Source organism: Miscanthus floridulus, chromosome 4 (assembly GCF_019320115.1).
Source record: "Miscanthus floridulus cultivar M001 chromosome 4, ASM1932011v1, whole genome shotgun sequence".
Lineage (NCBI taxonomy): Eukaryota > Viridiplantae > Streptophyta > Magnoliopsida > Poales > Poaceae > Miscanthus > Miscanthus floridulus.
The window spans coordinates 12,441,063-12,512,454 of record NC_089583.1 but is presented as its reverse complement, the minus strand read 5'-3'; the positions used below and the strand labels follow the sequence as shown (position 1 = coordinate 12,512,454).

General features: G+C 44.2%; 4 protein-coding genes across 4 annotated transcripts; 2 read left to right on the top strand and 2 right to left on the bottom strand.

Annotated features, from left to right (window-relative positions):
- Positions 1-21,850: 21,850 nt before the first annotated feature.
- LOC136549437 (casein kinase 1-like protein HD16) lies at positions 21,851-28,736 on the bottom strand. Its single transcript, XM_066540712.1, has 17 exons — positions 28,576-28,736; positions 27,358-27,848; positions 26,119-26,244; positions 25,968-26,041; positions 25,823-25,892; positions 25,700-25,755; positions 25,543-25,614; positions 25,363-25,457; positions 25,151-25,214; positions 24,944-25,073; positions 24,650-24,865; positions 24,443-24,573; positions 24,110-24,284; positions 23,935-24,025; positions 22,528-22,685; positions 22,214-22,402; positions 21,851-22,126 (listed from the first exon to the last, which is right to left on the bottom strand). Exons 2-17 carry the CDS (start codon positions 27,793-27,795, stop codon positions 22,067-22,069), a joined length of 2,145 nt encoding a protein of 714 aa, XP_066396809.1. The 5' UTR covers positions 27,796-27,848; positions 28,576-28,736; the 3' UTR covers positions 21,851-22,066.
- Positions 28,737-48,575: 19,839 nt separating this feature from the next.
- On the top strand, positions 48,576-50,568 carry LOC136550948 (large ribosomal subunit protein eL15z-like). The gene is made up of 4 exons (XM_066542531.1): positions 48,576-48,683; positions 48,785-48,951; positions 49,851-50,048; positions 50,142-50,568. The coding sequence occupies exons 1-4, from the start codon at positions 48,680-48,682 to the stop codon at positions 50,385-50,387; spliced, it is 615 nt and encodes a 204-aa protein (XP_066398628.1). The 5' UTR covers positions 48,576-48,679; the 3' UTR covers positions 50,388-50,568.
- Positions 50,569-51,649: 1,081 nt separating this feature from the next.
- LOC136549435 (ADP-glucose phosphorylase) lies at positions 51,650-55,601 on the top strand. Its single transcript, XM_066540710.1, has 3 exons — positions 51,650-52,332; positions 54,086-54,376; positions 55,007-55,601. Exons 1-3 carry the CDS (start codon positions 51,808-51,810, stop codon positions 55,265-55,267), a joined length of 1,077 nt encoding a protein of 358 aa, XP_066396807.1. The 5' UTR covers positions 51,650-51,807; the 3' UTR covers positions 55,268-55,601.
- A 319-nt stretch (positions 55,602-55,920) lies between these two features.
- On the bottom strand, positions 55,921-58,048 carry LOC136549436 (protein MET1, chloroplastic-like). Its single transcript, XM_066540711.1, has 6 exons — positions 57,273-58,048; positions 57,035-57,129; positions 56,849-56,925; positions 56,623-56,743; positions 56,472-56,531; positions 55,921-56,408 (listed from the first exon to the last, which is right to left on the bottom strand). Exons 1-6 carry the CDS (start codon positions 57,805-57,807, stop codon positions 56,268-56,270), a joined length of 1,029 nt encoding a protein of 342 aa, XP_066396808.1. The 5' UTR covers positions 57,808-58,048; the 3' UTR covers positions 55,921-56,267.
- Between the last annotated feature and the right edge of the window lie 13,344 nt (positions 58,049-71,392).

The window sequence follows — 71,392 nt, the reverse complement described above, 5'->3', positions numbered from 1 at the left end:
TGTCAACCCTGCCCATCATGAACCCTTTAGAGAGGAGGAAGTCCCTCAATCTCTTATACCATGCTCTAGGTGCTTGCTTCAAGCCATTGAAAGGTCCTAATATGGCTAGAGGGGGGTGAATAGCCTATTTAAAAATCTACAAATCAACTAGAGCAATTTGATTAGTATGACAAAAAGCGAAATGCAAACTTGCTCTAGCTCTACAAGGGTTGCAAGCTACCTATCCAACAATTGTAGTTGCAATGATTACTAGGCACGCAACTTGCAATGTGACTACTCACTAAGATCTCTCAATCTTGCTACTCTAAAGAGCTCCACTAGATGAACTTGAAATAACAAAGCAAGCTCTCAATTCTAATTACACTAAAGAGCTTGCCACAACTAGTTTACAAGAATATAAATAAGTGAGTAGGGTGATTATACCGCCGTATAGAGGAGTGAACAAATCACAATATAAATACTAAATCAATCACCAGGAGAAATCCAAAGGGCAAGAGAACCAATTTTTCTCCCGAGGTTCACGTGCTTGCCGACACGCTAGTCCCTGTTGTGTCAACCAACACTTGGTGATTCGGCGGCTAAGAGGTGTTGCATGAACCTCGTCCACACAATAGGACACCATAAGAACCTCCCCACAAGTGAGGTAACTTAATGGCATGAGCAATTCACTAGAGTTACCTTTTGGCGCTCCGTCGGGGAAGGCACAAGACCCCTCACAATCACCATGATCGGAGCCAGAGACAATCACCAACCTCCGCTCAACGATCCTTGCTGCTCCAAGCTGTCTAGGTGGCGGCAACCACCAAGAGAAACAAGTGAAACCCATAGTGAAACACGAATACCAAGTGCCTCTAGATGCAATCACTCAAGCAATGCACTTGGATTCTCTCCCAATCTCACAATGATGATGAATCAATGATGGAGAGGAGTGGGAGGGCTTTGGCTAAGCTCACAAGGTTGCTATGTCAATGCAAATGGCCAAGAGAGTGAGCTTGAGCCGGCCATGGGGCTTAAATAGAAGCCCCTATGAAATAGAGCTGTTGGACTCCTCACTGCACTGAACACGGGCCGACCGGACGCTCTATTCAGATTGACCGGACGCTGGACCTCAACGTCCGGTCGTGCGATGTGCGCCACGTGTCATCAGCTTTAAATGTCGATCACCCGATTTCAACGGTCAAGTGATGACAGGATGCGTCAGTTAGAAAGTGACCGGATGCTGGACCTCAACGTCCGGTCGTTTCTAGTCAGGTTCCAAATGTGAATTTTCATGACCGGACGCGTCCGGTCATACTCGACTGGACTCACCCAGCGTCCGGTCCCTCAATGTCTCTTCTGTGCGCCCCACGTCAGCGTACGTCAGCACTGACCAGATGCACCCTGCCAGCGTTCGGTCACTTTTAGCGCCAGCATCCGGTCGAAGACCGAAACACGCGCTCACTGCTGCTACTGATCAGACACGCCGGTCCAATAGAGACCAGCGTCCGGTCACTTATAGTGACCTCTGTCTTTTCTGTCTAGGGCACCGGTGGCACCATCGGACTGTCCGCACTCTATGGACAGACACTCCACCGGTGAAGTTTCCTACCCTTGCTCAAATGTGCTAACCACCAAGTATATCACCTTGTGCACATGTGTTAGCTTATTTTCACAAACATTTTCAAGGGTGTTAGCACTCAACTAGATCATAAATGCATATGCAATGAGTTAGAGCATCTAGTGGCACTTTGATAACCGTATTTCGATACGAGTTCCACCCCTCTTAATAGTACAGCTATCAATCCTAAATATGATCACACTTGCTAAGTGTCTCGATCACTAAAACAAAATGGCTCCTATAATTTTACCTTTGCCTTGAGCCTTTTGTTTTTCTCTTTCTTCTTTTCCAAGTTTAAGCATTTGATCATCACCATGCCATCACCATCGTCATGATCTTCACCATTGCTTCATCACTTGGAGTAGTGCTACCTATCTTATAATCACTTTGATAAACTAGGTTAGCACTTAGGGTTTTATTAATTAACTAAAACCAAACTAGAGCTTTCAATCTCCCCTTTTTAGTAATTGATGATAACCCTTTCACAAAGATATGAATTGAGATTTAATTGAATTCATGTTGCTTGCTCAAGCATATCTACCATGTGTAAAAGAATATGGACAAGTTTCATGAACTCCAAATGGTAGTAATTGCTCTCCCTACATATGTGCTAAGAGTTTGGATTGTAGCTTGCACATATGCTTAGATAGGAAATATAGGAGTCAATTTCTACCAAATGATACTAAGGTATAAGAGATGGACCTTTGAAGCGTGATACCAATCGGAGTGCACCAATATACCATCCTTAGCACCATTAGTAACTAGACATACACAAAAACTAGAATACCCCATGAGATCAACATTACAAGCAAGGGTCTAGTTTCCATAGAATGAACATAAGTCTAGTTACTTTAGCCTATGTATGCTAGTTTTTTATTTTATCATTCAAGCCTATAACTAGCATACACCACACAAGCATGGATATAAAAATTTAGAACTTGTGCTATGCAAGCAAATATATGAAATGCACATCAAAATGCAACATACAAGTTTATGAGCTTGCTCCCCCTACTTGTGTGCATTTTTGATTGATCCCCTTACAATGTTATTTCATTTGTTTGCTCCTCCTATCTTATTATCTTTGTGAATTTCTCTCTCCCTTGGTCAACAATTAGCACAAAAGGTGAGCTCAAATTATAGATAGGTTGGGGTAAAACCATGTGAAATGAGGATCATTTTCCCCAATTTGGTTCAATCTAGATTACTTTGCAAAAGATATTTAACTCGGTTTGATCCAAGGACAAGCTTCTTCACACCTCCAAATAAGGGTTATCTTGTACCATGTTGAGTTAAACACTTATAGCTCATTTTATAGATCAAACACTAGGTTTACAAGCCCACAAACATGTCATATGCTACCACTAGATCATTTCAAACATACAAGCAATAGTGGTACCATACAAGCATCAAATTCATTTGATTTTCATGAATGAGCCTATTCAAATGTGAAATATGTCTAGATGCACTAATCATGTCCTTAGCAAGGATGTATGCCATGCCAATCAACTTTTACCTTGGATTGCTCGAAGGAGAGGCATGTCATATAAATTGGGGGTGCATCAACACATATTGGAAAAGTCAAGTATGTTCAATTCATTCCTTAGCTTGCAAAATCTCTTCTCATCAAGTGGCTTGGTGAAGATATCGGCAAGTTGATCTTCGGTGCCCACACTCTCAATGCAAATGTCCCCTTTTTGTTGGTGATCTCTTATGAAATAATGGTAGACATCAATATGCTTTGTTCTTGAATGTTGCACTGGGTTGTTGGTGAGCTTTACGGCACTCTCATTGTCACATAGCAATGACACTTGCTTGAATTTAATTCCAAAGTCATTCAAAGTAGCCTTCATCCAAAGTAATTGAGCACAACAACTACCGGCCAAAATGTACTCCGCTTCGGCAGTTGAAAGTGCTACACTATTTTGCTTCTTTGATGACCAAGATACAAGTGATCTTCCCAATAGTTGAAATGTGCCTGATGTGCTCTTTCTCTCAACTTTGCATCCCACATAATCGGAGTCCAAATATCCAATCAACTCAAATCTTGCTCCTTTGGGATACCACAATCCAACATTTTGTGTACGCTTCAAGTACCTCAATATTCTCTTTGTTGCTTTCAAATAACTTTCTCTTGGTGAGGCTTGGAATGTAGCACACATGCATACACTAAACATCATATCCGGCCTTGATGCGGTCACATAGAGTAGGCTTCCAATCATAGACCGATACATTTTTTGATCCATCATGTTGCCACTAGCATCACTATCCAAGCTTCCATTTGTTCCCACTGGTGTACTAATAGCTTTACTATCATCCATTCTAAACTTCTTGAGCATGTCCTTGATATACTTGCCTTGACTCACAAATGTGCCATTCTTCATTTGCTTGATTTAAAGACTAAGGAAGTAACTAAGCTCTCCAATCATAGACATCTCAAACTCACTTGCCATCATCTTGCCAAACTCTTCACAAAAATCTTGATTTGTTGACCCAAATATGATATCATCAACATAGATTTGCATTACAAACAAGTCATTTCCAAGCTTCTTGGTAAAGAGAGTGGTGTCAACCTTTCCCATCTTGAATCCCTTAGAGAGTAGGAAATCTCTCAATCTCTCATACCATGCTCTAGGTGCTTGTTTTAATCCATACAAAGCCTTTTTCAACTTATAAACATGGTTGTGTTTCTTCTCATCTTCAAAACTAGGAGGTTGCTCGACATACACAAGCTTATTGATGTACCCATTGAGAAATGCACTCTTCACATCCATTTGGTATAACTTGATGTTGTGGGCACAAGCATAGGCTAACAAGATCCTAATTGCTTCCAATCTTGCAACCAGGACATATGTTTCTCCAAAGTCAAGACCTTCAACTTGAGTGTCACCTTGAGCCACTAATCTTGCTTTGTTCCTTATTACTATCCCATCTTGATCTTTCTTGTTCCAAAAGACCCACTTAGTTCCAATCACATTATGATTCTTAGGCCTCTCAACTAACTCCCATACTTGGTTTCTTGTAAAGTTGTTTAGCTCTTCATGCATAGCATTGACCCAATCAACATCCTTTAAAGCTTCATCTATCTTTTTAGGTTCAATGGATGACACAAATGAGAAATATTCATAAAATGAAGCTAATCTTAATCTAGTTTGCACACCTCTTGAAATATCACCAATGATAGTGTCCAATGGATGATCTCTTGCAATATTGGTTGGTTGAAGCACTTGCACTTGATTGCTTGCATTTGATTGATCACTTGGTTGAGATGATAAACTAGCCACTTGTTGATCTTGCACTTTGTCATCACTAGTTCTTGCTTGAACTTGATCATGAGAACCACTAGCTTGCATATTTGAGTTAGAGAGCACTTGATTCTTGTTATCTTCAACATCAATCACCTCTCTAGGCCTTATATCACCAATATCCATATTCTTCATTACATTGACCAATCGAGTGCCTCTTACATCATCTAAATTCTCATCTTCTTCTTGGGAACCATTTGTTTCATCAAACTCCACATCATCAAACTCCTCAAGAGTACCACTAGCCAAATTCCAAACTCTATAAGCCTTGCTAGTAGTGGAGTAACCAAGCAAGAAACCTTCATCACATTTCTTTTCAAACTTGCTCAATCTAGTGCCTTTCTTCAATATGTAGCATTTACAACCAAAAACCCAAAAGTATGCTATGTTGGGCTTTCTTCCATTCAATAGCTCATAAGGTGTCTTCTCCATCATAGGGTGACAATAGAGTCGGTTGCTATAATAGCAAGCCATGTTGATTGCTTCAGCCCAAAATGAATGACTCATATTGTACTCACTCAACATTGATCTTGCCATGTCAATGAGTATTCTATTCTTTCTCTCAACAAGACCATTTGATTGTGGAGTGTACTTGGCTGAGAATTGATGTCTAATTCCAAATTCATCACACAACTCATCAATTCTTGTGTTCTTGAACTCACTTCCATTGTCACTTCTCACTTTCTTGATAGTTGTTTCAAATTCATTATGAATGCCTTTGACAAATGATTTGAATATTACAAACACATCACTCTTGTCCACTAGAAAGAATACCCATGTGTATCTAGTGAAATCATCCACAATCACAAATCCATATTTGTTTCCACCAATGCTAGTGTATGTGGTTGGTCTAAACAAATCCATGTGCATCAACTCAAATGCCTTAGATGTGCTCATCATGCTCTTCTTAGGATGTGTGTTACCAACTTGCTTTCTAGCTTGACATGCACTACATAGCTTATCCTTCTCAAATGTGACATCTTTCAAGCCTCTAACTAAGTCATGTTTGATCGCCTTGTTCAATTGTTTTATTCCAACATGACCAAGCCTTCTATACCATAACCAACCCATGCTAGACTTAGTGATCAAACATGTTGACAATTGAGTTTCTCTAGCATTGAAATCAACCAAGTATAGATTCTCATATCTAAATCCTTTGAATATCAAGTTAGAGCCATCTACACTTATGATCTCTACATCATCCACACCAAATATGCACTTGAAACCAAGATCACACAATTGAGCTACCGACAATAGATTGAAGTTCAAGCTCTCTACTAGTAGCACATTAGAAATGCTCAAGTCATTGGATATTGCAATCTTACCAAGCCCTTTGACCGTGCCTTTGCCATTGTCACCAAATATGATACTATCAATCCTATTGCTCTTGTTTTCATTGATTGAATTGAACATTCTTGGATCACTGGTCATGTGTTGAGTGCACCCACTATCAAGCACCCAATGCCTTCCTCCAGCTTTATAATTGACCTACAAAAGAAGATCAATTCTTTTTAGATACCCAAACTTGCTTGGGTCCTTGTAGGTTAGTTACCAAGGTCTTTGGTACCCAAATGGCCTTCTTCTTTGGGCCCACAATTGGTGTACCAATGAACTTAGTCTTCACACCATTGGCACCCTTAAAAAGCATGTAACAAGAATCAAATTTAATTGAGGATACATTAGGTAGTGTGTTCTTGTTAATCTTGCAATATTGCTCTATATGCCCAACTTGCTTGCATCTATTGCAAAACCGACCATTGCCCTTCACAAAGCTAACTTTGGGAGTGACAAAGGTCGCCTTGCCTTTCTTGGGGGTATAGCCTAATCCCTCTTTGTTGAGAGAAAACCTTTGGCTACCCAAACACTTTAGCAAGCGGGCATCTCCACCATAGGCATTGCTTAAAGCACGAGTTAGCTCATTCACCTCCTTCTTGAGGGTCTCATTTTCCACCATTAGTGAGGCATCACAAGAGAGACCATCACTCAAAGGTGAAGTGGAAGTGGTAGTGCTACAAGAAGAGTTAGTGGGAGCAACTACAATGGGCTTATAAAAAGATTCATCAATAAGATCACAAGTTAGTCTCACATCACATGATACGATCACTTGCTCCTTCTTGGCTTCCTCCACTTTGACTTGCTCAATGAGAGAGGAGTGAGCCTTTTCAAGCTTAGAGTGAGCTTTGCCAAGCTTCTCATGGGCTTCCATTAGTCTCTCATGAGTGGCATTGAGCTCATCAAAGAATTACTCAAGAAATTTTACCTTCTTGCGTAATTCTTTGCACTCCTTTCTCTTCATCTCATTGCAAGCGTGCACTTGCTCACACATGTCCAAGAGTTCCTCCTTGGTGTACTCCTCATCCTCCTCATCATCATTATCATCATTCCAAGTATCACTTTCACATTCATCATCATCACTCATATCATATTTTACCTTGGTAGGCTTTGCCATGAGGCATGTCGATGGAGTGTCGAAGATGGAGAGCTTGTCGTTGATGGCAATGCTTGCTAGTGCTCTCTTGATAGATTTCTTGTCATCATCACTTGAGCTATCACTATCCAAAGAGCCATCACTATCCCATGTGACCACATAGCCTCCACCTTTCTTCTTCTTTTGGAAGGTCATTCTCTTCTCCTTCTTCTTCTTCTTTTCTTATCTTTTTTGAGCTTCTTCTTCTCATCCTCATCATTGTCACTATTGTCGGGACAATTTGCTACAACGTGATTGGGGCTCTTGCAATTATAGCATCTTCTCATATATTCTTTGCTTTTGGTGTGATCTCTTCTCTTTCTTGCACCATAGCCCTTCTTCTTCATGAATTTTCCCATCTTGCGGACAAAGAGGGCCATAGCTTCATCATCAATATCACTTAGATCATCATCATCACATGATTCTTTCTTGGACTTGCCCTTGTTCTTGGATGATGATGAGCTCACCTTGAATGCTATACTCTTCTTCTTCTTGTCTTCTTCTTCCTTCTTGTCATCCTTGTCACCCCCTCCCTTTCCACACGGTATGTCTCTTGGGTTATGACATCACCTAGTACTTGGTTGGGGGTAATCTCCTTCAATCCTCCTCTTATGATGAGCAATCTCAACATCTCAAATCTTGGAGGTAGGCACATCAAGAACCGATGAGAGACATCATCATCCTTGATCTTCTCTCCCAATGCCTTCAAATCATTGACAATCACTTGCAAATGATGGAACATCTCAGAAATGCTCTCATCTTCCTTCATCTTGAAGCTTATAAATTTATCCTTGAGGATATACAACTTGGCACTCTTCACCACCGGTGTGCCCTCATATATTTCCTCCAATCTCTTCCACACCTCATTTGCTCTTTCACAATCCTTGATTTGCTCAAACACCTTGGAATCAATGGCATTATGTATGGTGTTGAGAGCCACTATATTGCATTGCTTGTTGATCTTATCTTGGTTGGTGGGATCATCGAGATCACTGATAGCATAGTCATTCTTGGTCACTTCTCATACTTAATCATTGATTGAACCAAGATACATCCTCATCTTTCTCTTCCAATAATCATAGCATATGCCATCAAAGAATGGTGGTTTGCCCCCCACATGGTTGAACACAACTTGAGCCATAATTTGACACCAAGATTGTTAAGCCTTTAATCAAACAGTGACCACGACTCTAATACCACTTGAAAGGTCCTAATATGGCTAGAGGGGGGTGAATAGCCTATTTAAAAATCTACAAATCAACTAGAGCAATTTGATTAGTATGACAAATAGCGAAATGCAAACTTGCTCTAGCTCTATAAGGGTTGCAAGCCACCTATCCAATAATTCTAGTTGCAATGATTACTAGGCACGCAACTTGCAATGTGACTACTCACTAAGAGCTCTCAATCTTGCTACTCTAAAGAGCTCCACTAGATGAACTTAAAATAACAAAGCAAGCTCTCAATTCTAATTACACTAAAGAGCTTGCCACAACTAGTTTGCAAGAATATAAATGAGTGAGTAGGGTGATTATACCGCCGTGTAGAGGAGTGAACCAATCACAATATGAATACTAAATCAATCATCGGGAGAATTCCAAAGGGCAAGAGACAACCAATTTTTCTCCCGAGGTTCACGTGCTTGCCGACACGCTAGTCCCTGTTGTATCGACCAACACTTGGTGGTTCGGCGGCTAAGAGGTGTTGCATGAACCTCGTCCACACAATAGGACACCGCAAGAACCTACCCACAAGTGCGGTAACTCAATGACACGAGCAATCCACTAGAGTTACCTTTTGGCGCTCCATCAGGGAAGGCACAAGACCCCTCACAATCACCATGATCGGAGCTAGAGATAATCACCAACCTCCGCTCAACGATCCTCACTGCTCCAATCCATCTAGGTGGCGGCAACCACCAAGAGAAACAAGTGAAACCCACAGCGAAACACGAATACCAAGTGCCTCTAGATGCAATCACTCAAGCAATACACTTGGATTCTCTTCCAATCTCACAATGATGATGAATCAATGATGGAGAGGAGTGGGAGGGCTTTGGCTAAGCTCACAAGGTTACTATGTCAATGCAAATGGCCAAGAGAGTGAGTTTGAGCTGGCCATGGGGCTTAAATTGAAGCCCCCATGAAATAGAGCCGTTGGGCTCCTCACTGCACTAAACACGGGCTGACCGGACACTCTAGTCAGATTGACCGGACGCTGGACCTCAGCGTCTGGTCGTGCGATGTGCACCATGTCTCATCGGCTTCAAATGTCGATCACCCGATTTGAATGGTCAAGTGATGACCGGACACGTCAATTAGAAACTGACCGGACGCTGGACCTCAGTGTTCGATCGTTTCCAGTAAGGTTCCAAATGTGAATTTTCACGACCTAACACGTCCGATCATGCCCGACCGGACTCACCCAGCGTTCGGTCCCTCAATGTCTCTTCTGTGCGCCCCACATCAGCATACATCAGCACTGATCGGATGCACCCTGCTAGCGTCCGGTCACTTTTAGCGCCAGCATCCGGTCGAAGACCGAAACATGCGCTCACTGTTGCTACTGACCGGACGCGCCGGTCCAACAGAGACCAGCGTTCGGTCACTTATAGTGACCTCCGTCTTTTCTGTCTAGGGCGCCAGTGGCACCATCGGACTATCCACACTCTATGAGCGGACACTCCGCCGGTGAAGTTTCCTACCCTTGCTCAAATGTGCTAACCACCAAGTGTATCACCTTGTGCACATGTGTTAGCTTATTTTCATAAATATTTTCAAGGGTGTTAGCACTCCACTAGATCCTAAATGCATATGCAATAAGTTAGAGCATCTAGTGGTACTTTGATAACCGCATTTCGATACGAGTTCCACCCCTCTTAATAGTATGGCTATCGATCCTAAATGTGATCACACTCGCTAAGTGTGTCGATCACTAAAACAAAATGGCTCCTATAATTTTACCTTTGCCTTGAGCCTTTTGTTTTTCTCTTTCTTCTTTTCCAAGTTTAAGCATTTGATCATCACCATGCCATCACCATCGTCATGATCTTCGTCATTGCTTCATCACTTAGAGTAGTGCTACCTATCTCATAATCACTTTAATAAACTAGGTTAGCACTTAGGGTTTCATCAATTAACCAAAACCAAACTAGAGCTTTCAGCCATACAATGCCTTCTTCAACTTGTATACATGGTTGGACTTCTTATCATCTTCAAAACCAGGAGGTTGCTCAACATATACTTCTTCATTGATGTAACCATTGAGAAATACACTCTTAACATCCATTTGATAGAGCTTGATGTTGTGGGCACAACCGCACAAGCATAGGCTAGCAAGATTCTAATTGCTTCTAATCTAGCAACCGGGGCATATGTTTCTCCAAAGTTAAGACCTTTAACTTGTGTATAGCCTTGTGCTACCAATCTTGCTTTGTTCCTTACTACTATCCCATCTTGATCTTGCTTGTTTCTAAAGACCCATTTGGTTCCAATCACATTGTATCCCTTTGGTCTCTCTACTAATTCACATACTTGATTTCTTGTGAAGTTATTCAATTCTTCATGCATAGCATTCACCCAATCAACATCCTTCAATGCTTCATCTATCTTCTTTGGTTTAATGGATGACACAAATGAGAAATGCTCATAAAATGATGTCAATCTTGATCTTGGTTATACACCTCTAGAAATATCACCAATGATAGTGTCTAATGGATGATCCCTTGCAACATTTGTTGGTTGGAGGATTGGAACTTGATTGCTTGCACTTGCTTGATCATTAGGTTGAGATGATGTACTAGCCACTTATTCTTGTTCATTATCATGAGAGCCACTTGCACTAGCTTGATTTGTATCATCTTGCACATTTGAGTTAGAGAGCACTTGCACTTAATCATCTTCATCATCATTCACTTGCCTAGGCCTCAATTGACCAATATCCATGTTCTTCATGGCATTTGAAAGTTGAATGCCTCTAACATCTTCTAAGTTCTCATTCTCTACTTGTGAACCCTTGGTTTCATCAAATTCAACATCATGAACTTCCTCAAGAGTACCACTATCCAAATTCCAAACTCTATATGCTTTGCTTGTAGTGGAGTAACCAAGTAGGAATCCTTCATCATATTTCTTGTCAAACTTGCCCAATCTAGTGCCTTTCTTCAAGATATAGCATTTGCAACCAAAGACCTAAAAATATGCAATGTTGGGCTTTCTACCATTCAAGAACTCATATGGTGTCTTCTCTTTCAATGGGTGACAATAGAGGCGGTTGCTACAATAGTAAGCCATGTTGATAGCTTCGGCCCAAAAAGATTGACTCATATTATACTCACTAAGCATAGACCTTGCCATATCAACGAGTGTTCTATTCTTCCTCTCAACAAGTTCATTTGATTGTGGAGTGTACTTGACCAAGAATTGATGTCTAATTCCAAATTCAACACATAACTCATCAATTCTAGTGTTCTTGAACTCACTAGCATTGTCACTTCTAACTCTCTTGATGGTTGTTTCAAACTCATTGTGAATGCCCTTGACAAATGATTTAAATGTTGCAAACACATTACTTGTATCCACTAGAAAGAATACCCATGTGTATCTAGTATAATCATCCACTATCACAAAGCCATATTTATTACCACCAATGCTAGTGTATTGTGTTGGGCCAAACAAATCCATGTGTAATAACTCAAATGATTTACTAGTGCTCATAATACTTTTCTTAGGATGGGTGTTTCCAACTTATTTGTCGGCTTGATAAGAGCTATAAAGCTTATCCTTTTCAAACACAACATCTTTCAAGCCTCTAACCAAGTCATGCTTAACCAATCTATTCAATTGTTTCATTCCAACATGACCAAGTCTTCTATGCCATAACCAACCCATACTAGACTTAGTGAACAAGCATGTAGATAATCTAGCTTCACTAGCATTGAAATCAACCAAGTATAGATTCTTATATATAAAGCCTTTGAAGATCAAGTTAGAGCCATCTACACTTATGATCTCTACATCATCCACCCCAAATATGCATTTGAATCCAAGATCACACAATTGAGCCACAGATTGCAAATTAAAGTTCAAGCTCTCTACTAGCAACACATTGGATATTGCAATCTTACCAAACCCCTTAACCTTGCCTTTGCCATTGTCACCAAATGTGATACTATCATAACCATCATTGCCATTGATGTTGATTGAGTTGAACATTCTTGCATCACCGGTCATGTGTTGAGTGCACCCACTATCAAGAACCCAAAGCCTTTCTCCGGCTTTATAATCGACCTACAAAAGAAGATTAATTCTTTTTAGGTACCCAAACTTGCTTGGGTCCTTAAAGGTTAGCCACTAAGCTCTTTGGTACCCAAATGGCTTTCTTCTTTGAGCCCATCCATGGTTTATCAATGAACTTAGCCTTCATACCATTTGTACCCTTAGTAAGCATATAGCATGAATCAAGCTTAAGGAAGGATACATTAGTATTTTTGCTCTTGTTTTTGCACTCTTTCTCTTTATGACCAACTTGCTTGCAACTAGTGCAAAACCAATCATTGTTCTTTACAAAACTAGTCTTGTGAAGAGCAAAGGCCGTCTTGCTTTCTTGGGGGTATAGCACATTCCCTCTTTGTAGAGAGAAGCTCTTTGGCTACCCAAGCACATAAGCAAGTGGTCCTCACCACCATAGGCCTTAGCCAAAGTGTGAGTGAGCTTGTTAACCTCCTTCTTGAGATTCTCATTCTCAACCACTAGTGAGGCATCACAAGTGAGACCATCACCACTAGATGAGGTGGATGTGGAGGTACTACAAGAAGGGTTAGTAGAAGGAACAATGATAGGCATAGATAGTGATTCATTAATTATATCACAAGTTAAACCTACATTGCAAGTTTCAACATGCTTCCTTTTATTTTGCTCATCAAGCAAAGAGGAATGGGCCTTTTCAAGCTTTTTGTGAGCTTTGCCAAGCTTCTCATTGGCTTCCTCTAGCCTCTCATGAGATGCATTGAGCTCATCAAAGGCTTGCTTAAGGGCTTTTAGTTCCTTACGCAAGTTTTTGCATTCTCTTCTCTTGATGTCAAAGTGTTCTCTAGCATCTTCTAGCATGTCAATTAATTCATCCTTAGTAGGTTCATCATCATCACTATCACTATCACTATCATTTTCATTTTCATTATCAACATCATGTTCTTCATCACTTTCATCATCACAAGTTTGTACCTTAGTGGCCTTAGCCATGAAGCATGATGAAGAGTCAAAGAGAGAAGGCTTCTCATTGATAGCAATGCTTGCAAGAACCTTCTTCTTGGTGGTCTTGTTATCATCACTATCGTCATCATCATCACTTGAGGAAGCATCACTATCCCAAGTGACCACATATGAACCACCATTCTTCTTCTTGAAGGTCATCTTGTCCTTCTCTTTCTTTTCCTTCTTGTCCTTCTTGTCATCATCATTATCGCTATTGTATGGACATTGAGCAACAAGATGATCTTTGCTTCCACACTTGAAGCACCTTCTTGACTCTTCTTTGTTCTTGGATGAAGACTTCTTTCTTCTAGCTCGGTAGCCCTTCTTCACCATGAACTTGCCAAATCTCTTGACAAAGAGAGCCATCTTCTCATCATCATCATCATCCCATGAATCATCTTCTTCACTAGATATTTCTTACTTAGCTTTGCCCTTGGATGATGTGGCCTTGAATGCCACACTCTTCTTCTTCTCATCATTCTTTTCATCTTTCTTCTCCTTCTTTTCTTCCTTCTCATCTTCATCTCTATATGTATCATCAGTCATGATGTCTCCCAACACTTGATTTGGTATCATGGTGTCCAAACCACTCCTTACTAGAATAGTGACCAATGTGCCAAATCTTGAAGGTAAGCATCTCAAGAACTTGTGGGAGAAGTCCTTGTCCTTCACCTCTTCTCTAAGTGCTTTGAGATCATTGACAAGCACTTGAAGCCTATGAAACATCTCCGGCACACTCTCATCCTCCTTCATCTTGAAGCTTGCAAACTTCTCTTTGAGAATATATGCCTTTGCACCCTTCACGGCTTGAGTGCCCTCAAATGATTCTTCCAACTTCTTCCAAGCCTAATGAGCCATCTCAATGTTCTTGATTTGCTCAAATGTTCTTTCATCCAAAGCATCATGGATGGCACTAAGAGCAATGTCATTATTTTAGAGTAGTATTTCTTCGGCCACGGTGGGAGCCTCTTCATTTTCAATCTCAATCTTTGTCTCTACCACCTTCCAAACCTTTCTATTGATTGACTTGATATAAGTTGTCATCTTAGTCTTCCAATAGGGATAGTTGGAGCCATCAAATTGGGGTGGCTTCTTTATGTTATTGATTTGAGCCATTTTTACACCGAAGGTTGTTAAGCCTCAAATTACAGTGACCTCGGCTCCGATACCACTCTTGAAAGGTCCTAATGGCTAGATGAGAGGTGAATAGCCTAATAAAAATTTCTACAACAATACATAACAAAAAGGTTAGATACTTATGAGGCGAAGCAAGAGATGCGCTAGCCTACTCAAAATGCAAGCCACCTACCATAATTCTAGTTTAGATAGTACCTATCTACACAATAGCTAGGACACTACCCTATGTTAGTGTGCTCTCAAAGGCTAACTAAAGAGCCACACCAACCAACCAACCAAGCTCTCACAACTAGCTACACTAAAGAGCTTGACAACTAGTTTACGGTAATGTAAAGAGAGTGATCAAGAAAGTTATACCGCTGTATAGATGAAGGAACCAATCAATCATAAGGATGAATAACAATAAAGACTAATCACCTCGGAATCAATGATGAACACAATGATTTTTTACCGAGGTTCACTTGCTTGCCGGCAAGCTAGTCCTCATTGTGGCGATTCACTCACTTGGAGGTTCACGTGTTAATTGGCTTCACACGCCAAACCCTCAATAGGGTGCCGCACAACTAACACAAGATGAGGATCACACAAGCCACGAGCAATCCACTAGAGTACCTTTTGGCGCTCCGCCGGAGAAAGGTCAAGAACCCCTCACAATCACCACGATCGGAGCCGGTGACAATCACCAACCTCTGCTCGACGATCCTCGCTGCTCCAAGTCATCTAGGTGGCGGCAACCACCAAGAGTAACAAGCGAATCCCGTAGCAAAACACGAACACCAAGTGCCTCTAGATGCAAACACTCAAGCAATGCACTTGGATTCTCTCCCAATCTCACAAAGATGATGAATCAATGATGGAGATGAGTGGGAGGGCTTTTGCTAAGCTCATAAGGTTGCTATGTCAATGCAAATGGCTAAGAGAGTGAGCTTGAACCGGCCATGAGGCTTAAATAGAAGCCCCCATGAAATAGAGCTGTTGTGCCCCTTCACTGGGCACAGCGCGGGGTGACCAAACGCTCCGGTCTGATTGATCAGACGCTGGCCTTCAGCGTCCGGTCATGTGATTCATGCCACGTGTCCCCTACTTTAAATATTGTTTGCCTGATCCCAATGGTCAAGAGATGACTAGACGCGTCAGTTAGAAAGTGACCGGACGCTGGACCTCAGCGTCTAGTTGTTTCTAGTAAGGTTCCAAACACGAATTTTCATGACGAGACGCGTTCGGTCATGCCCGACCGGACTCACCCAGTGTCTGGTCACTCAATGTCTCCTCTGTGCACCTCACATCAGTGTACGTCAGCACTGACCGGACACACCCTGCCAGCATCCGGTCGTAGAGCGACCCAGCGTCTAGTCATTTGACCGACGCCAGCATCTTCGCTGTTACACCTGACCGGACACGCCGGTCCAACTGAGGCCAGTGTCCGGTCACTTCCAGTGACCTCCGTCTTTTCTGTCTAGGGCGCCAGTGGAGTTTCTTACCCTTGCTCTCAAACTTCACCACCCTTGATCAAATGTGCCAACCACCAAGTGTATCACCTTGTGCACATGTGTTAGCATATTTTCACAAATATTTTCAAGGGTGTTAGCACTCCACTAGATCCTAAATGCATATGCAATGAGTTAGAGCATCTAGTGGCACTTTGATAACCGCATTCCGATATGAGTTTCACCCCTCTTAATAGTACGGCTATCAAACCTAAATATGATCACACTCTCTAAGTGTCTTGATCACTAAAATAAAATGGCTCCTACAATTTATACCTTTGCCTTGAGCCTTTTGTTTTTCTCTTTCTTCTTCTTTTCAAGTCCAAGAACTTGATCATCACCATGGCATCACCGTTGTCATGTCATGATCTTCATTTGCTTCTCCACTTGGATTGTGCTACCTATCTCGTGATCACTTGATAAACTTTGTTAGCACTTAGGGTTTCATCAATTTACCAAAACTAAACTAGAGCTTTCAGTGCTACTTTTAGTGAGCTCACAGGATAGCCTATACTGCCTGAGTTTTGAGTCCTTGCTCCTACCATAGCTGCTCCGGTCATGTGGACTACTGAGACGATCCCATCTTATGTTGCTTCGTTCGAGCCGCCTCTAACGGTCACTCCCACCCTTGAGGTTTCAGTGATAGCGACAGTTATGGCTCCACTTCCTATAGTGACACCTTCTAAGCCATAGGGTTAGGCTACTACCATAGCTTTAGTGTTACCACAGGCTGACCCAGCTATCGAGTCCACCGAGCAGACCCAGACCGCTTCACCTCCACTTCCAGTGATATAGGGTCCGACTGCTCAGAGTTCAGGGTCCAAGGATGATGCAGCTCAGTTTCAGATCTCTCACCGCACCTCAGCGCCCGACTTGTCTGCTTCTACCCCGCCGTTCGACCTTTAGATTTTGGTGCTTGACGCCAAAGGGGGAGAGGGAGCAAGTATGCTAGATTCAGGGGGAGCTTGTGAGATGGACTCAATCTTTTGTGTGTGATACTTCATGCCTTCATGTTTACTCATGCATTGTGTTATATGCGATATATGTGTGATTGTGAAACTTGTGTGACTTGTGTGCTCTCTACTTTGATATATATGTCATGTCACTTTATTATGCTCATTTGCTTTGCTTCCGCGTTTTACTCCGATACAAATGAGCTTTACTTTGTGTACTCATATGTATTTCATATCTTGTGAGTACATTGCGTTGGCTTGGATCATATAAGCATGCCTAACCCCCTCTTGTTCTTATTGTCAATTGCTTATATGAACCAAGCATGTTGAAAACCTCACTCATCTCTTATACATACTCGAGGTTGTGTTGTCATCAATCACCAAAAAGGGGGTGATTGATAGCATCTAGGCCCTAGCTAGGTTTCGGTGATTAATGATGACACTAGATTACTATGACTAGCGTATGTTTTGCAAAGGCAACTTGAGTTAGGTCATGGTAATCATGATTGTTTGGGCAATTAGGTTTTTCATGGCCCTATCGATGGAAATGGTTTTGGCTTTCAAAGGATGGATGACAAGGTTAAGGACGGACTAGTTCTAAGTGTCATTTGGGGTTATAGAGACACTTAGAGTAGTTTAGGACTTTTTTCATTTGGCCATACTATTAAGGGGGGTATGAACTAGTAGCTTGACCTAGGTGAGTCTAATGGGTTAGGTGTGATGCACACTTGTCAAACGTAGCACTAGGCAGCTCAGGAGTAGCCCAAAGATCATTTGGTTTCAACCTCATTCATAAAGGATTTTGAATTGGAAGTGAATGGAGGGTCAAATATTGACCGGATGCTGTTTTAGTGATGATCGGACTCACAGGTGCTGCGTCCGGTCAGTGATCAGCGCGCACAGCAGAAGCCGAGGAGCAACCGGACGCTGCACAGTGATTGGAACCGGACGTGTCTCTAGTCATATATGTAGCAGCAGGGCCTTGCTGTTAGGGAGGACCAGACGTTGAACAGTAAACGACCGGACGTTGCGTTTGCAGCGTCAGGTCAACATCAGAGAGGGTCCAGAGACAAATTCCTGACCGGACGCGTCCGATGGATGTTGACCGGATGCTGGCCAGCGTCAGGTCACTCTAACAGCCTTCCCTGATAGGCTGACGCCACGTATTCGTTGGCTACTGACCGGACGTGTCCGGTCACTTAGATCGGTGCGTCCGGTCACCCCGAAAACGGCTGAGTTGGACAATAACGGTTATGTTTTAAAGTGGGGAGTATATATACTTCTACTCGTCCAACTTAGCTCTCTTGCACATTTGTTCAGCTAAGGAACACCTTTGGAGTGCAAGGGAGAGCAAGAGCCTAGTGGGGTGATTGGGATTTGATAATCCAAGATTAAGGACCTCATTAGTGTATAGGGAGTAGCTAGTGTGCATCCACCTTTCTCATTAGGCTTGTGTTGGTCAAGTGAGACTTTGTGCTTGTTACTCTTGGTGATCGCCATCACCTAGATGGCTCGGTGGTGATTGGAAGCTTGGTGATCATCCGACGGAGCTTGTGGATGACCCAAGTCATGGTGTGAGCGGTTATGGGCGATTCACCACGACGGAGTGTCAAAGAATCAGCCCGTAGAGAGCACTTGATCCTTGCGCGGATCAAGGGGGAGATACACCCTTACGCGGTTGCTCCAACAAGGGCTAGTGGGGAGTGGTGACTCTCCGATACCTCAGAAAAACATCGCCGCATTCCTCTCATTCTCTTTACTTTGAGCATTTACATTTGAGCAATTTAATTCATGTCTTTACATTCTTTGAATTGCTATGCTAGAGTAGGATTGGAACCTAGGGTGCAAAACTTTTGTGCGGTAGAATAATAGAAACACTTCTAGGCACAATGGATTGAAATGGGCTAAGTGTAGGGTTTAATTATTGAAAGAAATTTAGAATTAGCCCAATTTACCCTCTCTTTTGGGCATCTTGATCCTTTCAACATGGAAATCATGGCGGATATGATGAGAGATATGTCAGAAGGCTCAAGCCAAAAGTAATTTTGATCGACATGGATGTAACACAGGGGGACATGATTGGAGAGCGTGTTGGATGAGAACGGAAGATGAAATCAAATTGAGCAACATGGAAGCCATGGTGAAAATGGTGTCAATCATGTTGGAAAAAGGCAAAGGTAAAATAGGGTTTGACTTTTACCGGTCATGAGGTATTTAGTGGATGAGAAATGACCAAGTTGATAGGCTAGATAGCCATACTATAAAGAGGGGCAAACGTGCTTTACATTTCGGTTATCTAGTACCACTTGTGAGATCGTGCTAATGCATTGCGTTGAGTTGCGACAAACTTTTGAAAAATGTTTGTGAAAGCTAACTGCGGGCATAAAGGTGTGGTCATCCCGTGGGAAGACCAATGTGAGTTAGTAGCTTTGAAAAAGGGTTTGAGCATCAGAAGAAAAACCTTATGCGGTCAATGGTTCATCGTCTAGCATGAGATCAAACTTGAGTTGGCATAGTTTTAAGACAAGGTTGAAGAGGCACATTGTGAGGTGCTCTTGTTGCCACCGGAGCCATTTGGTGTTGCACCGGAGTAGTGTACCGGAAAGTGAGGAAATGTGCTTTGAAAAAGAAGTTTAGCGGGCTGTTTTTAGCATGACGGCGGTGAGACCGTGAGTCTATGCTCATCACGATCCGATCATCTACTATGGCTCGGGCGCATTCTAACTACAAAGGGTGATCCAACCGGCCCTGGGTGCGGTCAATCGCCAAGTGGTTTCGAGTTCCTACAAAAAGCTCTGGTGGTGAAGTGTAGTACACCGGAAGATTTAGGAGAAGATCAGAGGCATTTGGCTGCCGGCAGTCGGTCTGACCAGCCATGGCCGCGGATAGACCGTGAGCATCGGTTTGAGGCACAAGAAGCTTCTTAGCTTCTAGAGTTCGGCAGTGCTGTGTTGCCGGTCTGACCACAGTGTGAGCCATTCTGACAGTGTTGTCAGTGACCTTTGTGATGTTGGTCAGTCTGACTGGCCCAAGGGACGGTCTGACCCCCACAAAGTGCAGAGGGCTCGGATGAGAGCCATCGCAGCCATGAAAACAGGAAGGATGTGAGAAATTTCGGCCACCATGGAGATGGAGATGTTGGACCATGTGACCTCAGCAACCAGCACGATGGCCAGGGATGCTACCACAGCCTATGTCTGTAGACCAGGGCACCATGCCACCACCTTAGTGCGAAGCAACAAGAGAGCAGAGCTGCCAACATCTATGTTTGGTCCTTGTTCATGGCGAGTTGCAAGTGATTCAGGCCCTCTGCCAACACTGCCGCTCATTTTCATGCTCTTTTCTGAATATGTTAGCTCTTCCCTTATGTCTGAATTTTTTTCAGTTATATCCAGTTTGATGTTCTGATGTGAAAATTCTAAACTCTAATTGCAGCTCGACTATGAATGTTCTAACTCTGAGCTCCAATTCCATGTCGATAGGGGATCTTGATAGCCGCAGGGAATTCCGTCATTTACCGGAACTGACATCAATTTCGCATCATTGTTCCGGATGCTATTTTTGTCATCATCGCTTGTTTTTACTGTCTATTTGGGCCATCCTCGTTTGCTTTTACTGTGTGTTTAAGTCACTAGCTGCTGTAGTGCACAAGGATTTACAGGTGTAACAAATTTCAGCTGTAAAAAGATTATTACTCCCTCTGTCCTCAAATAAATCAATTCCTATAATCCGTGCCAAGTTTGACTGACTTTATAAAAAAGAGTAACAATATCTATGACATAAAATGAGCATATTATGAAAATATATTCTATGGTACATTTAATGATACTAGTTTCATATCATAAATCTTTATATTTTTTCTATAAATTCGGTTAAAGTTTAAAATGTTTTACTTAAGACTACGCCAGAAATATATTTATACAGGATAGAGGGAGTAAGTTTCTAAACAGGCCCTCTAGAATTTGTCACAAAAGGTCCTAGTGCAGTAGCTATGTTTGGATGGGCTAGAGTGGAAACTCGGCCCAAAGCTAATCAGGCCTGGCCTTGCTTAGCTCTTCATATCAGTTAAATTATTTACTTTTATATTTTTATACATGAAAGGGCATACCTTGCACAGTGATGTGGGTTCGAAGCACAGATTTTACGGGGAAGACTTACCTCGATTTTTTCCTACCACACCCCACTCATGCACCCCCATATTTTTATACATGAAAAGTTATATGATAAATGCCTACCGGTTTTCTGGTGGGCTGAACAACCCTACTGCTCGATCTTAAGTCTCAGCCCTCTACTCCATAGAACTTTGCGATCTTAAGTCTCAGTCCCCTACACTATAGAACTTTGCCTAAAAATTCATAAATGCTCCACAGGGAGTTCCACTGCTCCGGTACGGATAGAGGGGGCTCCCCCCCCCCCCGTTGGATCCGCCCCTGCCTACCGGAATTGATAGGCCACCCGACCTGAGGACGAGCTCATGCTTAGACGATCGTATCACACTATAATGTTGAACATGAGCACAAAAGGAGAGGAAGAATGGCCCACATTTCCTAATTCCTATGACAACGCTATCTCAAAAACCATCAAATATACACGCGCACATTTTTACTGGCAACCCGGGTGAAATTTTCAAACAGTAATATGGCGAAACACAACGAATTTCTGCCCAAATGAATTAGCTTCATGCCAGGAAAGGTCTCACGGCCAGCATTGGGTACAACATTTCTTTACAATTACGGTAGGATACCATACCGTATCTTCAGATCTACTGATCCTATCATTAGAACTGATTTTGATTTAACGTCCATTTCACATCTCTTGAAGCAAGCCACCATACTGAATCAGTGGCCGTCGCTTCGATTTCCATGTGTGCGATCAGCACACGGTTCGTCCGTAGCAGATCGAAGCTATATAGAGATTCTTCGCCCATTTCTCCTACAAAGGTTTTTTGCGAGGTTAGCTTAGAATGGGTAACAGACGACACAATGGCAACGAAATCTGAAGCATGGGCTGCAGGGATACCTTGACATGTGCGCTGGGGAAGGCAGAGGTCCGGAGGGTTTCTTGTGTCTCATCCATCGGCTTCCGCTTTGGCATGCTCAAGATGAAAGCAGCTTGGTCATTGGTGGCCGCTGTGGAAGTTATCCTGTAACCACTCTCCCATCGCCGATGGATGCCTTCGCTCGGGTACAGGAAATCCAACTCTACAACCTGACATTAGTTGGCGAGGAAATGGCTTGTGAAATATTCAGGCAACAGTTGATACGATTCAGAGGAATATGAGCTGGTAAGCACACAGCACAAATAATGCTGCATGGTCAAGCAATCATCCTAACCTGAGTAGAAAACCCTGAGTTTCTTGACATGACTACTCCCCAGCGATTTCCAGCAGTGGCCATAGACGTTACATGAAACCCTTCTTTCCACTTTTTATTGATCCACTTGTAAGGGAATGATTCACTAACCTTGTATGATTGCTGAGTGTAAGGAGTTCCTGCATTAGTGAAAATATATTACCCCCAAATTATACCATAGCATGTCCTCATAATTAATAAGCGATGTAACAGGGCTTAAAATGGAAATTACAAAGGAACATACAAGAGAAACAATAGGATTTTGTACTGCTAATGGAAATTACAAAGTACGTCGGGCTCATTAAGGACATGTACAACAATGTTGTGACTAGAGTTCGAACAAGTGATGGAGACACGGATGACTTCCCAATTAGGATAGGACTACATCAAGGGTCAGCTTTGAGCCCTTATTTGTTTTCTTTAGTGATGGATGAGGTCACAAGGGACATAGAAGGGGACATCCCTTGGTGTATGCTTTTCGCGGACGATGTAGTGCTAGTTGATGAAAGCCGGACAGGAGTGAATCGGAAACTGGAGTTATGGCGGGAGACTTTGGAGTCCAAAGGTTTTAGACTCAGCAGAACTAAAACTGAGTATATGAGATGTGACTTCGGCACTACTACTCGGGAGGAAGATGTTAGTATGGAAGGTCAAGTAGTGCCTAGGAAGGATACCTTTCGATATTTAGGATCAATGCTACAAAGGGACGGGGATATTGATGAAGATGTTAGCCATAGAATCAAAGCAGGGTGGATGAAGTGGCGGCAAGCGTCTGGCGTCCTAAGTGACAAAAGGGTACCACAGAAGCTAAAAGGCAAGTTTTATAGGACGGCGATTAGACCTGCTATGTTGTATGATGCAGAATGTTGGCCTACGAAAAGACGGCATGTTCAACAGCTAAGTGTCGCGGAAATGCGTATGTTGCGTTGGATTTGCGGTCATACAAGAAGGGATCAAGTTCGGAACGATGATATACGTGAGAGATTAGGAGTTGCGCCAATTGAAGAAAAGCTTGTCCAACACCGGTTGAGATGGTTTGGACATGTGCAACGGAGACCTCCAGATGCACCGGTGCGTAGTGGAATCCTAAGTCAGAATAGTAACGTGAAGAGAGGCAGAGGAAGACCGAAGTTGACTTGGGTAGAGGCAATAAAAGGAGACTTGAAAGGATGGAATATACCCAAAGACTTAGCCTTAGATAGGAGTGCTTGGAAAACAGCTATTCACGTGCCTGAACCTTGATTGCTTCTGATGGGTTTCAACTCTAGCCTACCCCAACTTGTTTGGGACTTAAGGCTTTGTTGTTGTTGTTGTAATGGGAAAATGGTGAGAAAAATGGAAGGTCAATATGCAAGCGCGAGCAATAACAAGAAAAGGTAAAATTCAGACCTTTGGACATGACAACCAATGAACTCCCATTGGTTGATCCAGCAATTGCTGTTATGTAGTAACTTTTCTCCCACTGCTCCATTATCCAGTCCTGTGTATAATTAGAAACAGAGTTAGAATTCCTCGCTAAATTAAGTATTAGGCATGGTCAAGCTTGACTCAGATAGTGCTGTACCTTGTGGAGAAAAACTGGTGAGAGCTCATAAACTTGAGAACAGAAACCAGTTCCTGCGTCCATGATGAGTGCCCAAAGGTTTGCCGAGGATGCCACACAACTAATGTAAAGCCCATCATCATTGCCCTTTTCTATATGTTGATTTAACCTTGAGTCAGCCACATTGTAATGGTACCTAAGAAACAAGCAACAGATGTTGACAACAAAGCTTAGCAACAATAGTTCATCACATCTTAATGATCATGTTTACAAAGCTAGGTATTACTAGAGAAATGCAGCAAGTATAACCAAACTATCATGCCTTGTAGCATCTAATTAAATGATTGTAATTACCTCTGCTTCATGGGCCGCCTAGCATTATAAACTGAAATCCATTGAGCCGCCGGGCTCCCTAATCTAACCTTCTTTTTAGGTTGTTCATCTTCTTCTAGATTTGCAGGCAATCTTCCGCGTTTCTGTCCAACCTATAGTACAGGGACAAGGATAAGGCGGGAGAAATCTAACTACATATGATGAAAGGAGGGAATAGTTAGTACAGACCTTGAGAGCCCCATCAATCCTGATTGGTCTCGAGGCGGGTGCTTCAATCAAACCATCAAAAAGAGAGATAAGCTTGGCATAATTTGGCTCTTCGTCAAATTTCATATTTGTGACAATCTCAAGAAACTGTTTGAATGGAGCTGGACAGAAACAACAAAGCATCTCTGGAGAAGTAGCCATTTTCTTCTTGCAAACAAGGAAACTCTTGGTATCCCCCTACAAACATTGTTACAGGCTGACGTGTGCTCCAGAATAATACCATAATGTTGAGTCAACATGTGTATTAAAACCTACCTGATAGCCTTGCCAAGGCAATCTTCCTCTTATCAGGAAAATAAGGGTGTATGCCAGTGACTCTAAATCATCCCTCCTACTACCGGTGCGCCCCAAATGAGCATGGGCACTCGCATATCTAATTGTTCCCCTGCAAAAAGAAACAAGAGGATAGGTTAATGAAGACCATTTATCAAAGGAAACTGCTGCAATGAGAATGTAACCAACCTAAAGATATCAGGCCGCTGATCATAATCAACATGATGACCATTATTCTCTCTCCACTTGGATGCTGTACAATTTGGGTACCACATATCAACAACAAAAAGGGGGGAGGCAAGTAGGAAAAATAACACTAAGAAAATATATGAAGTTTCAAAGAAACAATGGTGACATGGAATAACAAATACTAAGATAAAAACTATTTGACAAATGCATACCTAAACCAAGATCTATAAGGTAAAGCTTCTTATCATCAGGAGATCCAGGCTGACCAAGCAGAAAATTTTCTGGTTTCACATCACCATGCACAAACCTGGCAAACAGAGGATCTTAGTGTAAATCAACAGTCAAACATACATCTAAGGACGTTCAGTTGAAGATAGCTAGTTTTAGCTCACCCTTTAGAATGGAGCTTCTCAAGAATCGATATGCCCTCTACAGCAATGCAAGCAGCCATATTTGCTGACATCCTGCTTGAGATTGTTGAATCATTTAGTCTAGAAGCTGATACATGAGTGACAAAAGATAACATAAAAAAGAATGGAAGATACTTACGTCTGCCCCATTGAATTCCACACGTCCCAAAGGCTGGGACCCAGCATATCCATTACCTGAAAAAAAAAAGTGAATAAAAATTGTTGAGCTGCTAAGAAATAGAGTAATAATCAGTGAACTCACAAGTATATAGTAGTCGCCCTGACGACCCTTGTAGTGGACCGATGGTATGCCATAGCAACCATTGAGAGTGCTAGCAAACAATGCACAATAGTCAGAAAGAAATAGCCCCCATGAAAAAGGAAAGACGACGGGATGAGCAACATACTTATAAACCTGCCACTCGTATGGGGGGCCATAATTGCATCCTTTACTGTTCCGATGCTCGAATTTCAATGCGACCTACAAAATTTTTACCATTGATTGGATTTATGTAAGGAAAAAATGGATCAAATTCATAAAAGGTGTAAGTAACAAACCTCATATGCATCAGGACCAGTTCGAGCATTTCCACCAGAAACCCTTCGGCCAACATAGACCTGACCAAAACCACCTTTACCTAACTTCCTGTCAGTTATGTACTCTGGAGAATTACCTACTTGAACCTGCAGAAATGAAATAAGATTAGGTGACCCCAAAAACTCCTGTAAATAAGTAATTATGTCCAAGTTCAACATAAAACCATTGTACAGCGAATGGGCCTCTAGCTGAGTTGGTTAGGTGGCTTGAGTAGCACTCCTCAGGTCTTGGGTTCAACTCCCCGTGGGAGCAAATTTCCATGCTGGGGTTCAAAAAATCCCTTCGTCTGTCCCACGCCAAAGCACAGATCTAAGGTCTAGCTCTGGCCCCGGTCGTGGTTGTTCTCACATGGGCTACAGTGTTGTTGTGTATGCGTGGGGCAGGTGTGAGAAGGTCTTCTTCATGCAATGCCCGGGATATCTTACCCCCCCCCCCCCCCCCCCCCCCCCCAACCCACCCAGGTCAAGTTTTTTAATAAAACCATTGTATAGCAGCCTTCTGATTTTATGCAACAAAGCAAGTCAATAGGCTTTCAGTTGTCATTTGAATGTACTACTGCACCACAGGAATTTCACCAAATACCAACAGTTCTACTTATACCGACTTCTAGGCTATGAATAACAATACTACAACTATGCATAACTAGTTATTCCTTTTTGACAACATCACCTTGGGCTTATAGTGTAGATGCGGATGGGACTATGGCAAGCATGGTGCCATGGTTAGTAGGCATGTGATTGGCCCCTTTTGGTGTTAAATGAACTAATCTTTTGGAACATTAAGGGTGTCCTATGCCAGGCAATCTACTGTGGCTAGGACCCAACTAGAGTTGAAGGTAACTAATTGGTGAACCCTTACGCCGAGCCACAAGTATGTTTTTACAGGATTTGGAATGCTTCCTTTAACTAAATAATAGGTACCACAGCATAACAATAAATGCCATGCAATCCCAAGGACTACATTGACTTAAGGGCTCCCGTGCAGAGCATCATGGGAAAACGACATGATTTCTATCTTTTTTTGTGTTTAAAATAGAGTCGGCAATAAAAGCTAGTAAAAACCAGTGTGTTTATGCAAAGCTAATAAAAAACTGTGTGTATTTGTAATTAGGTGAGCTGCAAACAGATAAAATAAACTAGGAAGTAAAGAAGGCAAATGGCAGTCCATGTGGAGAAAAAATGCAAAAGAGCAAGTAATACCCTCTCTGGCACAGGTGTAGCTGTCGATTCATCTTCAGCCCCAACAATCTTCTCCGCACTTTCACCATTCATTTTCGGAACACCAACCTTGGCTACCTTCTTCAAAGGAAGGTTCTTGGGTGCAGCAGCAACAACTTCCAGTCCCTTGACAGCTTTAGGGGCAACTTCCAGTCCCTTGACAGCTTTAGGGGGGTCTTCACAAGCTGGATCAGCTTCTATGTCGGCAATCTCAACCCCCTTTCTTCTATGCTTCGGTGCGGGAGGCGCTCCTCTCCCAGCGGCACCCTTTCTGCCCCTAGCAGCACGTGTAGGAGCACGCTTTGCTGCCCTCTGCGGAGCAGGTGGCACCGGTTTCGCAGGCGGCTCTCCTGGCTGCAGATCGTCGAGCTTCTTAGACCTCAGGCGTGCTTGACGAGCACTGCTTCGCAGCTCTGGCATCCTCTCCCCATAAAACTCGGGTCAGCGTCCCAGCCCTCCGAGCTCCTTCCAATCTCCACATGCAGACACAGGTTACAATCGTTCATCAATATAAAGAACAAAACAACAGATACCGCAAAGAACACACATCAACACCACTCTAGCAACCTCTCCATCTAGGCATCTACCAACATCCCCAAAAGAACAATCAAACTAAGACTGGGCAGAGCCAAGGCCGGCGACCGACCAATAGATGTAAAAGGAGGGGGAGAATCAGCGGAGCCGGATCCTCATCGCCATCAAGAGGACGGCCAGCTTCCCTACCACCACACCCTTTGCCGAGGAATCGAATGCGCCAATCGGCACTAAAAAGGGAAAAGGGAGGGGAGCATCCCACCATCCCCATCACCGGATGCACCACGCCGATTCCCACCCGACGGGGGAAAAAAATCTCGGCTTTGCCCACCAGATTACCGCCGGTCAGGCAACAGATCGCCACACACCCGCAACAAACCCCAAATCCCGACCCGAAACCCAGCGAAACCCGCACCTCACAACCCAAATCCACAGCCTGCCCGCCCCCACGACCCGCGCCGCGGCGGTCGCATCGGGGCGCGCGCGCCTCATCGGATCGATGTTTCCCGCGAATGGCCGGCCGATCGCGCGGGAACCGTGCTCCTGAGCACCGCCCGGCGACCCCAAAAAAATTCAAAAAAAAAAAAGATGCGGCAGGACGACGACGACGACGCTGCAGACATCGCATCGGCTGCGCAGGGAGGGAGAGGGAGCGCGGATGCTTACATCGGCGACCGGCGGCGGGGACGGGCGCGGAGGAGGTGGCCGGATTCGTCGCCTCGAGCGCCGCGCGCGCGCGTGGTGTGGGGGGCGGGTCGGGGGCGGCGAGGTGGGGAGGACGAGGAGGAGGCAGGGCAGGCAGGCACGAATTGTTGTGGAGCTGCTCGTCCCCGACTCGTGCTCGCGTTGGTTTTGGATTTGGAAACGCGGTGCGCCACCCTCGTGGGTCGTGGTGCATGGAGTGGAGTGAGAGGGCGACGGGGCCGTGAGGCTGCCGGGTGGGTCCGTCTTGTCAGTGGCTTGCCTCTCCTGGCCGCTACCGGTTAAGACGTGGAGAAAACGACTAGACTTCGACTTGGGTCCTATAAGGGGTGTCCGGTGCTCCTAAATCTAGTCACTTTTTACTTAAAAAATTATAATTAAATAGAACTAAATGGACTTTAGTTCTCTCTATTAACTTCGGAGTGACTAAATAGGACTAAGCCATGTTCGTTTATCTTATAATCCGTATTTTTTAGCTTGTTTTTTCAGCCAGAACAATATTTTTCTCTCACAACAAATCAGTCGGAACAGTGTTTCGGCTTATTTTTTCAGCGAAGCGAACGGGGCCTAAACTATTTAGGAGGGACTAAAGTTTAGCAGCCCAATCCAAACAACCCCTAAATAAACTCCGAAACTACCCACAACCAAGTTTTTTCCATGCCAAACTTTGGACGTTCAAACATTTTTGTTCTTCTCGTCAAAATTCAAAATTTTGAGAAATTGGGTAGCAAGAAATGGTGCTAGAGTTATAGCCAAGTTTTTCATCGTCGAATAAGAAATGAAGTCAATAGTAAATTAGAACTCCCTCTATTTCAAATTACAAGATATTTTGATTTTTATAGATATGTAGTTTTTGTTATATACTTAGATACATACCATGTCTAGATACGTAATAAAAATAATGTATCGAAAAGCCAAAATATCTTATAATTTAGAATATAGAGGGAGTAATAGTTACAGACTAATGACAACAGGAACCAATGCAGGGAAAAAACTCAGCTCGAGCCCTAAGAACGTGCGTTATCAATATAACCAAGTCAAAATCAGAATTCAAGCTGAAGTTGGAGTCGAACGTTTCTCCTAGAGTCCTAGTCGAGATTTTTGGGATCGCTTTTAAGTTTTAATCAAACATGCATGAGGACATGACAAGTTTCCTTATCAATTAACCTTAGGATCAAGATAGGTTAAAATCCTAATCTCACGTGTGACATGTTTCTACGGCTCCAAATGTGTAGATTGTAGCATCACTTTGAATTTCAAAACTACAGTAGATCCCTAATCCTAGCTACCTTTCAAGGTTCAAATCCATGTTTCATGCATGGCTTATCTCTGATTTGGTCCTTTTCTGCATATCCAATTCTTACGGCTTGCTATCTGTTAAATGTCACATCTTAATATACAAATGCAAGCTAGAGCCATATAGAAATGGGTGCCATTAGGTTTTTAGCACATGGTTTATGTTTTCCAACCTCAAAATTGTACCTAACAAGTTGTAGTTTCACAATGAAACATTCATGATGGTTTTCATTAGAGTTTTTCTCACCATGTATATCTTGTGAACTTGTAATAAAGTGCCTTCGTTAGTGATCTATAAAAAAATAGCTATCAAAGGGAACCTCAAATGCCATCATTGGCCCCTATTTTTTTTGTTACTAGTAACTAGGGAATCCCCATGGCAAACTTGGACGAATAAAACATAGTAGTAATGTAGTAGGGTTATAACAAACCGACTGTGGGATGTTTGGATATGTATATATAGTTTTTTTTTTGTGAATAATATGTATAATTAGTGGCTAAAATTATATCTAAGGGATCGAAATTGTCGGGCTAATAGTTTAAACAAAAGCCTGAATTGAACTATCCAGGTAGTAGTGAAAATCTATTAGTTAAGAGCATCTCCACTAGATCTCTTATATTGCATCTCCTATAGTTGTTTTAGAAAGTACCTTAAAGTCAATTTAGGATATAAGAGAGGACTATTGTAGTAGATTACCTAAAACTTGTCTTCAGGAGAGAGGGGATTGTCTTCTTTGTTTAGGAGAAAAGATTTTTCTTTTAGAAGATCTCTTAAAAATTATAGGTAAAGGAGATGAGAGATGAGATCTGTTGCAACACCAACATCTCCTAAAAAAACTACTTTTTAGGTATAGAAGGTGGGATATGATATCTGGTGTAGATGCTCTAACTCACCTTCAACTAAAATGTAGAAAGATATTGAGCTGTTCAACTGAGGTTTCTGCGGCTGATAAGCCGGCTGATGCTAATTTATCATGAGAGAAAAATATTGTACTATAGCTGATAAGTCGTACTGATAAGTTCGAGCGAACAAGATTAGCTCTAATTGTTCCAAGCAAATGAGACGATGGTCTACCTAATAGAAAAACTAGTAGCGCCCTCCTTCCATTTGATACAGAGTAGAAGCTCTCTCTTGTACACACTTTGCGTTCGAATAATCCAATCTAAGGCATGTCTTAGAGCTTCTCAGAAGTGCTCCCATACTAATTGTAGTGAAACCCCTCCCAAACAAACTTTTATACAGAGTTAATTTTATGATTATGTCAAGTGATTTTCTAAAGTGAACTAATGGCCCAGAGATGGAAAATATTTTTCTTATTCACTTTCCACGTAATAATCACTTTGTCAATGTATTTTTGTCATAGAGAATAAAAGAAAACCACTTTTAATCACAAAGATAAATTTCTGAAGTCCTAGCCTCATTGCTAAAGTGAACTGAGAGCTGAGATATGGCATTCTAACTGATCTAACACTTGCGTGAGCTCTCAGAACATCTCCCACTAATCTCCCTCTTGCTAGTTGCTTGATCCAAAGTGAGACTAAGAGGGATCTAGTGCATTTGTTTATTTGTTTTGCATACAGTGGCACTAGTTCATTGTTTGAACATTGGATTTCTTGTTACTCTTAGTAGTTGCCACCACCTAGATGGCTCGATGGATTGGAGGATCGTTAAGGGGGCTTGTGGTGATTGTTTGCCACCTCCGGTCAAGTTGTTTGTATTGGGCTCTTGTGTTTACCCCATGGGAGATCGCAAAGAGCAACTCTAGTGGAATGCTCGTGGCTAGTTGGAGTGCTTTTTGTGTTTGATTCTTGTGGCACCCAAGTTGTGGGTCTAGCTTGAGTGGCTAGTTAGCGTGTGAACCACTCACTTTGAGAGTCGCCACAACGAGGACGTAGGTTGTTAGCAAGCAACCATTCCTTCAGGGATAAATTTGTTGTCTCCCTCTTGTCTGGCTCAGTTTGCTACTCACACTTGTGCATTTACTTCCATATTATTGTTTGTGTGTACTTGGTTGCCTAGTTGTAGTAGTTATTAGTTACTAGAAGTAGCTAGTTAGTTGCTTCACTAGTTAGCTAGAACTAGAGTAGTGCTATCCTCCTTGCTTCCGAGTGCTTAGTAGTTGTATTGGACTTGCTATTAGACTTGTGTAAGAGGTTTGCTTTGGTGAAATAGTGTTGGTCAAAGTAGTTGTTGTCAGTGCCTCATATTTGTCTAACCACTTTGCTCTAGTGTTGTGCATTTTGTAGAGAATTTTTAATAGGCTACTCACCCCTTCTAACCATCTAGATCCTTTTAGTCCTGTAGCTAGTTAGGGTTTGGGAGGACTATAGTCACAACCTCTGCAATGATCCTTGGACAATAGTCCTATAGCTAGTTAGGGTTTGGGAGGACTATAGTCCAGTTGCACAATAGAGTAGGGAAAGCAATAGTCAAAACCTATAGTGAAAACAATATGCAAACAAGGGGCAAACCATAGTCACAAACCTTGGAGAGACCCCATATTACCCCATATTAACTAAAACAAAAAGACAACTGCCTTCAAAACCACTCTAAACCATGTTAGGTAGGTAATTTAAATAATTTTGAGAGTTCAAAGGTTAAGATATTTGATTTTAGAGCTCGACTAAGAAAAGCGGATGAAAGTGCATCTAGCCCTTTAGTGGGTTTTGGATGATTGAATGACAACGTGATTAAAGGACTAACCCGTTTGCTAAGTGTAGACAGGAAATTGATTATCTCACAGATACTTGATGAAATTGTATAAAGCCAAGAATTGATGTATTGTTGTATAAACAATCTAGTTCAAGCAGAAGACAACAATGCAAATGGAATTCATGTGAAGGCTTATTTATTGTGGGATTTCAATGATCTATGTGAAAGCAAGCACGATAAAAGTTAATTAATGAGACATGAGGGATTGCATATGGAATGGTCTCATATTTGAAGCTTGCTAAATTGAAAAGAAAAAGACAACAATACAAATGAATGGATGATTCAACACAAGATGTGACTTGATGGCTTGAGATGGTGAAGATAGCAAGGAAAGGCTTTGAGGTACTAAGCAAGGGTGAAGGGCAAGCGACGGCTTGGCGGCCGAAGAACCTAGCTAGGGTGAAGAAGGAAGTACTTGCATTTAGTTGAGGTACTAATCAAGCTGCGATAGTCATATTGATGTGGAGGATCAAACCTATATTAGACAAAGCGTTGGAAGTGACTTGATGCATTTGGAGTTATTCATATTTGATGAATGGAATCAAGTCACGTGCTCAAGATGGCTATGCTCAAGTGAAAAGATCAATATCAACATGATTGGCACCCTCATTTGATGAAGATTGGAAAACACGGCTTCGGTTCAAAGAGATCAACTCAAAAGGTTTAATTTCCTTATACTTTTAAATTTGAGTTAATAGGAATGCCGTACTATTAAGAGGGATGCAAGTTTAGGTGGTCTGAGGAAGATAGAGTGCTCAAGCATAATAACTAAATCAATAATGAGACACTCTAGCACTTCACGAGCACATAGAATAATTTTCTGTGACTGTCGGTGTCGGAAGTCCCGACGTAAGCCGGAACTCCCGACAGTCGGAAGTCATGACTCTTGCCGGAAGTGCTGACTCTCAGTCACAGCCTGCGCGGTGACTGTGGATGTCGGAAGTCCCAACGTGTGTCGGAACTCCCGACAGTCGGAAGTCCCGACGTGTGTCGGAAGTCCCGACAGTCAGAAGTCCCGGCCTCAGCGGTGTTGGCTGTTTGTTTAACTGTGCCCGTCGGAAGTCCCGACGTACGTCGGAAGTGATGACCGTCGGAAGTCCCGACGTACGTCGGAAGTGATGACCGTCGGAAGTCCCGACGTTTGTCAGAAGTTCCGACACTGACTTGCACACACGGACTTCTGACCTGTTGTGAACAGTGTTTTCTTCATACGTCGGAAGTCCCGAGATCTGCGTCGGAACTTCCGACGTAGATCTGAACGGTTTGATTTTCACTTGGGGTATAAATACCCCTCTCCTCACTTCTAACCGTTGCCCACTCATTTCATTGCGACAAACACTCGGCCAAACAGCCCCCAAGCATTCTAGGCTCCCCTCTCTTCACTCCCTTACTTCCAACTTCGATTCCCAAAGGGTTTGAGTGATTGGAGAGTGGATTGAGTGAGAAAAACACTTGGAGCAAGCTTGAGCACTTGATTTCTTCGTCAAGCCGGTTTGATTTGCATTTGTTACTCTTGGGGATTTTCCCCTAGCCGGCTAGGCGTCGCCCAAGAGCTTCCATCTTGTGGAAGAGCCTTGGGAAGTTTGTATTACCCTTGTTTTCTAGTGAAGAAACTCAAGTGACCTTTGTGGTATCCTTGAGTGAGGCAAGGAGGTGGAAGAGACTCTGACCTAAGTGGTCACCTCAACAACGAGGACGTAGGAACTCCTTTGTGGGGCTACCGAACCTCGGGATAAATTCTTGTCTCCCGCGTGCTTGTTGTTGTTGTGATTTGCTCGAAATTACTTGTATTTGGTTGTCTCCCTCTCTCTAGCTATTTCTTAGGGTTTGGGACTCGATCTACGGATTGGTGGCTTATCGACGTCAAGAGAGTGACCCAACACCTTACCTTACCACTAGGAAGTGGGTTTGTAAGTTATCGGCATCGCAAAGTTCATTTTAGCACTTGTAGTTCTTTTCCCGCAGGGGTCGGAAGTGCTGACAGTTTGCGTTGGAAGTTCTGACTCAAACTGTTGGGACTTCTGACACGTCGGAAGTTCTGACCCAATCGTCGGGACTTCCGACACGTCGGAAGTTCTGACCCAAACGTCGGGACTTCCGACATTAACTGACTAGTGCATTTTGATTCAACTCTTTGGTTGCCGCTGTTTGGCTCCCTAGGTTTATCTAGTATCTTTTATATACTTTGTGGCTAACTTGTGAGGGGTTGTATTACTTTGATTTGGAGTTTCCATTTTGGAAACTCCTATTACTAATCGTTTCCGCTTTTAAAGGTGTTGATTTTTCAGAAACGCCTATTCACCCCCCTCTAGGCGACATCCTAGATCCTTTCAATTGGTATCAGAGCGAGGTTCTCACCTAAAGCTTCACCGCCGTGAGAAAAGGATGTCGACGCCTATCGAGTTGGAGCCAATGCTTCTCCAAAATGATGGTTCAAACTTTCTACCTTGGTCAATTCATGTACTCAATGCTTTTAGAGATATTAGTCCTCTTGTTGAGCATATTGTGTTTGCAAGCATACCTCTTCCTATAGTTGATTGGAGCAACTATAAGAATTTATCAAAAGAAGAAGAGATATGCGTGCAACTCAATGCTCATGCTATTAATATCATTTTGAGTACATTGAGTGCAGAGGTTCAAGATGAGGCAATATTCAATGGACAACAACCTCCGGAGAGTGCTCATCTCATTTGGACCAAACTCGTTGAGTTATATGGAAAATCCAAATGCGATGATGCACTTGAGGTCGAGTCAATGGAAAATATGTCCATTATGTCTTCATGCAGCGAAGAAGCCTCACAAGACCTCAAGAGCGCCGAGCCGGAGCAAGAGGTGCAAGCCGAGGCAACCGGACAGCAGACAGTCCGTGATGATGAGGCTCAAACCCGGTGGCGGCCAAGTGATGAGTCAACCTCAGTATCTCATGATACTCATCACTTGTGTCTCATGGCCAAGAAAAGCAGGAAGAAGGCTAGCAAGAAAGATCAAGCCAAGGAGATAGCACGAGTAGATGATCAAGAAGAGAGTGATGTTGAAATTGAAGATAGCTACACTCTTGATCATCTAAGCAACAAAGACAAGCTCATTCTCATGAAGCTAGTTGAGAAGAATGATGAGCTAGAGGAAGAGAATGAGAAACAAGAGCAATCACTTCAAAATCAAGAAAAGTTTCTCATCTCCAAATTGCAAGAGCTAAAGGCCATAAATGAGAGGTATAAAAAATTATCAATTGAGCATGCTTTAGTTACTAACTCCTCTTCTAGTGTTTCACAACTAGAGAAGGAAAACCTTGAGCTCAAGGCAAAATTAGATGAACTCTCAAGCAAATATAATGTGCTACAAGCAAACTATGTTCATCTCAAGTGCTCTCATGAAGAATTAGTAGAATCAAGCATCATGCTTGAGGTGGCTCATGAGGTTGTGATTACAACGGTAAAATCATCTCAACCTCCCACTCACACACTCACTTGTACACAATCTCAATTGAATATTTCTTGTGCTAATGAGTGTGCTTCTCAAGCAAGCCAATCTTCGATTGAGCAAAAATTTATAGAAAACATAGAGCTCAAAGAAGAGGTGAAAAGATTAAAGAAAGATGTGATTCGATTGAAGGGTAAGGAGAAAGCACAACCTTCTCAAGATAACCGTGATAACATGGTGAAGAAGCTTGAGAAGGGTTCAAACCTTGCTTCCTCCAAAACCCAACAAAAGAATCACATTTCAAGCAAGGCCAACACAACCAAGAGCAAGAAATATGAAAAAAGGATGTGCTATGGTTGTGGATTGTATGGACATGAGTGGGCTACGTGTCCACATAAGAATTGGGCCGACAAGGTTGAAGCCGCCACTCAAAAGGTTTCAATCAAGGAGGCCAAGCAAGTGAAGAGTGATGGACAAAGCGCTTGTCTCATGAGCAAGAAATTGGGGCATCCTACCAAGAAATGCCCTATATATCAAGAGTCAAGAAAGGAAGCCCAAGTTGCAACAAGAAGATGCTATGGATGCAATGAGATGGGCCACAAGGTTGATGGATGTCCATACAAGCAAAACAAGCATAGAGCAAACAAAGGTCGCATATGCTATGCTTGTGGAAGAAAGGGGCATCTAAGCTATGATTGCCCAAAAGGTAACGTCCCTAAGCCGAACACATTTGTTTATAATAATATGCTTAGGAAGACCTCAAATGGAGTTAGCACTAGCAAGGTGATGTGTTCACCACAAACTAGTACTAAGGCCATTTGGGTGCCTAAGCACTTGTTGACTAACCCAAAAGGACCCAACAAGAGTTGGGTACCAAAATGTGCTTAGGTTGATAATGTAGGTACTTGGTGGTGAGATGAAAGCTTCGGGGTGGTTGAGCAAACAATTTGACAATATTCACTCAATCTATCAATCAATTCTTATCATAATCTCATATATGGTTGACCCGAAGATAAATCAATGACCATATCATTTACTTCATCTCTGCCATTAATAACAAGTACCTAAAAACCTTATAGGATAGCCACTTTGTGTTTAGTGCTCAATGGCTCACAAATAAGCATATTTGTAAAATAATTGGAAGTGGCTAATTAGTTTCATTTAATAATTATCATGTTTGCCATGTGATGCTTTTAATGGCTCTCTAGTAGAGCAATGCATTTGTTCAGATGCAGGCATACAAGAAGTACTAGAGCTAAAACGAAGAATCACAAGCAGCGCTTCAATTGTTTCTGTCCTGCACCTACCGGACGTGTCCGGTATGTCTACCGGACGTGTCCGGTATGGCAGGAACCAGAGCACTAATTGGGATGCAATTGAGGTTTGATCCATATGATTTCATATATCCTTAATTTGCTCAGAAGCTTGTGATCTATCAAACCTAAGTGGGTTGTGAGTATGTCTCAACGAAATTTAAATATGGCAAATTACTTTGTGTTGGTCAAAATAGAAAATTGACTCCCAAATTCTTAAAAGAATAAAGTGCTTGTTGAAAGTCATTCAAATTACTTGTGGTACTTATTTAGGGGGAGCTCAGTTTCTATTTTGCACCATTGTGGACTAATAAATTTATCTAGCATTATTTGTAGTCCTTTAGATGAAAATTGATTTCATATATGGTATGATTATTTGACAAGTGAGGTCAACATGATGTTGTAATGCCATGTATTATCTCAGTGATGATATTGTGGACTAACAAATTTATCTAGCATTATTTATAGTCCTTTGGATGAAAATTGATTTCATATATGGTATGATTATTTGACAAGTGAGGTCAACATGATGTTGTCATGCCATGTATTATCTCAATGGTGATATTGTGGGCTCAAGGCAAAGGTATGTAGTTACATACGTGCATTGTAAGTGCATCTAAGGCCCTTTATATGCTAGTGTGTGCATTTGTGTGATATAGGATAGATGTTTTACAAAATCCCTAACTAGCATGTGTAGGTGGTGTGGTTTTTGAAAATCATGTGGTTTTTGGGTCTTTGTGACCTAGTCATGTCATATTGTGATTGTTGCTACCCTTGGTTGATTATTTGCCTAATCACATGTGACATGGTTCTCTCAAGTCTACAAATATCCCTATGTCCCACTAAAATCTCTCTCAAGTTTTGAAAATCATAAATTTGCCAAATATTCAAAAAAAAAAGGAGAAAATCAATTCTTGGCTAATTTATGTCCCCTAAGTGAGAATCCTAAGCCTATTTCAATTGATGCAAATATTATGCCTAGGAAGGTTTGTTATGGTACCCTATTGGTTAGTATTGCAAAAATATTCCGCTATTCATACTAAGGCTATGCCTAAGTATGTTGCGTCTAACATGGAAGGACCCAAACTAGTTTGGGTACCATCGAAAAGTGGATGATCGTTTGTAGGTACCATGGCATTGGAGACTTGATTCAATGGAATTATTATTGTTCATCTTATGTTGAGTCAAGTATTGAAGCCTAGTGCAATTCTATCCCAATGCCAAGTCAAAATTGAGTGAAGTCCATATGCTATCAACATACAAGTGTCATATTCAAGTTGTGGGAATTTATTGATATATTTGAAGGCATGCAAATAAGTGGAGTTGAAGCTTGCAAAGATGATCATAAGCTATCAAGGTATATCTCTTGTTGATCAAAGTTTATTGGGTGCATATGAGTTAATTGAATTGGATATATATGCATATGTTGCTTGCTATAAGATGTTTGAATGGATTAAATGCTTAAGTAATCAAGTTTGAATTTGGTTTGATTGAATATGTTCATAAGATTTCTTCTAGTAAGTGGTTTGAATGGACATATGTCTTGTGAGAGTATTCAAACAAGTTGATTTCAAGTTTGGTTCAATTTGGAGAAAAATGGCTCAATTATTGAAATCTGTCCAATATTGAAAATCTGAGCTAGCAGTGATCATAGACATGTTTGTGTAATCAAATCTATTTGTATTGGCTTGAAATTTGGTCTGCATGCTCTACACTTATGGTATTAGTTGCTGTGCAAATTTCATGAGATTTGGATAAGTGATACTTCGGATTTGGAGTAGATCTGGTCAGCTATAGTGCAGCAGTTTTCAGCATGTACCTGTGTGGAAAGATATGAAATCTAGTAGCAATATAGAAGTCCAAAGAAGCTCAAATTTTTACAGCTACTAGAAGACTTAGTGTGTCACATCCTCACCAAATTTCGTGGTTTTTGGATATGTACTTTGGGAGATATAATTTATTCTTTGAAGAGTACAGAATCTGCCAGGAAAGTGACAATTATTGGATTGATCAAAAGTCACTTAGATTCAAAGTTCCTCAAATTAGAATCATATCTATAAGTGATTGAGGTACCTATGTTTTGGTTTTGGTTTGAGATAGAAGCATGACAAATGATGAGTACAAGACAATTTGTTTGAAGAGTGTATCTGGTACACATTTGGTACTCAAGCTAGAGATCAAGACCAAGATGAAGATGAAGATGGAGTTTAAGTTCTAGTGATAATTGGAGATCTTTTGATAGAAAGAAAAAGACTTAAACAAGTAGAAAGAAAAGGACTTAAAGAAGGATTCAAAGTTATTCATCAAATTAAGTCCAACAATATGGATCAATCAAACAAAATCTTTCAAGTGGATCAAGTGATTTTCTTTTAAGTTATTTCAAGTGAGTATCAATGATGGTTCTTTGGAGAGAGGTCACTTTATCCTAGGCTTGGATGGCTAAAATTAAAGTGGTAATCTAAAGGGACATTTGAGGTACTTGGTTGAAGAAAATCAAGAGATTGGTCTAGAAAGCAAGCAATACCCAAAAGAGAACAAGTCATAAAATTTTAAGTGGTATTACAAGTGGTGCATCTTTTTAGTTCTCTCAAGCAAGCAATGATCAAAGAAGAAGCAAGCCAACCACAACAAGAAGAGTGCACTTGATCATTAGTGATTCTCAATTCATATGGGTGAAGAATAGGAATTCAAAGAATTGGTATCTAGTGGTCTTCACCAAGCTTATAATTAGACTTCATGGTGCTATTGGAGAAATGAATTGAAATCTATATGACTATCTTCCTCTCCAATATAGCAAAGGTATCATTGTATTGTGCATGATCATTTTTCATCCCTTACTAGTATGCGGTTAGTGCATATAGTACATGCTTATAGGATCATGCATTATAAATGAAAATTTTTTGATTCATAGACTACCACTATTGCTTGAATGATTATATGATCTAGTGGTTAGTGTATGAGTTTGTTCATGAGCTAGTAAACCTATGTACTTGATCTATTTTGAATTGCAAACAAGTGACAAGTACAACCTCTTTAAGATGACAAAGGGGGAGAGTTTAATACAAAGGGAGAGATTAGTACAAAGTTTGAACCTTAAGCACCCTTTGTGCTTTGTGTGACAGCTTGTAGCCCCTTTGTCCTTAGTATGTCATTGTTGGACCTTTGTGGTGATAGATGACAAAGGGGGAGAGAGACTGATTAAAGCTTCAGGATAGTTTCATTTGCTTATCTTTGTACCTGAAGATATGTACTGCAGGCTGTCGTTTCTTGCGTTTCTTGTTTTTGAGCTTCACTGATGTATCTTGGATTTGAGATAGATTGTATCATGTGAAAGATGAGACTCACTTATGCTTTATCTATGTATCTCTTGAGACATGATCTTTTTTTATATATCGGTGGTATCTGGACTTGAGAAAATTTGTAATGAGTGCTATGTGTGAATTACATGTGTCATATTTATTTTCATAAGGACTATGCATGCTAGAATGAAAATATTTGATGTGATGCCTTTATATTTATTCTTGTATGATATATCTTGTCATATGCATCACAGTTTCTCTTTGTCACACACACATGCACCCCACGGATGCAATGATTTAGGGGGAGTCTCCTATTTGTTTTAATATGTGCAATTGACATTTGAGGTCAGTTTGTGAATTCTAATCATAAGCACATATTAAGGGGGAGCCTCTCATAAATCATTGAACCCAAAAGTTTAAATGTTTATATCATTTTGTAAGCTTTAATCAAGTTGTCATCAATCACCAAAAAGGGGGAGATTGAAAGTGCATCTAGCCCTTTAGTGGGTTTTGGATGATTGAATGACAACGTGATTAAAGGACTAACCCGTTTGCTAAGTGTAGACAGGAAATTGATTATCTCACAGATACTTGATGAAATTGTATAAAGCCAAGAATTGATGTATTGTTGTATAAACAATCTAGTTCAAGCAGAAGACAACAATGCAAATGGAATTCATGTGAAGGCTTATTTATTGTGGGATTTCAATGATCTATGTGAAAGCAAGCACGATAAAAGTTAATTAATGAGACATGAGGGATTGCATATGGAATGGTCTCATATTTGAAGCTTGCTAAATTGAAAAGAAAAAGACAACAATACAAATGAATGGATGATTCAACACAAGATGTGACTTGATGGCTTGAGATGGTGAAGATAGCAAGGAAAGGCTTTGAGGTACTAAGCAAGGGTGAAGGGCAAGCGACGGCTTGGCGGCCGAAGAACCTAGCTAGGGTGAAGAAGGAAGTACTTGCATTTAGTTGAGGTACTAATCAAGCTGCGATAGTCATATTGATGTGGAGGATCAAACCTATATTAGACAAAGCGTTGGAAGTGACTTGATGCATTTGGAGTTATTCATATTTGATGAATGGAATCAAGTCACGTGCTCAAGATGGCTATGCTCAAGTGAAAAGATCAATATCAACATGATTGGCACCCTCATTTGATGAAGATTGGAAAACACGGCTTCGGTTCAAAGAGATCAACTCAAAAGGTTTAATTTCCTTATACTTTTAAATTTGAGTTAATAGGAATGCCGTACTATTAAGAGGGATGCAAGTTTAGGTGGTCTGAGGAAGATAGAGTGCTCAAGCATAATAACTAAATCAATAATGAGACACTCTAGCACTTCACGAGCACATAGAATAATTTTCTGTGACTGTCGGTGTCGGAAGTCCCGACGTAAGCCGGAACTCCCGACAGTCGGAAGTCATGACTCTTGCCGGAAGTGCTGACTCTCAGTCACAGCCTGCGCGGTGACTGTGGATGTCGGAAGTCCCAACGTGTGTCGGAACTCCCGACAGTCGGAAGTCCCGACGTGTGTCGGAAGTCCCGACAGTCAGAAGTCCCGGCCTCAGCGGTGTTGGCTGTTTGTTTAACTGTGCCCGTCGGAAGTCCCGACGTACGTCGGAAGTGATGACCGTCGGAAGTCCCGACGTACGTCGGAAGTGATGACCGTCGGAAGTCCCGACGTTTGTCAGAAGTTCCGACACTGACTTGCACACACGGACTTCTGACCTGTTGTGAACAGTGTTTTCTTCATACGTCGGAAGTCCCGAGATCTGCGTCGGAACTTCCGACGTAGATCTGAACGGTTTGATTTTCACTTGGGGTATAAATACCCCTCTCCTCACTTCTAACCGTTGCCCACTCATTTCATTGCGACAAACACTCGGCCAAACAGCCCCCAAGCATTCTAGGCTCCCCTCTCTTCACTCCCTTACTTCCAACTTCGATTCCCAAAGGGTTTGAGTGATTGGAGAGTGGATTGAGTGAGAAAAACACTTGGAGCAAGCTTGAGCACTTGATTTCTTCGTCAAGCCGGTTTGATTTGCATTTGTTACTCTTGGGGATTTTCCCCTAGCCGGCTAGGCGTCGCCCAAGAGCTTCCATCTTGTGGAAGAGCCTTGGGAAGTTTGTATTACCCTTGTTTTCTAGTGAAGAAACTCAAGTGACCTTTGTGGTATCCTTGAGTGAGGCAAGGAGGTGGAAGAGACTCCGACCTAAGTGGTCACCTCAACAACGAGGACGTAGGAACTCCTTTGTGGGGCTACCGAACCTCGGGATAAATTCTTGTCTCCCGCGTGCTTGTTGTTGTTGTGATTTGCTCGAAATTACTTGTATTTGGTTGTCTCCCTCTCTCTAGCTATTTCTTAGGGTTTGGGACTCGATCTACGGATTGGTGGCTTATCGACGTCAAGAGAGTGACCCAACACCTTACCTTACCACTAGGAAGTGGGTTTGTAAGTTATCGGCATCGCAAAGTTCATTTTAGCACTTGTAGTTCTTTTCCCGCAGGGGTCGGAAGTGCTGACAGTTTGCGTTGGAAGTTCTGACTCAAACTGTTGGGACTTCTGACACGTCGGAAGTTCTGACCCAATCGTCGGGACTTCCGACACGTCGGAAGTTCTGACCCAAACGTCGGGACTTCCGACATTAACTGACTAGTGCATTTTGATTCAACTCTTTGGTTGCCGCTGTTTGGCTCCCTAGGTTTATCTAGTATCTTTTATATACTTTGTGGCTAACTTGTGAGGGGTTGTATTACTTTGATTTGGAGTTTCCATTTTGGAAACTCCTATTACTAATCGTTTCCGCTTTTAAAGGTGTTGATTTTTCAGAAACGCCTATTCACCCCCCTCTAGGCGACATCCTAGATCCTTTCAGCGGACTAGGGCAATAATTTATATCTCTACTATAATGGACAAATCAAAATTATACTAGATCTCCTCAAGAAAACATCCCCCACTGAGAGCTTCCAACCATTATGCACCTAGAAAAATACACAAAAAAATTCGTCTCCATTAAAATTAAGGGCTACTAAAACATCTAAACCAAATTCCGATGGCCATGATTCTATGTGTGATGCTAGGCTTCTCACCCCCGCACCCTCCTCGCACTTCAACACATGACACCACGATCGAAGCCAATCATCACCGAATAAAAAATAAAATAAAAAAAATGATGTTCGACTCCTTGGTTTGCCATAACCCTACACCGTCAAACGCCCCTCTCCCCGCCGCCGCCAGTCGAGCATGGGCGCCTCGCCCATCCTCCCGCCGTCCCCCACCCTCTCCTCCGGGTCACGTGTGCGGTGGTCGACTGGTTCTCGATTGGGTTGTTAGCAGTCGAGGCCACCCGCACTGCGCGGCAGTAGCCTCAGGTCTTGGCCCCAGTGGCCGCGGACCGGTGGTGAGTCAAGCGCCGGTGGTCGGACCGCAACACCGACTGCCTATCCTGCCCGCTGCCTCCCGCTCTCCCCACTAATGCCGGCGATACCCGAGCACAGGACCGGGTGACCGCGCCGTCGCCGCCGTGAGCCAGGTGCGTAGGTCTTCGACGGGCCCTTCATCGGCGATGAGCACCAAATAGGTTTGCCCACCCCTTCTCTTCCCTAATGCCCCTGCGCCTCTAATCGTCGCCCTCGCCGCCTCCTAGATCCTAGGCTTGTGGTGCTCAGCTTTAGTTGGATCATGTCCGGCTGGGGACGGAGTCAGACACTACGCCATTGCTGTGTCCCTGCGCCATCGCTGCATCGACTTCTCGATGCGCCGAGTTAGGCGTCATTGCTAACCCTGTGCTACATCGGCCAAACTCTACATCTCTCAGCGCATGCGTGACGTGTGAGGCACTGAGCCCGCGCGTGGGTGTTAGCGAGGCGACGGGTGCACATCCTGCTACCCAATGGCGTGTGGCTTTTCTTCACATCTAATCTCCCCACGAGCTTAGACACCGTAGCTAGGGGAGCCTAATTTTATTTCATGATTTTGAGCAGGGACGCGCTTTTCAATGCTGCTCGATAGTTAGATCTTGGCGCTCCTTGCCTTCTTCAACCCACCGTCTGCCTTCCGGAGCAGCCCTCAAAAAATTTGGCTGCAACTTCAATATGTTGACTTTCTCAAACGTATGTGAAAGGATCAAGATGCTCAAGAGGGGGGGTGAATTGGGCTAATTCTAAATTTCTTACAAAAATTAAGCCCTACACTTAGCCCATTTCACCCCCTTGTGCCTAGCAGTGTTTCTATCGTTCTATCGCACAAGAGTTTTGCTCCCTATGTTTCAATCTTACTCTAGCATGGCAATTCTAGGAATATAGAGACATGAATTGAATTGCTCAACTATAAATGCTCAAAGTAGAGAGAGGAAGAGGAATGCGTCGATATTTTTCCGAGGTATCGGAGAGTCGCCACTCCCCACTAGTCCTCGTTGGAGCATCCGCGCATGGGTGTAGCTCCCCCTTGATTCGCGCAAGGATCAAGTGCTCTCTACGGGCTGATTCTTTGACACTCAATCATGGTGAATCGCTCACAACCGCTCACACCATGACTTGGGCCATCCACAAGCTCTGTCGGATGATCACCAAGTTCCCAATCACCACCAAAGCCGCCTAGGTGATGGCAATCACCAAGAGTAACCAGCACAAGCTCTCACTTGACCATGACAAGCCTAATAAGAAGGGTGGATGCACACTTGCTACTCTCTATGCACTAATAAGGTCCTTAATCTTGGATTATCAAATTTCAAATCATCCCACTAGCCTCTTGCTCTCCCTTGCACTCCAAAGGTGTTTCTCAGCTGAACATATGGGCAAGAGAGCTAAGTTGGACGAGTAGGAGAGGTATTTATACTCCCCACTTCAAAACATACTCGTTTGGGGTCCAACTCAGCACATTTCGGGGTGATCGGATGCTCAGGTCAAAGTGACTGGACGTATCCGGTCAGTGGCCAACGGCTACATGACGCTAGCCCAGATATCAAAGACCGGCCTCTGACTAGCGTCCGGTCGCCACCCATCAGACGCGTCCAATCAAAAGTTTCCTTCTCTGGATACTTACTGTTATTGACCGGATGCTACCTCTAATGCGTCAGGTCACAACGTCCTTAGCGTCCGGTCAAAAAGCAAACCCTAGCAGCGTGAGCTAATACTGACCGGACACGGCATTAGTGAGTGCGGTCCAGCGTCTGGTCGATGAACACACCCTAGCTGCGCGAGCTAACACTGACCGGGCATGGCACCTATGCGTCCGATCATCATCCAAGTCTTCATTCACCTCAAATTTTACTAACTTTGTGAACAACATCGACTTCAACTGATCTATGGACTGTCCTTGAGCTGCTTAGTGCTAAGTTTGACAAGTGTGCACCACACCTAAACCATTAGACTCATCTGGTCAAGCTACTAGTTCATACTCCCCTTAATAGTACGGCCAAAGGAAAAGAAACAAAGTCCTAAACTACTCTAAGTGTCTTTCCAACGCTAAACGATACTTAGAACTAGTCCGTCCTTAACATAATCATCCATCCTTTGAAAACCGAAGCGATTTCTATCGACACGGGCATGAAAACCATAATTGCCCAGTCAATCACCATTACCATGACCTAACTCAAGTTACCTCTGCAAAACACACGTTAGTCATAGTAATCTTATATCGTCATTAATCACCGAAACCCAACTAGGGGCATAGATGCTTTCAGTATGAATAATTTGTAAATGCGTTCTTTACCCTCTCAGTACTCCAGCATGTTTCATTCATTTTTAATGTGCTCCAGGAAGTTACTCTACTATTGAAGTGGGGGGTGCTCCAGGAAGTTACTCTGCTATTGAAGTGTGGGACTACGCTTTCATATTGCATTGTTTTGGATCAAAGTTAGTGGTTCCTTTTGGATCTGTTTTAATGCATCTTGGTGCTTGTAGCACTACATTTGTAGAGTCTACTGTACATGAATTTGTTGAAAAAAAGAAAAACATCATGATTACTGCTCTGTCGACCAGATGCCTCTGCTCCAAATAATAATTTGCAGCTTATGGCCTCTGTTTTTTTTACTAAACTAGGTACAACTATCTACCGATTTTTACATGACTTCTCTCCATTTTTAGTTTACTTTCCTGTTTCTCTCTATGCCTTGTGATGTTTCATCTTATCGCTGGAAGAACAAAACGGTCTATACAAGCATGGTTCTAATGACATCTATCCATGGGACGGTTTTGTATCTTATAAATAGAGCTGTGACTTCTCAACTTCCTTAAAAAATCTAGTAGTTCTGAAAATCTTGATAGCAACTCAGGTTCAACACTTAGTGGTTATTATTATTTTAAACAGGTCATGGTCACGATCTTGCTTTGCTAATGTGTGATTGCGATTTTGTTAAATAAAACTGGATATATACTCAAGTTCTAAAGCCAAATTATCTACTCTATCTATTGACTGCAGTTTGTTCTTGTTTGCCTATGTGTGCAGGAGATGTGGGCTTTGTAGAGAGCTTACAAGGTAATGTCAAAAGAAAATGACAGGCTTGAGGTAACATCAATGGTAATAATTTTTAGGTTCTTTAGTTTGTATAAGCTATCCACATGCAAGATGCTAAACGGTATAATTGTTGTGGCCAGTATTATTTTCTCCTACTTATCTGTCATTAGCTGATGGGTAGGAATGCAGGATAGACGATGGGCTACATTAAATGTAGTTTTCTCATGTTTATGTAGGGAAAAGAATCTTAAGTAAAGATTTGGATCTAAGTTCTATGCAAAACTACTCTTAGATCATATTATCCTTTTGCTTAATACTGGCCATCCTTTTGCAAAACTACTGAATATGAAAGGGCCAGCATTTTCAAGAAATATATTGTCCTTTTGCTTAATCTGGATCGATGCTGATTTACATCATATTATTTTGGGTGGCAGTCCTCTCTGGGTCCTTTTTAGGCTTTGTATGTCGCTGGCGGTGGGCGCGGTCAAATATATTAGTATTAGCTTGTATTCTTCTCGCTCCTTATCTCTTGTCTGATGAAATATCATCCTTTCTTTCCTTGCAGGTTGTTATTATTTTAAATTTGCAGCAACCTAGATAACATTGTAGAAAAAAGTAGGAGATAAAGAATTTCTTGCCTTTAGTTAGCAGCAATCGACAGTCAGTGGCTCATCTATATAATTGTGAAAAGCTGAGCTTATCACTGTTACCTGTCCGGCAACAACTATAGAGATTGATTCATAATTTGGTATATAAAATTAATTATTATAGGTTTTGCTCATCTCGATATAGAACAATTGAAAAAGAATATAGGAATTGAGGCAGAAATGGTTGATCTAGAATAAGACGAAGACAGCGTGCTTGCGAGGATGTGATGGCGATTGTTGAGAATACATATCAAATTAATAAGTTAACTTATTATCTGTCATGCACAGCTATTAACTTTCCTGAGGACGAAATTCTTGGTGGACATTTTGAAGAGCCATGCAAATGAACGTGGAGACAATATCCCTGGAGAACTCCAAGACCTACTTAAGGTCTTCAGCAGATTGTAAATTAGACGGTTGAGGCGAGACATAACCTTACTATGCCTTGTTATGTATAAGTGTTTTCCGGATTATATACATTGTCATATATAATTGCGTGAAACTTGTTTCCCTCAAACAAAAAATTGTGTGAAACTTGAACTATGAAAAATATCGTCGTTGTTTTTGTGCATTTCTGAAATAAAGCCGTGGCGTTAGCATGGGCACTATGGTAGGAGGAGGTAGAAATAGAATAGACTTTTTCTTCCAATAAAAATAGAAAATTAAAGAAAAAGATCAACAGAAGCCTATTTCCAACAGAAGCCCATCTGCTTACGCAGGCAAGCCCAGCTGGCTCGGCCCACATCTCCAACCATCCTCCGCCCACCGTTCCAAAACCCTAGCCCATCCGACGGCGACGAGGCTCCCATCGCGCGAATATAAGCGCACCTCCCACCCAAACCCCGGGCTTCTCCGCGCACTCCATCTCCCTCCCAGCCGCCGCAACCGCCGCACGCAGCCGCATCCGCCATGGGTGAGCTCCTCCTCCTCCGTCCCGCAAATGTTCTCTGGTCTCTCCGTGCCGGCGGGCCTTTGTGCGTCGTCTCTCTCTCTGACGGCCTGTTCGTTGCGCAGGGGCATACAAGTACGTGTCGGAGCTATGGAGGAGGAAACAGTCGGACGTGATGCGTTTCGTGCAGCGCGTGCGCTGCTGGGAGTACAGGCAGCAGCCGGCCATCGTCCGCCTCACCAGGCCCACCCGCCCTGACAAGGCCCGCCGCCTCGGCTACAAGGCCAAGCAGGTAGATCTCCCCGCCTGGCGCTCTGTTCTGTTGCCTGCCGTGAGATAGTGATTATAGATATAGGTTGGTTGAGGGCTTGAAGCCATTTAGGATTCGATCTGCGCAGTCATATCGCCGTTTGCTGGTTTGTGTTTATGAGATTTCACGGCTTTGGGTGGACCATTTCTACTGTAGTTTCAGGCGATAGATTGTTGTCAGTTTTCTGTGTGCAAAATGTAGTACTGCTGTTCAGTATGTACAATAAAAACATGTGTTGGAGCCTTTGTTTGGGCATTATTACGATGTTTGGATATATAATGCCTGAATTTAGATTATGATAAGCTGTGCTAGCTACTAAATTGATAAGTGCAACCTGTTGATGCTGCAGTTTGTTGTGCGCCAAATATCGTAGCTACTTATTGAGTTGGAATAATCTGAACATAACTTGAAATTGAGTCTTTTTTGTTTGCTGCCTATGATGGTGCATTGCATTTGGACCATAAAATTAATAGAGTTTTATGTGGGTTATTTCGCCAGGCTAGGCTAATACGATTTAAGCCATTTAATCACATTATGTTTGTGATTTGTTTGGCTGATTTTTATGTGGTGAGATAATGATAATGTAAGACCATTTATTTATATATTTATATTATGCTCGTGTCAGCTTGTGGCAGTGAAAACTTGTTTGGTGAGTACAGTGATCCAACTTACTGTTGTTTCACTGCATGGTCTTGTTGCAGTTATGCAGCTGTCTGACATGTATGCCTTTTCTTGTTACGCAATAAATTTTTGGAGTAGGATTTCTGCGCATTAGACTCGTAGGATGCTATGTTAGGCTTGTTTACTTCATTTTATTAATGCAGTTTGAGTAGCTACTGTCATTTGCTTTTGTTTGATGTGTTGTGTTCATTCATCTTCAGGGTTATGTTGTCTACCGTGTCCGTGTGAGGCGTGGTGGCAGGAAGAGGCCTGTGCCTAAGGGTATTGTATATGGCAAGCCCAAACACCAGGGTATCACCCAGCTCAAGTTCCAGAGGAACAAGAGGTCTGTAGCTGAGGAGAGAGCCGGACGCAAGCTTGGTGGTTTGAGGGTTCTTAACTCCTACTGGTTGAATGAGGTACGCCGGATTGTAACAAGAAAATTCGTCTACAGAGATACTAGCTTATGGGTTTGTGCTAATGGCTTGACATGTCCATCACTCCTAACACAGGATAGTACCTACAAGTACTTTGAGATCATCCTTGTGGATGTTGCCCACAAAGCCATCAAAACCGACCCAAGGATCAACTGGCTATGCAACCCTGTCCACAAGCACCGTGAGCTTCGTGGCCTCACCTCCGCAGGCAAGAAGTTCCGTGGCCTGCGCGGCAAGGGCCACACCCACCACAAGAACAGGCCCTCCAGGAGAGCCACCTGGAAGCGCAACCAGACCCTCTCCCTCCGCCGCTACCGCTGAGCTTGTCTGGTGCTTGGATACTGTCACTGTCGAACCTGTCCCAAGCGAAACAAAAACTTCGGCTTTGTTTGGTTGCATTTTCAAATTTTGCTACTCGTGTTGTCATGAACTATTTGCAATTCTGCAGTGTTAAGAGACAACGAATGGTTAGTGATCAAATTCTGCCCTGGTCATTTGGTCTTGTTTGGTTTGTTTTCAGTTAACGAACTGTATTTTTTTTTCACACCAAATCAACCGACAGTAGTATTTTCAGCCATGACTTATCATGACCAAGCGAACAGTCTGTAAACGATGATCGGTTTGCATGTGTAGTGGGCTGCGGACAGTCGTTTGTTTCGTGGTACTTTTGCATCCCGGGATGATGGTGCCTCTCGATTCTCCGTTACCGATTATTCGTTTAGTTGTTCAAGGTGTGGTTGATATGTTTTATATGCGCTTGCATTGTTGGATTCGACATAGTTGTGGTTTGTGAATCATACGATTTTAGGTCGTTGCATTCTGTTGCGAAGTTGCATTCTGGATTTTGCTTAGCTACAATGGTAGGTACTGTAGGCTGTAGCCAATCCATTTTTAGCTATTGGATTTTGCTTAGCTGCAATGGTACAATAGGGATCCTCAAATCATGCGGAGGTTTGAATAACCATTACAATTTTGCGTCGAGAAGGGGATCACAATTAACTCAAATAATTAATGGCGTGTCGTTGATGGCGCCAAATTAGAGTTACTGTGTGAGCTATTGAGAGACGAGAGCCCAAATTCTTGTATTTTATTCTAGACGCCTTTCATATTTGATGATTCAAAGTAGCAAAACTTTACATTTTGCCCTACGTATTGTATGCCCAAGAATGCTTGGTTGTTGCCATAAAAAAGAGAATAATTATTATCTTATTAAGCAAAGAAAAATTTAGCAGCGTTTTCATCACATTGAGCATCTCTAACAATCTTGTTTCAAATTCATTCTCTAAATCTTTATCTAGAGAGACATTCTAATAAAAAGTAGCTCTGTATATCTCTTTATTACACTCCAACAATTTGTCGTTGAAGAGGCGATTTAGAGAAGAAAATTTTCACTAAAATCTCTGTTACCACATTTGTATAATAACCTGTCACGATCCCACTTCAGCGAGATTTTGAGTCCAGGTCAAACAACTTAGGAAAATGGTCAAACTCTTATGCGGGTGTGCCCCACTGCGCAGCGACCAACTAAGCGCAGCCCCATCTGCCCCCGTGACATGTAGGTCCTACCGGTCAGCGAACCAGCCCTATCCCAAGTGTCCTCTCTCTAGAGCCAGCCGGTGGCGAAACTGCCAGGCGGCCGGGTTCTGCGGCGAGCACAGGCAGAGGAAGAGGAAGAGCAGCGCTCTCGCCTCTCCACTCGTCAGCCATCACCACCGCCTTCTCCGGAGCTTTCTAGAAGGCCATGGCGGAAGCTTCCAGGACCTCGGAGGCCCGCCGGGACGCTGTGTTCGGGCGGTGGGTCGTCTTCTCGCCGGCGCGCTCGCGCCGCCCCACCGACCTCAAGTCCCACGCCCCCACCAAACCTAGCCCCAGCCCCAGCCCAGGGGCCGACTCGCCGGCGCCGCCCAAGCCGTCCTGCCCCTTCTGCGCCGGCCGCGAGTCCGAGTGCGCGCCCCAGATCTTCCGCGTGCCGCCCGACGGCACCCTGCCGTGGCGGATCCGCGTCATCCAGAACCTCTACCCCGCGCTGCGCCGTGACGTGGAGCCGCCGCCCCCGCCGCCTGTGCTGCCGGAGGGGGAGGCTCCCCCGGACGAGCCCGGGGAGCGCGCCGTCCCCGGGTTCGGCTTCCACGACGTGGTCATCGAGACGCCACGCCACGACGTGCGCCTCTGGGACCTGGACGCCGAGGGCGTCCGCGACGTGCTGCTCGCCTACGCGGATCGCGTGCGGCAGCTCGGGGAGCACCCCGCGGTGAAGTATGTTCAGGTAGAGCCGTAGAGAGGCTTTAACGCGTGTGCATCCCATTTCTGCTTAGTTTGCCTTTATCAGATGGCTGGGCCATTTCATTATTTGGATAATGGTGACAATTTGCAGCAAAATATTAGACGCTGAGAGTATTTCCAAACTGCAAAATTAGACGCTGCAAATTGATGCATCCTAAAGCACTTGAAACTTGTTACTTAAGAGTTAACAATTGCTAAACGCCGGATATAGTTTCTATAGGGGCCAGGACAATTTCTTAGCTGGAGATATTGCGCCGTCTTTCTAGTTTTCACATGTGTCGATGGTTCAGTGTATCTTCTAATTTGGATATTGATGTGTTTCTTTATGTTGGTACGGAGATTGACATTTTGGGTAGATTAATGTAAAAATTCCAGTATCATGATATACATTGCCTGTAAACGAGATTATAAGTTCAGATTCATGTGCCTTTATAGTGTACGGATAATGTTTCCGTGGCAAAGTTTGCAAACTTGTTGGGTATGTTATAAGATATGCTTGTTCTGGAGGTTACGTTGCACAGCAGTTAAGGTCGCTGTAGGCTTTACAAGATTCCAATTCCTGGGCACTTGCTGTTACACCTATGTTTATGTCAACCACTTTTGATGGCAGGATAGATATGGACAATAACATATTCAACTTTTAGTTTAGAATGGAATTTGTGATTTTGTCTATTCTGTCGAGGTTTGTGTATGGTTCATTTACATAAGCTTGGATATGGTGATTCTTGATTGGCAAATCATTCCAGACTTAAAGTGCTTTATTGTTCACTTGCGAAACATGCTGTTTCTGTTGTTAGTGCCTTTGTCGTTTACTGCATTGCTTATACTTGAGCCTTTTTCATGCACTGTCCATGTGGCGTATTTGTCATCTATATATCCATGTAGGAATCTAGCTGACGTTGGGATATTGTGTTATGGGTTAGTAAATAGAAAGTGCCAGTGTCTCATTTGTTAGGATCTGCGGTGTAAGCTCAGTAGTTTGTTATGAACCCATTTGTCCTGGGTTTGATACTTTCCTACCGGGTCTATCTTCCCAAATAAAATCATTGCCTCTCACTGTGAAGCCACAAGGGGAATGCAGTGTGCCAATTTTAAATGCAGGCTCATCTTAATATTGGACTTTTGCCAACCATAGAAACTAACTAGTCTCTAAGGAAAATGAATCAACACGTTCCTCCTTATATTTCATTTCTAGTGTTTATGATGCTTTCCATGTTATTTGTTAGCCAATAGCCATGCTTGTTATTATGGTATGTGCAGATAGGCAGTCTATTTTGTGTAGATATGTAGTTTGGCGGAGTTCTCATGCTTACCACAAGGACATAGGTGGTATGTTTGAGCAGTGCCATTGTTACTGTGCTAGTGGATGGTAATTTACAAAATATTACACTCTTACACTTGTAACACTCCTTTAGTTGGCTCATACAAACTAATTGGTGATTTTCCTTGAAACTAAATTGATTGAACGAAGATATAAGTGAGACGTGGTCAATGAAAGCTTTTAATGGGCAATAATATCATCGCTTTCCAAGTCCCAGTCTTTGTCCACAAACCCATCTTACTACTTGTTTTGTTGGATCTATTTTTGTCCCATCGATAGTTTCCATTTAGCAGTAGTCTATATTCATTCCTGAATCTTGTTATTGACTTCAAATTGCCTCTTTTAATTTACCTTCTATAGTACCTTTGTTGATTTCCTCATGTCTGAAAAAGTTCCTTTGTCTTAATATGCTTAGGTGTTTAAGAACCATGGGGCATCTGCTGGAGCTTCAATGGCACATTCACACAGCCAAATGTTGGGAACTCCCTTTGTCCCTCCCTCTGTTACAACTCGGCTTAACTGCATGAAGGAGATTTTTGACAGATCAGGGAACTGCAGCCTTTGTGAGATTAGGTCCAAAGATATCCTGATCAGTGAAACACCTAATTTTTCTGCCATTGTTCCTTTTGCAGCATCATATCCATTTGAGATATGGATTATTCCTCGACAACATATTTCCTATTTTCATGAAATCGATCAGGATAAGGTACGGAGTATTTTGAAATCCGCTACATGTTTCATCTTTTACAGACCGACCTGTGTATACAAATATTACTATATATTTTGAAGCTCAAACTTCCCTATTTGCTCTTGCTGTACCTTTTTGGAGTTCCTGTTAAGTTATGGATAAACTTCTGTGCCAATAGTTTAATGCATCTGCTATAGTTATTGGTTTAGTTCGCATGCCTAAATACTAGCTGTATAGTATTTACGTCATTCCCTCATGGGCTATGCAAAATAGTTCCTTCTACTTGAAATTTGTAATTTCCTTATTTGTCTCTACACACGTTCCGTACTGAACCAGATACGCATTACAATTTTCTGATGCACTTAATAATCTTCTTCAATCTTCACTTATTCCAAACACCGCATTGCATTTCTACTGGATGAAAATGAGGGATTAGTAGGTTCACTTGATCACTTCCCCAATTTGTGTCATGTGGAACACTATGGGCCAGATCTGCGTTACTAATGCTGTCAATAAGTTTGCCCATTTCATGTCATAGTCATGAGCTACTCTGTAGATAAATAAATTCCAGGCATGTTGATACTAGCGGATTCTGCTTGTCAGCACCACCTTTTTTGGGGCACTAAGTTATTGAAATGCTGTCTGTAGGCACTGGATCTTGGGTCTCTGTTAAAGACTATGCTGCAAAAGTTGTCTAAGCAGCTCAATGACCCGCCATTCAATTTTATGATCCACAGCGCACCATTTGGGCTTTCATCATCCTGCCTGCCTTATACACACTGGTTCCTCCAGATTGTGCCCCAGTTAAGTGTAATAGGCGGATTTGAGCTTGGAAGTGGGTGCTACATCAATCCAGTTTTCCCTGAAGATGCTGCAAAGATTCTTAGGGAACTTGACTGCTCAGTCTAGTGGTGGTCGACGTCTAACCGTTTACTAGATAGGAACGAGGGCTGTGTTCCTCTACACTTTTCTCAGAAGCAAAAATACCATGCTAATAATACAAGCAGATAGTTAACTTGATATGTAACATCAGGCCCTGCTTTGGCGAGGGAGATCTGCTGGGGTATCTTTCTCGCCCTTATTCAAACAGTTCTGCATGCCAAGTTGCCAAGTTGGGCATCTTTCTTGGCTCTGAGATTGATGTTGCCTGTTTGTACAGACCACAGAGTGGTTAAAAACAGAGTTTTCTTTTGAAGACTAATAAATTGTTTGATATCTTTTTATCTGATGTCTTGGTTTATCATATGGTCTAAATGTATTTCCAGCTGTCAGCTAACTGTAGCTCCCTGATATAATGTCGTTGGAAGATTGCATGGAATTACATGCAGTACATAGATACATGCTAATTGAAGCATACAATACAAAGTTTCAGATTTTGGAAGTCTGTTGCCTGTAGCCGGCCAGACCTTGTGTAAATTGGTGAACCAAGAGGAATTGCGAATTGATGTGTTTTTTTTTTCCTGACACATTAAACTGTCTGAACCTGAAGAACCAAAGTTCTCAATAGTTGTCTCGTGAGTTTGTCCGCTAACATATTCACCTTTTGCTTGATTCTTAGCATATTTGGCATGGCTTACAAGCACAACTGCATATTTCCTTTACATAATGTACTCATATTTCCTTTACAAATTGGATATATACTCATATACATAATGTATCTGCACCAAATGGCAAATGGTTAAGTACGAGGGCAAGGAGGCATCTCTCGGAGATAGTCAGCCTCACCAAGAATAGCTAAGGTACAGGTGTGAACTGCAAACTACTGACAGAGCGGGGAGCTGAACTGTATGGGAATGAGCTTATAAGCCTTAGTAGGCTTCTGCAGTATGCAAATCTGCAAGATCAGAGATGAGAGGCATTGCCTGCTTCTGCTGCTGCTACCAGCCTACCACCACCATGTTTCAATTGCTCAATTCTTGATTAATCCGAACAAGGATTTGATGGCATTGATGGCGTTCTCGTTGATGAACGACTCGTCGTAGTTCTTCAGCAAGGGCTCGAATTCCCCTGACTTCCTCAGGTTCGTGAGGTCCGGGTCGGTGCGGACTCTCTGCAGGAATTGACCATCAGTAACAATCCATCATGTGTTTCATGCTGCAAAACAGTTGGTTACCTTGAAGTCTTCATACCCTGCCTTCAGGGCTTCCTCCAGTGCAGAAAGCCCAGCTTCTATCTGCACAACAAAGGAACATAAACATGAGCCTTCATCAGTAGCAGACCTGAATAGCATCCATCATATATTCCGACAGTGAGAGTTACTGAACCCGGCCGAGCTTCGAGTAGCTGCAGGCAACATTGTAGCTGGCAATGGAAGCCTCACTGGGCTCCGGTTTCGATCCCAGAACCGACTCGAACTTCTCCAATGCCTCCTCATATTTCCCATCCCTGCATTTTTTTGTTCCAAAAGCCGAAAGAGATTTCAAAACTGAAGCAAGCAATCATATTCACATAGTGCTGTCAGGTGTTGAGGAATCATTTCTGTTCACTGACTTGTACAGCCTGAGCCCCATGCGGAGATCCTCTTCCCTCTGCATCTTCTGCTCCATCTTCCTCGTGTAATTTTGCAACTGCGTGGAGTTTTTCAGACATTGCCGTGAGCAAAATCAACCATTCTGTGCATTTCTATGGAGACACAGAGACCTGAAGATACAGAGTTGATGCTTCTACTCTACCCACCTGGATCTCTCTCACCCTGCCGCTGACCACTCCAGAGTTCCTCTCAAATCTGATGATCTCCTTCTCGGTGAGGTCACCGTCACCGTCCACCTTACCTGGACTCAACTCAATCAGCAGCATCCAGCAAGAATTAATCACACCCCTTGAATTCTCATCCCATTTCTTTCTTTCAGAAAACTAATAAGACGAATGCATGATTCAAGGGCATGAAATTAACAGCGGTCTGTTGTTATCTTACCAAACCTCCTCTCCATCTTCAGGTACAGAGGGCCGACCCTCTGACGGATGCTGTACATGGTCTGGCCGTACCCTTTCGCCGGCCAGATCTCCTCTCCGAAGACAGCGCTGGTGGCGAGCACCTTGTCGCCGACCTCGAACTGGCCGGTCACGTCGGCCGCGCCGCCGGGTTGGATGGCCTCGATGTAGGTGCCGCCGTCGCGGCCCTTGGTGAACTTGAGCCCGTACGGCTTCTGGATCGTCACCTCGTACTCCTCGTACGGCCGCTCCTCCTCCTCCGCTCCCTCGCCTCCGCTTCCCCCCGACTTGGTCTCCGCCGCCGCCTTCGCCTCGGACGACGCCCGCACGACGACGGCGTCCAGCTGGGCCCTCCGCGCGCCACCGGCAGGCGCCAGCCTCAGGTTCCGGCCGCCGAGGACCGCGGCCGCCGGCTGGAGCAGCAGCAACGCATTGCTGCTGCTGGCTCTTGGGAGGCGGCGGGCGGGCGAGGACAGCAGCGGCGGCTGGTTAGCGGCGACCTGGCTAGCCAGCGCCATGGCTATTGGCTAAGCTAGGAGAAGCTTAATTGCGTGACTGCGTGAGCTAGCTGCCGCGCGCTGCTTGTTCGAATGGTCCGCTCGCTCGAATGTCTCAGCCCAGCACCGGCAGCTGCTGAGCTCCTCTTCTCTTCTCCTCTTCGCGCGCCTCGCGAAGAATCTGTGGTGTGGTGGTGCAGATGAGGAGGAGGAGGAGACGCTTCTGTGGCTCATCTTGGGCTGTGTGGCGCCAGGAAGGCTTGGAGCTCAGGCGTGAGACGGAGGCCACACACCAGCACGGACAGACGGAGAAGAACAAAATAGAGGCTGAGGACTGAGAAGGCGTATGCATGCTGTTCTTTCTCCGGCCAGGTGTCCGGCGTAGGTACGTTACTACGTACGTGTCACCTTCCATGTCAGTAGAAAGTTAATCTTTTTCTTTTGAAAAAAGAAAGATGAAATAGCTCTTTCCGACCCGTTATAAGACCCTAATTCACAAATACTTTCTTTTTAGATAACGAAAAATATCATCTGGCTTCATCCTCCCAAAAAGAAAACAGACCTTACCTATCACTGAGTACACTCAAAACGATCTCACTCTCACACAATTCAAAAGGCAAAAAAAAGATTAAAACTCAAGTCTAAAAAGTAAAGGATCATCCATGAAAAACAAAGGGAAAAAGGCCATCATAGCACATGAGGAGGAGACGCTTCTCATCTTGGGCTGTGAGGCGCCAAGAGGGCTTGGCGGAGTTCAAGCGTGGGATGGATGATGCCAGCGGGCGTACGCTGGTGTTTCTCCGGCCGGGGCCCGTCGTAGCTACGTGTCACCTTCCGTATCAGCATGCTGGGCTCACTTGCAGTATTGTGTGGACCAAGTAGAAAGTTGATCCTTTTCTTTTGAAAAAAGAAAGATGAAATAGCTCTCTCCGACCTATTAAAAGACCTTTTACAAATATTTATTTTTAGATAACGGAAAATATCATCTGACTTCATCCTCTTACAAGAATCAGACCTCCACCTATCAAAAAGTCCACTCAAAACGGTCTCACACAACTCAAAAGATAAAAAAACGATTGAAACTCAAGTCTAAAAGTAAAAGATCATCCATGATGAGAAAAAAAAAGCCATCATGCAATTTTTTTCTCATCCTGGCCATTTGGCCAATATTGCCCCGTTCGGCTTACCCTATATTCGGCTTGTTTTTTCAGCCGAAATAATATTTTTCTCTCACAACAATTCAGCCAGAACAGTATTTTCAGCCAGTTTCAGCCAAGATTCAACAAACCGAGCTATATACTATATGGCAAGGTCAACGAAACAACAAACATACCGTAGCTGATAAGGCATGGTATCATTAGTTGCTAGTTTGGTTTGACCATTTAATGCTTCAAGGCTTGAAGAGTATACATTCTCCAATATTGATATTTCTTTTTTCTTCTCAGAATACACAGAGAAGATATGCGTATATCATTGTATTAATAAAAAAAAATACATGACACATTACACAGATAGACTATTACTTATGGTGGACAACATAGAGAGAGAAGCAGGCAAAATTATTATAACAATTTCCCAACCTAAATTTTGTAATTAAACTTTTATATAATAAATTTATGAATAATGTAACCTATGCACAAAACTGGCTAGATCGCTATGGAAACGGCGATTCGCGATCCAATGTATCCTAGCTGAGTACCCCAAAATACACGTCTCGCTTGTACCCAAGCACAAACGAGACCAACCCATTTCACTCCTGCCGAGGGGTCCAGGCTCCCATCGAAACTTGGACTCAAGCCCCTATCCTTGAGATCCGGTCTCAGTGTGGTGCTTAGACCTCCACCTTTCCCCGTCTCCAATCAGTCGGTACGGAAAGAGCTAGAACCCAAAGACAAGAGCGCAATGAGCATTCCCACTCCCATAAGCAAGTATGTGCTCAGGATAATAAGTCTGTGACCTGACTACCATCCACAGCAACGGACGATCCTCAATTGACACGAACAGGAAAAACAGTGTAACCAAGCTAATCTCCGTGGCCGCGGGACACACTTGTTACACCCACCAATAACCCATGCCATATCCCTGCATGGTCTCTATTTTTTAATTATTTTATTATGAGAGTAATAATAATCATCTATTGTGAGTAACGGTAGGTTACTCATGCTACCGACAACATAAGCATAGCAGCTACTCAAACCCGCACTAGTAGGACTCGTAGGGTAGATATATATGCATGTGGTTTCCATAAAATTCCTGCAATATAAATGCACAACTCATATATATATATATATATATATATATATATATATATATATATATATATATATATATATATATATATATACACGGTGGATATGAAAAATAGAGGTTATGCACCGGGGCTTATCTTGGGCAGGCACGATGTTAGCTGAGTCAGTCAGTGGTGGCTTTAGGACCTCCTCCTGCACAAGAATCTTCTCCTCGTACTCCTCGACGATCTCCTCAAACTCGTGCTCGCCGGTGGTCATAATCTCTGCCAACTAATTCTCTATATGCATGCGATGATAATGATGCAACAATTTAGTATTGAGACAACAACAACTCTTAAAATAAGAATACACATGTTAAGCTACTAAGCTAGCTCTAATGACTAAGATACTAAGCTAACTATCGTCTTCGTCAAGCAAAGTGTTGCGTTCAACTAACAAGCACCTAGTTTTGCAAATCAATGGTATGCCTTTATTTCTATTAAAGATTTAATGTCTATTTAAACAAAGAACATTTAACTACCCTAATGTTTAGTCTAGTCTAAGGCCACAAAATTACAGTGAGCACATAATAATACAATGAAGCTATTGTAAAAATTTTAGGATCAAAGCTATCACCAATTTACCACGAAATTTTTCTAATAATATTAAGCACTTTAAAATGATTTAATAGCCCCTAGTACCAACACATATATGTATGAACTAACTATACTAACAGGTAGACAATAATCTTAGGAACCTATCAAAATTAGATTCATAAATTTTACACATCTATATGAATTTATATTAATTATACAAATCTAGCTCTAAAATTTAAATAGAAAGCTATTACATATTTCTAAGAAAAAGAAAAACGAAATCGACCTTGCGGCCCACAAACGCGCGGACGTGGCCCACGCGAGATGGCCCACGATGGGGACCCTGCGGGCGCTGACGCTTTTGCAAAAACACCCACGCGCTATTCAATATTAACGCGACCACTTTGCGCACTATTCTTACTGATAGCACTTTTGCAAGGAAGCCCTCGCATTAACCCGTCTTCGTATCGGGGAGGTCCTTAGGACTCCCGCGCTCGCCGGCGTGGCATTGGCCGGCACTGGACACTTACGCCAGCCAACTAGGGACCCCTATGGCGTGTCTATAGGGCCGATGCTCACCTACGAGCCCACGCACAACGATGGGTAGCGATTAGGAGACCAGAGACGAACTATAGTGGCTCCTCCATGTCGACGGGCAACCTGCGACGGCAGCGGCGACGTTCCGGTGAGCTATGGCGCTAACTGAGAAGTAGAGATAGCGAGGAAGCATCAGGCAATCACTGTGGACCTGGCCGAGGTGATGGTTCGGCCGGGGACTACCCGAGCAGGGCTGGCCATGTGCGACCGAGAGATGCGGTGGTGCACCGCGGCGGACACAACCACGTTGGTAGTGGCAGGGTAGCGGTAGAGGTACGACTAAGGAGCGCAGGGCGAAGAGGGGGTTGAGGCAAAGCTAATGGTGCATCTAGATTAGCTCAGTGTGGTTATATGGAGGGCTGCCCTCAGCAATGGCCGAACTCGGCCTTATCGACACGACGGCGGGGGAAAACTCCAAATTGGAGCTTGGCCAGACTCGATTCAAGGTGGGGTAGGGTCAAGGGTCCGATGGCTTAATGAAGAAGCCCAAGACATGACGAATCGAGCCGAGGTGACCTATCTATGCCGAATTGAGGTGAGCGGGGTCAGCCGGTCGAGGTAACAGAGAAGGGGGGTAAGTTAGAGCTCGGCTCGTCCTCGCCTTGGTGGGACACGGGCGGAGCGATCAGGACAACATACGCGTAGGCGCTACGGACAAAATGTGCGCGTGTCCACGACCGGACACGGCATGAGCGGCTGCAGCGCCTTTAATGGCGAGACGACGACGAGCACGGCCATGTGCCAATGCAGCGGATACGCTAAGTGTGCGCGCAGCAACGGCAGTGCCCACGGCTAGGGCAGACAGCGGTGCAGAGCCACAGGGGGGTGCGGATGCGACGGCAAGGCAACAGCAGCACAGCGCGGCCGCGACGGCAGCAGTAGTGCAGCGCGAGGCAGGGCAGCAGGGGCGCAGAGGCCAGTGGCTCGCTGTGGCCGGCCTCGACCAAGCCAAGGCAGGCTCGGCTGACCCGGCACGACGGCGCGGTGTGCAGGACGTGGCCATGTGCGCTGTGCTAGGTGGCCGTGCGCACAGCACCAGACAGCCCGAGGCTGTGTCGTGCATGAATTTTAAAGCGTCGATAAAAACTAAACTATTGAAGTTGAAACTAAACCGCCTTCACTATGATAAAGAGGGCCTATTTGGCTACCAACCAGAGCTAAAACATGACACCACCTCTTAACTCAATTTCACAGGATTAATTCCCAAACATGGTGCTGTCAAATTGTCTTTAGACTGAGGAATTTTCTGTCTTGAGCTGGATTCAATTTCAAGTTCCATTTCTAAGCTATTAGAAATACTAACTAGCAATGTTATTTTTCTACAGCAAGAGTTGCATTGTCATCTACAAAATTTATACTTCAAACTTTATTTAGGTGTCACACACATGTTCTATAATATTTTTGCTCAATAAAAATTGGTTTTCAACCCTACTTGACATAACATGAGCTATTGAATCAATTTTTATTTAACATTTTTATTATTCATTTTAGGTTACAAGAAATTTATCTACACACTCTATTACATGCATTATCACATAAACATGATGCTCATGACATGATTTAGTAGTTTGTTTAGGACGTAACACCAAGGGTGTTACAATTATTTATATGTAACTATATTTATGTCCTATTACTTTAATGAAGTCCTAGACAATACACTTGTACAAATGGGGTGGATGTCGACTTGGAGAGCGCATGGGAGGTCAGGTGATTCTAACAGAAGAAAAAACCTTTCTTAGGCAGAAATGAGAAAAATCAAGGATTGTTGTCCATTGAATTAGGAGAAGAAGGGATGAAAAACAAGAAAAAAGAGAGAGCTGGACAGCTGGGCCACCGCCCAACCGGACTAAGGGCACGCACAACCGAGACATACAGACCTATTAGCCCAAAACTAAAGTGAGGCTCCACGTTTTTGCAAGAAAAAATATGAGGCTTTATCAAAAAAAGAAAAGAAAAAAAAGATGAGACTACCACCCATCTATACATGCATGTCTCATGTTCCCATCTATCTGATTGTAAGCCAAAAGAGCATGCATGCGGCAACTTTAATTTTCTCCTCTCTGTCCTCTCCCAAACCATCACTTTCTGGTCACACTGCATTCTTGAGTGTTGGTGGCAAGGACACTAGTTCTTGAACTAGTGGCGGAGCCAAAAAAAAAAAAAAATTTAGGTGGGGCGAACTTTAGAAGCACTATAGAATAACAAAAGCGAAAAACACAAACATGTATTGTATAATCACACACATTATATAATAAAGCAATGAGTTAACAAAATTTTTAACACGAGACTTCAAGTTCAAAGAATAAATATTATTCTTGCACCAAACAATTAAAAATAGATAAAAGAAATAATTGATCAATCTGAATTCATAATGACTAGTGGTAGCGTGCATGCATGGCCTGTTGGGCCGCTGGCATTGGTCTATATTTATTTATCTTGGCCCATGACATAATAGAAAGGCCTATCATAGAATTTTCGACCAGGTGCCTCGAAACATCTTGTGAGTTGTGAATGATTGATCGTATACCATGTATGAGTACAGGGGATTACATATAGGCAGCTAGGGTGGCGTACAAGCCTACCGCATGGGCCTAATCACATTCACTAACATGGGCCTAATTACATCATGCTAACACTCCCCCTCAGTCTAATCGGGAGCATCGCTAACGGTCAGGCTGGACCGAAACTCCTGAAACAAAGAAGTAGGAAGCCCCTTGGTGAAGACGTCGGCGTACTGTGATGTTGTAGGAACATGAGTAACCCGAACGTGACCGAGGGCAACCTTCTCTCGAACAAAGTGGAGATCGATCTCAACGTGCTTCGTCCGCTGATGCTGTACTGGATTGCTGGAGAGATAGACAGCACTGACATTATCGCAATAGACCAGAGTGGCACGGCGAGGAGGGCGCTGAAGCTCAAGGAGCAACTGACGTAGCCAAGTAGCTTCTGCGACGCCATTCGCCACAGCACGGTATTCAGCCTCCGCGCTGGACCGGGAGACTGTGTGCTGTCGCTTGGAAGACCATGACACAAGGTTGTCTCCGAGAAAGACTGCGTAACCGGAAGTCGACCGTCGGGTGTCGGGACAACCAGCCCAATCGGCGTCGGTGTAGACAACGAGCTCTGTGGGGGAAGAGCGGCACATAGTCAATCCAAGTGTCGTAGTGCCCTGCAAGTAGCGCAAGATACGCTTGAGGGCTGAAAGGTGAGGCTCTCGAGGATCATGCATGTAAAGGCAAATCTGCTGGACAGCAAACGCAATATCTGGACGAGTGAAAGTCAAGTACTGTAGAGCTCCTGCTAAACTGCGGTACTGAGTAGCGTCACCAACAGGGGGTCCATCTTCGGATAATTTGGAGTGGAGATCAACAGGCGTGCTGCACGGCTTGCACGCACTCATCCCGGCGCGCTCCAAAATGTCCAAAGTGTACTGCCGTTGGGAGAGAAACATACCCTTAGCAGAACGTGTCACAGAGATGCCCAAAAAATGATGAAGCTGTCCCATGTCGGTCATAGCAAACTCACGCTGAAGTGCCGCAATCACCTGGCGTAGGAACTGGGCAGAAGAGGCAGTGAGAACAATGTCGTCGACGTACAGCAGCAAATATGCGGTGTCAGATCCCCGGCGGTAGATGAACAGTGAGCTGTCGGACTTGGTTTCAACAAAGCCAATGGAGGACAAATATGAAGCAAACCTGTGATGCCATGCACGAGGAGCCTGCTTCAGTCCATAGAGGGATTTGTTGAGGCGACATACCAAACCCGGACCAGAGGAGTCCACGAACCCGGTGGGCTGCACACAATATACTGTCTCGGCGAGGGTGCCGTGTAAGAAGGCATTCTTGACGTCCAACTGATGAATAGGCCAGTCCTGAGAGAGAGCCAAAGAGAGAATAACACGAACTGTCGCTGGCTTGACAACTGGGCTGAAAGTCTCATCATAGTCCAGGCCAGGACGCTGTGTAAATCCCCGAAGAACCCAACGAGCCTTGTACCGATCAAGGGACCCGTCTGCATGCAGTTTGTGCCGAAAAATCCATTTGCCGGTTACCACATTGACGCCAGGAGGGCGAGGAACCAAGCTCCAGGTGTCGTTGGCAATCAAGGCGTCAAATTCAGCCTGCATAGCTGAGCGCCAATTGGGATCTGACAGGGCGTCACGAACGGAGCGCGGGAGCGGCGACACAGGCACAGCGTGGAGGTTGAGACGATCCACGGGCTGTGCAATGCCGGCTTTGCCTCGGGTGCGCATAGAATGCGCGTTGTCGACTGGAGTGACGGAGACCGGTCTCGTGGCCAGTGTGCGGCCCGTGGCCGCGGCGCTACTGGCAGCAACCTGTACGTGACGTACAGGGGCAGCAGCGCCGGCCGGGGACGGACTGGGCGCCAGCGGTCCAGTGGGCGAGCCAGCAGGTGGCCCGGGCAGTTGCGGCCCAGCGACAGGGGAGCCGCGCGCCTGCTGCGCGAGTGGCCTGGTGGCGGGCATTTGCGGCGCTGGGGACGAAGGACCAGCGCGCGGCGACGTGGCTGCGGGTGTACCTGCATGCACGAATTTTGCTCCAGGAAGTGGAGCGGTTAGCTCATCATCATCAATAAGAAAATCCAAGGCGGAGGATGCCATGGGGGTGGTGGACATGTCGGCGAAAGGAAAGAAGGATTCATCAAAGACGACATGTCGGGAGGTGATGATGCGATTCGACTCTAACTCGAGACACCGATAACCTTTGTGCTCCGAGGAGTAGCCGAGGAAAACACATAGGGATGAACGAGGTGCAAGTTTGTGGGGTGCAGTGGATGACATGTTGGGATAGCAGGCACAGCCAAAAACTTTGAGGTGTTCATAAGATGGTTGAGTAGAGTAGAGATGAAAAAATGGGGTGGAGGAGGAGGCGAGCGTTTTGGTGGGGAGCCGGTTGACCAGATATGTGGCGGTGTGAAGTGCCTCAACCCAGTAGACCGGAGGAAGGCTCGCCTGAAATAACAGAGAACGCAAGATGTCGTTAATGGTGCGAATCGAGCGTTCGGCCTTGCCGTTTTGCTGTGACGTGTAGGGGCACGACATGCGGAGTGCAACACCGTGAGAGAGGAAGAACGTGCGGGCCATGGAATTATCGAATTCACGGCCGTTGTCGCACTGGACGCTCTTAATGGGGGTGCCAAACTGCGTGCGTACGTGAGCAAAAAAATTGGCAATGGTGGAAAAAGTGTCAGACTTGAGGCGAAGCGGAAAAGTCCAAATGTAGTGTGAACAATCATCTAAAATGACCAGATAATATTTATACCCAGACACACTGACAATAGGAGATGTCCAAAGATCACAGTGTATTAAATCAAAATTGTTTGTAGCTCGAGAGGTGGAAATACTGAACGGGAGTCTAGTATGGCGACCGAGCTGACAAGCATGACAGAGATGATGGGTGTCATCTTTATTACAGGAAATAGCACTGGAACTAATGAGGCGGGACAATGCTTCACGCCCAAGGTGACCGAGACGACGGTGCCATAAGGAGGTGGGTGCAGCGAGGAGTGCAGTGGCGCTGGTGGCTGGTGAGAAGAACGGGTAGAGGTCGCCAGAGCTATTGCACCTGGCGATCACGTTCCTGGTTTGTAAATCCTTCACAGAAAGACCAAACGGATCAAATTCAATAGAACAATTATTGTCGGTGGTGAAGCGACGAATGGAAATCAAGTTCTTAATGATATGTGGAGAGACCAAAACATTATTAAGAACTAGATTACGATGTGGAAAAGAAAAAGTACGGGATCCGATGGCTGTGACAGGAAGTAAAGCGCCATTGCCCACAATGATAGATGAAGGTGTAGATAAATTGGGCGGGGAGGTCGTGGAGAGTATACCAGCGTCCGCAGACATGTGTGATCCAGCACCAGAGTCGGCGTACCACTCCGCCTGAGCCGGAGGGTTGAGTGCCATCGTGTTGAAGTTCTGCACCAAGGACTCCTGGTTCCAAGCGCCGCCGTGCGTGGGGTTCCAAGGGGCCGAGTGATACGGCGTTCCCTGGAACGTCGGTGTCGAGGGCATGCTGCCCCCGGAGCCGTAGGGGTAGCCAACGCCGGCGCCGTAGAACATGCCGCTGGGACCGCCGCCGTAGGGCCCGAGACCGCCGCTGGGTGTGCCACTGAAGGGGGCACCATACTGAGGGGCGCTGGTGGTGAACGCCGGCGGTGGGGGCGGCTGGCGGCCGTACGGCCACATCTGCAGGGTGCCAGCCCAGGGGTATGCGAAGCCAGGAGGCGCACCACCCAGGCCAGGCTGAGGCGGTGTCTGCGGCTGGTGCTGGTGGCCCGGACCCTGGCCGCGCCCGCCCCTGCCGCGCCGACGGCCGCGCTGACCACCTTGCTGACCACCAGGCTGAGCGCCTTGCTGGTGGCTGGGAGGACGGGCAGGAGCAGAGGGCGCTGCGGCCCCTTGGCGTGGAGCAGCAGGCGCCGGCGGCGTGTTGGCGATGAGGGCCGGAGGCGGAGACGGTGGGCGAGCGTCGATGTCGATCTCCTCAAGTAGCAAATGTGTGCGAGCGTCGGCGAAGGACGGAAACGGGCGATGCATCTTGAGGATAGACACCATGTGGCGGAACTTGCCGTTGAGCCCGCGAAGAAGGGTGAGCACCATCTGGCGGTCACCAATAGGATCACCGAACTCGGCAAGAGATGCAGCCATGGTCTCCAGTTTGCGGCAGTAGTCGGTGACCGTCATGGAGTCTTGACGGAGGTTGCGGAATTGCGTCTCCAGGAGGAGGGCACGTGACTCCTTCTGGCCAAGGAATTCATCCTCGAGATAGCACCACGCCTCACGCGCGCGGCGTTGCCGGATCATGAGCGACTATTGAAGATCGCTGGAGACGGTGCCGAAGATCCAAGACAGCACGACGCAGTCCACCTGGACCCATACGGGGCGGTCAGGGAGGGCTTCGTCGTCGAGGACGTGCGGTGTCAGGGCATACTTGCCGAGCACAGTGAGAAACATGCCGCGCCACTTGGTGTACGTGCCGGTGGCCTTGTCGAGGATGATAGGGATCAGCGCTTTGACGTTGACGACGGCAGTGGCCTGCGCCCAGACAGCCTCATGGCTGGCCTCGTACTTCTCCAGGGCGTCGGCGCGGAGGCGTGCCTCCTCGGCACGGCGCGCAGCTTCGGCGCGTTCCTCGGCGGCGCGTTCCTCGGCGAGGCGGCGAGCTGCGGCTTCTTTGGCCGCCGCTGCGGCAGTTTCGGAGTCATCTCCCGCCATGGAGACGGCGGGGCGGCCGCGCACGTGAGAGCGCGAGGCGGCGCAACGAGGGTGGATCAGCGACCGGACCAGGGGTCGGGGCGATCGAGGACGCGGCGAGCAGGTCGGCGACGTTCCGGGCGTGGTGAACGGCGGCCAGGGAACGGCGAGCTGCTCGGCGGCGCGCGCGAGTCAGGGTTGCGGAAGCGGAATTAGCGGATCGTAACCTGGCTCCGATACCATGTGAGTTGTGAATGATTGATCGTATACCATGTATGAGTACAGGGGATTACATATAGGCAGCTAGGGTGGCGTACAAGCCTACCGCATGGGCCTAATCACATTCACTAACATGGGCCTAATTACATCATGCTAACACATCTTTCCTCTCGATCGACTAGCGCTGAAGCTCTGCGCCTTTGCCGACGGCCGCCTCTCTGGATGCAAGTTGCAAGGCACTGCAGTCATGGAGATCCGTGGAAATTGGATGAGTCTAGTGAAGCTCTACCGCCAGTAGCTGGGGTGGCCGCCCCACGTCGCCCCAAGGGTGGCTCCGCCCATGAGTTCTTCTACAGGGTACGTACTACCACCCTCAGCGAGACCACCAAACCATGTGACATGGAACCGATGCAGAGGTGGATGATGGGGCAGCACGGCACCGTGGTGAGCGACAATCAACTGCGCAAGTGCAACCGTCGACGTCCTATGCTGCACATTCACAGCGCCTTCAAATGGGATGGGAATATCTAATCCCCTCTCTTTCCATCCCATGGCCTAAAATGTCACCCCAAAATTGCTCTGTCAGCTCACGCTTTGCATGGAGCGGCTGCCAGCCAGGCTTCCACTATCCTCATGCTCTATCAGAGATCCGAATAGCATTTCCCCTAGTGCCTCCCATTCCCAAACATTTTGTGGTTCCACCACGACACATGTCAGTCTACTCCAAGTCTCCAATGGGCAATGAACTTATCAATGGATGATTCTTGATTGGTCTGGACACAAGCATCCCCATTTATCTAGTGGTCTGTATTCATGTGGCAACCGCAGATGAAGAAATATAACATTTTGCCTTTGTATGGATTGAAATTTATATGTTTCCTTTGGTTGGCATCCTGTGAAATATGTACATTATATTGGGGAGGAGGACGACGGTGGTGAGAACAAGCGATGGTAGCTTGTGCAATATTACACTTGTTTGGTTGATGGTTGAAGACGAATGAATGATGGGGCAGCTAGCTCCTGGCTTCTGTGCTGGGAGAACTGGAGGCAGGAGCCAAGAGAGGATCGTAGGGGCCCGACAGCGCCCGTGGAGGCAGGAGGCATAAGTGACAATCAATTGTACAAGTGCAACCATCAACGTCCTATGCTGCACGTTCACAGCGCCTTCCAATGGGATGGGAATATTGAATCCCCTCTCTTCCCATCCCATGGCCCAAAATGTCACCCAAAAATTGCACTGTGAGCTCATGTACGCTTTGCATAGAGCGGCTGCCAACCAGGCTTACACTATTCTCATGATATTGCAGAAGTCCAAATAGCATTTCCCCTAGTGCCTCCTACTCCCAAACATTTTGTGGTTCCATCATGAGTCATGTCAGTCTACTCCAATGGGTAATGAACTTATCAAATGAATCTTGATTGGTCTAGACACAAGCATCCCCATTTATCTAGTCGTCTATATTCCACTGATACAGAGATGTGCTTTACTCCCGGTGGAGAACCCCCTCTAGTTCCGGTTCCCCACCCGGGAGCAAGCATCCGGGACTAAAGGGGGGGGTCCTTTAGTCCCGGGTCAGGAACCGGGACTAAAGGTCCTCCCAGCTTTAAAAAAAATAATGCCTCCCACCGCTGCGTCCCGTGAGATTCAAACTCAAGACCTCATGCATTGCCTCGCGCGTAGCTTACCACCCCACCTACACAACACATCTAACAATAGATGGGATGCTTCCCTTTTGAACTAACCTATCGGGGGACCTTTAGTCTGGGTTGGTGTTACCAACCGGGACTAAAGGGTCTACCTTTAGTTCCGGTTGGTGTTACCAACTAGGACTAAAGGTTGGAGGACTTTTAGTCCCGTTGGTGGCTTCAACCAGGAGTAAAGGTCCACCTTTAGTCCCGGTTGGTGTCTCCAACCGGGACTAAAGGTCCCCTGCCACTGTGCCGAGCGCAGTAGCCGTTGGACAGGGACCTTTAGTCCCGGTTGTAAACACCAACCGGGACTAAAGGTCTCTCTAGTCCCGGGCGCAAAAAATGCCGGGACTAGAGCCCATTTTAGCCTCGGATGAAAGGTCTGTTCTCTACTAGTGTTCATGTGGCAACCGCGCACATGAAGAAATATAACATTTTGCCTTTGCATGTATTGAAATTTATTTCCCCTTTGGTTGGCATCCTGTGAAATATGTACATTATATTGGGGAGGAGGACGTGGTCATAATTAACAAGCGATGCTAGCTTGCAAAATAGTACACTTGTTTGGTTGATGGTTGAAGACGAATGGATGAAATAATACTACGGCAGGTGAGGTTGCAGAAATTAATGATGTCTAAGTGCATTAGTTATCTGATTAATATATGCATTGTACGGGGTGGGAAATTTTCATACTACCGCCTCTAGCACAATATACTACTTTATCGTGAATTTTGGATCTTAATAAACACGAGTATTAGTCCCTAAACTAGCTAGTTGCTATATGGTTAATTGGAATAATGCATGCAAAATTTGGGAAATGTAACATCTCAGTGCTCAGATTTGTTTTATTGGAATTTAAGTGCTTAATGAATGAATATTTGATCAAGTCAGGAGGAACAAAGTTCATATCATTTTCATCCATTGACTTAAAGTAAAATATGAGCAGCTCGGCTTCAAACTGTTGTTATCCTGCAGGAATCTTTCTCCTAGTTGTTCCTCAAAGAAAGGCGTCTATAGACCCTACTGGTTCGAGTTGTGTGAATTCCACTCTTAGT

Excerpts from the sequence above, each read along its gene's own strand:
- LOC136549436 (XM_066540711.1), bottom strand. The coding sequence starts at position 57,807 with ATGGCGCTGGCTAGCCAGGTCGCCGCTAACCAGCCGCCGCTGCTGTCC. Across the intron at positions 57,130-57,272 it reads GAAGATGGAGAGGAGGTTTG|GTAAGGTGGACGGTGACGGT; the intron begins GTAAGATAACAA and ends AGTTGAGTCCAG. Across the intron at positions 56,409-56,471 it reads CAGGGTATGAAGACTTCAAG|AGAGTCCGCACCGACCCGGA; the intron begins GTAACCAACTGT and ends CAATTCCTGCAG.
- LOC136549435 (XM_066540710.1), top strand. The coding sequence starts at position 51,808 with ATGGCGGAAGCTTCCAGGACCTCGGAGGCCCGCCGGGACGCTGTGTTC. Across the intron at positions 52,333-54,085 it reads CCGCGGTGAAGTATGTTCAG|GTGTTTAAGAACCATGGGGC; the intron begins GTAGAGCCGTAG and ends TAATATGCTTAG. Across the intron at positions 54,377-55,006 it reads ATGAAATCGATCAGGATAAG|GCACTGGATCTTGGGTCTCT; the intron begins GTACGGAGTATT and ends TGCTGTCTGTAG.
- LOC136549437 (XM_066540712.1), bottom strand. The coding sequence starts at position 27,795 with ATGCCAGAGCTGCGAAGCAGTGCTCGTCAAGCACGCCTGAGGTCTAAG. Across the intron at positions 25,893-25,967 it reads TACGAGTGGCAGGTTTATAA|CACTCTCAATGGTTGCTATG; the intron begins GTATGTTGCTCA and ends ATTGTTTGCTAG. Across the intron at positions 25,458-25,542 it reads GAGAAGCTCCATTCTAAAGG|GTTTGTGCATGGTGATGTGA; the intron begins GTGAGCTAAAAC and ends TCTGTTTGCCAG.
- LOC136550948 (XM_066542531.1), top strand. Across the intron at positions 48,952-49,850 it reads TCGGCTACAAGGCCAAGCAG|GGTTATGTTGTCTACCGTGT; the intron begins GTAGATCTCCCC and ends ATTCATCTTCAG. Across the intron at positions 50,049-50,141 it reads ACTCCTACTGGTTGAATGAG|GATAGTACCTACAAGTACTT; the intron begins GTACGCCGGATT and ends CTCCTAACACAG.